Below are 58,105 nucleotides of genomic sequence, written 5' to 3' on the forward strand. Positions count from 1 at the left end.
CTGTGCATTTACCTTAGCGCTAGTGCAGGGGTCTCCAACACACCGCTCACCAAAAGCTTAATGAAAGCTACATACATTTAAAAACTTAGTCAGATTTTATTGGTCACTTGTCAAACCAACTAACATGTATATCAATCAAATTCATAAATGTCCCGCTCCCCTTCTTACTCAAAAGGATTATTTGACAATTAGTTGTCAAATGCTGCTGTCAAGCTTGATGAGCCAGTTTTCAGACGATTCTAGCGACTCTTAAAAAAAGAAGTGACTAGCGCCTTTTTCTGGTTTTACTGGAGACTTTTGGAGACTCTGACATGAAAACACATATCGTTCTGCCTCTTCTCAACAAGAAGTGGTTGCTGCTGTAGACCCCTCCCACGTCCCAAAGCCCAGGCCCAGTCAGTGAACCGAAGACTTACACATTATCCAGTACTTTCTTTATATTTAGGGATGCGTCGTAATTGATTACAAAAATACATCGATTTACGAAACGTAAGTCAACACATCACACGTTGGGCTACACATTAACGCTACACAAAGATTCGGTACCTGGGACAATAAAGAAATGACCTCACAGATTTAGTTGTTAAAGGTGAACTGTGTTCTGAAATCACCGGGTATGAATTTTTCAAGACACCACTGAGATTAGTGAATAAGAAAATAAACTTGTGGAGCAGCTTCTTCTCTCTGAGTCTGAGTGAGGACGGAGCTCAGCCAAGTGTCCCTGTCTGCAGCAGAGAGGGACACAGCTCAGGTAAAGTCAAAGTTACTCCTTAACTCGACTGGACAACATCAGTGCTCGTTTGAGTCTCAGCGTAAAAATGCTCCGTAAATGAACAATCTATAAGAGGAAATGATCAAAACACTGGTTAAACAATCATAAATGTGCTGAAAAGTGATGATTTCAGCTGTGACCACAGTTCATCATCCACTGTCATGTGTTCACCACAACAAGCTTGTTGGTTAATCACTAACTGCTACAAACACGTTAGTTTCCATCCACTTAAAGCTGGAAGTCATCAAAAGCTGGATGTGCTGCACTTAATGCACTAACTGTTCAACCTAATGTGCCACAGGTTCTGGTGGACACTGAGACAGTCACAGTCCCAAAGCAGACAGGACCCTGTAGCTGTCAGCAGCAGACAGAGGAGGACAGGGATCAGTGATAGGGACTGATTTCATGTTCATTCTTCTATTCTGTTACAGTAACTGAACTGTTTACTGAGGAAATGGAGATGCACCACATTCCTTTAACTTGAATGGAACAAACTCCGGCTTTAATTATATTGTGGAGAGACTTCATGTCTTACAGACGGATGTAAAACACAGATTACCAGACTGGCCCTATTTTGGGGAGAAATAATGCCCTGCAGTGCATACTTTTAATTATTGTATCAAATATATAAGATTGACCAATTATTTTTTTTTTTAATAAATTAATTGTTATATTATATTATGCTTTATAATAATGTAAAATTATTTATTAATTGAAAATTAAAACCTAATGGGGAAAATCATCAGTAGATTGACTTAAAAAATAAGCATTACACGCAGCCCTATATATGTTACATGCCTGTAAAAAGTTAAAATTATAATGATAAAGATGATTATTATGATTTGTATTATGATCATCACAGTTCACAGTATGTATTGAGTCAATTGTCAGCAACCTACAAAAAACAACTACAAATTAGGTGATATTTTTGGTTTTATGTAACTATCCTGAGAAGAGAGTATTTCAGTCCCCTGTTCCTTCTGGGTACATGTCAAAGTGTTTTTGGGCAAAACACTGAATCCCCAAGTTGTCCTTGATGTGTGCTCCTTACTTATTTTTATTGGGGTCTACTGCGCTCTGCCAATGAAAAGGGTCTGCTGGTCCCATCACTACACAAAAGATCCCAAGCAGTCGCTTTGGATAAAATTCAACTCAACTTTATTTAATTCAATTCAATTCAATTCAACTTTATTTATATAGCGCCAATTCACAACAAAGTCATTTCAGGGCACTTTACAGAATAAAGTCAAGATTATAAAGATATATAAAGAGAACCCAACAATTCCCCCTGGAGCAAGCCATAGGCAACAGTGGAGAGGAAAAACTCCCTTTAACGGAAGAAACCTCCAGCAGAACCAGGCTCTGGGTGGACGGCCATCTGCCTCGACCGGTTGGAGTGAGTGGAAAGGGGAGAGAGAAAAGAACAGAGCAACAAAAGCAACAACAAAACATCGGGCAGATTGGTAGGACCAGTAGCTTCATGCTGGAAGACACACAGCTTCAAAGCCGGGGGACACCTGCAGAAAGGGACAGAGAGAGGGGGACAGAGGAGGACAAAGACAACTACGGGAGAGAACACACAGAGTTAATGACATACAGTGGTGACAATTGCTGGATGAGAGAAGAGGAGAGATGGTCAAGAGGAGGAAAGGAGCTCAGTGCATTGGGGGGTGGGTCCCCCAGCAGTCTAAGCCTATGGCAGCATAACTATAACTAACTACATGCTTTATTAAAAAGGAAGGTTTTAAGCCTAGACTTAAAAGTAAAGAGGGTGTCTGCTTCCGGAATCTGAACTGGGAGCTGGTTCCACAAGAGAGGAGCTTGATAGTTAAAGGCTCTGCCTCCCATTCTACTTTTGGAAATTCTGGGAACCACAAGTAGGCCTGCATTCTGAAAACGAAGTGGTCTACTGGGATGATATGGTGCTATGAGATCTTCTATATATGATGGAGCCTGACCATTCAGAGCTTTATATGTAAGAAGCAGGGTGTTAAATTCTATTCTAAATTTAATGGGAAGCCAATGGAGAGAAGCTAGTGAAGGTGAAATATGATCTCTCTTGCTAGTTCCAGTCAGCACTCTTGCTGCAGCATTTTGGATTAATTGCAGGCTCTTTAGTTACTGGGGCATCCTGAAAGTAGGGAATTACAGTAGTCCAACCTAGAGATAACAAATGCATGGACCAGTTTTTTGCATCACTTTGAGACAGGATGCTCCTAATTTTGGCAATGTTCCGTAGGTGGAAGAAGGCTGTTCTAGAGATTTGTTTTATATGTGAGGTAAAGGAAAAATCCTGGTCAAAATAACTCCAAGGTTCCTTGCAGTAGTACTGGAGGCCAGACTTATGCCATCTAGAGTAACAATATGGTTGGACATCATATCTCTGAGATTTTTGGGCCCAAATACTATGACTTCAGTTTTGTCTGAGTTTAAAAGTAAAAAATTGTGGGACATCCAGGCCTTTATGTCTTGTAGGCTTGAAGCTTTATTAACTGATTATTTTCATCTGGTTTCATCAGCATAGCAGTGGGAATTTATGGAGTGTTTTCTAATAATGTTGCCTAAAGGAGACATATATAAAGTAAAAAGTATTGATCCTAACACAGAGCCTTGTGGAACTCCATAGCTAACCTTTGTGTGCATGGAGGATTCATCATTATATAGCACCAATTTACAACAAAGTCATCTCAAGGCACTTTACAGAATAAAGTCAAGACTATAAAGATGTATAGAGAGAACCCAACAATTCCCCCTTGAACAAGCCCTAGGCAACAGTGGAGAACCAGGCTCAGGGTGGACGGCCATCTGCCTCAACCGGTTGGGGTGAGTGGAAAGTGGAGAGAGAAAAGAACAGAGCAACAACAAAACATTGGGCAGGTTGGTAGGACCAGTAGCTGCACGCTGGAAAACACACAGCTTCAAAGCCGGGGACACCTGCAGAAAGGGACAGAGAGAGGGGGACAGAGAAGGACAAAGACAACTACGAGAGAAAACACACAGAGTTAATACAGTTGTGACAATTGTGGGGTGAGAGGAGAGGAGAGAGGGACAAGAGGAGGAAAGGAGCTCAGTGCATTGGGGGGTGGGTCCCCCAGCAGTCTAAGCCTATAGCAGCATAACTATAACTAAGTATAAGCTTTATTAAAGAGGAAGTTTTTAAGCCTAGACTTAAAAGTAGAGAGGGTGTCTGCTTCCTGAATCTGAACTGAGAGCTGGTTCCACAGGAGAGGAGCTTGATAGTGTGGCAGGTAGACACTAGGACTCAGGTAGGGGTGGTGGCAAGAGAGGAGCAGCAGCCAATGAGAGAAACAGCAAACTGCTTAAGAGAGAAATGTAAAGCAGGTGCTGCTCATACTGCTGGTACTGCTGACATGCCTCTGCTTGTGGTTTTAGTAAGTTACATTTTATGATTTTATGTTTACTGGTTTACAGGTTCCTTGCAGTAGTACTGGAGGCCAGACTTATGCCATCTAGTGTAACAATATGGTTGGACATCATATCTCTGAGATTTTTGGGCCCAAATACTATGACTTCAGTTTTGTCTGAGTTTAAAAGTAAAAAATTGTGGGACATCCAGGCCTTTATGTCTTGTAGGCATGATTGAAGCTTTATTAACTGATTATTTTCATCTGGTTCCATAGATAAATATAGCTGGGTATCATCAGCATAACAGTGGAAATTTATGGAGTGTTTTCTAATAATGTTGCCTAAAGGAGACATATATAAAGTAAAAAGTATTGGTCCTAACACAGAGCCTTGTGGAACTCCATAGCTAACCTTTGTGTGCATGGAGGATTCATCATTAACATGAACAAACTGAAATCTATCAGACAGATAAGATTTAAACCAACCTAGTGCAGTTCCTTTAATCCCAATTTCATGTTCCAGTCTCTGTAATAAAATGTTGTGATCAATGGTATCAAATGCAGCACAAAGATCTAACAGAACAAGTATAGAGATGAGTCCAGTATCTGAGGCCATGAGAAGATCGTTGGTGACTTTTACCAGTGCTGTTTCTGTACTATGATGAACTCTAAATCCTGACTGAAAGTCTTCATACAAATTATTCCTATGAAGGTGATCACATAATTGTTTTGCAGCTACTTTTTCAATTATTTTAGAAATAAAGGGGAGATTAGATATTGGTCTGTAATTGGCTAAAACACCTGGGTCAAGACAGGGTTTTTTAAGTATTGGTTTAATTACAGCTACCTTATAGGCCTGTGGTACATAGCCTGTTTCTAAAGATAGATTGATGATATCTAATATGAACGTATCTATTAAGGGTAAAGCTTCCTCGAGCAGCTTAGTTGGAATAGGGTCTAGCAGACAGGTTGTTGGTTTAGATGAGGTAATAATTGAAGTTAGCTCAGAGAGATCTATGGGTAAAAAGCAGTCTAACAGGGAGTGGGGCCTTATCGATGACTCTAGCACTGCTGTACATGAAGATCTATCTGTAATTTTTGGGGGGAGGATCTGGTGAATTCGTTCTCTAATAGCTACAATTTTATTCATAAAGAAGGTCATAAAGTCATTGCTGCTCAGGGTTAAGGGAATAGTAGGCTCAACAGAACTATGGCTCTTAGTCAGCCTGGCTACAGTGCTGCACAGAAACCGGGGGTTGTTCTTGTTTTCTTCTATTAATGATGAATAATATGCTGTTCTGGCATCACGGAGCTTTTTTGTACATTTTTGAACAGTTTTTCAAGGCTAAATGAGATTGTTCTAAATTTCTGGAAAACCACTTAACATCACTAAAAGCATCTAACAAATGACTAATTGTAGTTTCCTTTAAAAGGCGACTTCATTTTTCAACTTCCTTTCTATGGCTTTAGTTTAGTAAATGTACATTAATACTTTTTAAACTTCCCTCTGACTTTATATTAACCCTCCTGTCACCTTCAAATTTACTAAAATATTTTATCCTTGGGGTCAATTTGAACCCAGCAATTTAAACCTGCACAAAATAAATATAATTGAAATTGTTATCCAAGTTTATTTGTGAGATACTTTGTTTGTTTGTTGACCACCTTAATATCCCTTTAAATAAAACAACCCCCACCCCCCTTATACATCTAGAAAACCTGTTACGCAAATATGGTGAAATATGCAGATCACCATAAAATTTAAAAGTGGAAAGTGTTATCTCTTTGCTTTTTTATTGGCTTTACATTATTTCTAAGCACATATTTTTGTATGTATCTGAATGTATGTTTGTGTGAGTTTTTACTATCTCACACAAACATACATTCAGATACAATGTTGACAGAATATGAACTGCATATTATTTTTCCTTCAGGACACCAGCAGGTACATTCCAGGCTTTTGTCTGCACTACTTTAAACAAGATGTGCAGAGACTGCATGCATGTTCCTTGCAGACTCGTTTCTATCGTGTGTTGCAGGTCTTGGACTCAAGGCCAACGGGGAATCCAGCATTAGCAGCTGAATGTGGCTGTGACTATGTCCAGATTATAAACCCTCCCTTTGTCTCATTGTAGTCCAAGACCATTGGTGGTTTTCTGTCTTCTCTGGTGCTTAGGACATCTTAGTGCTTGGTGCTCATAAGCAGGACATTTTTCCCTTTCTTGGGCCAATAGGTGACAACAGTGGCTCTGTCAGTGAAAGCAAACATTGAAGATGCTACCTTCCTGTTCTTCATCATAAGCACCTTAAGGGAAGCTCCAACTTTTTCTCACTGTACCTAACATAGTGACCTTCTTTTCAGCAGTTCTTCATTCAGAGCGTGCAGAGTTTTCCCCTCCCCCATGTTGTGCAAACTATCAGTGGTTCTTACACTGCTACAGTTGCTGTAATGTTCCTTTAGGGCCCTAAATCTTTATGAAGATCATAAAATTGCATGTTCTAGTGACCTCAATATCATCCAAAACAACCAAAATCAATGTGTGTAAAATGTTGACATGTCTTATGTTTTATACAGCTGAAACAGCCTGGGGTCAAATTGACCCCAAAGACCCCCTTCATTAAATAAGAAGCAAAAAAAGTGATGTCAATCATATATTTAGAGACGTAAAACATTGAATGGGTTCAAATTGATCCCAAAGGTAATAGGTGGGTTAAAGTATTTCTCTGCTTCGAGCTGAAGAACACCTCCAGATGACATAACCTGGAGAAATTCTTCAATATTAGGCGTTAAGATGATGTTATCTCGGGAAATTCTGGAGAAGCAGGTCGACCATGATTACAAATTCCATAATTTGACCAACAAGATGACAAAATCTGCTCCTCCAAGTGATGTCATCTAGAGGCATTTTCCAGCTACAAGTACAAAAATATTTTGATATAGGGAAGTCAGTGGGAAATTTAATGGCCTTTATGTGCATGTACTACCCAAAGTAGAACCAAAAGAAGCCAGTTCAAAATCAGTGAAGTCGTCCTTTAAAGTTTCTATTTTCTCTCCAGAGTTCAGCAACAGAGCTCAGAGGTTCACAGTGATCAGCCTGATCTAGTCTGACCAGCTGCTCATCTCCATTTCTATCACCTTCACAGTTGTTGATGGCAACACGACTTTAGTCATAACCCTGACAGGACAATGTCCATGTGAGCTTTAGTGAACTGAAGACTTAGACTTCATCCAGTGTCTTGTTTGTGTCACATAACATCTGCAGTTTATTAACGTTAATTCCAAATTCTGTTATCACAGTTCAGACGTTTACAGCACAAACACTTTGTATTGAGTCAGCAACAAACCAAAAACAGGAAAACTGCAAATGAGGTTCAGTCAAAAATCATCTCTTTTTTACCTTTAAAATACTTTGTCACTTGTTTATATCAGGATGATACACAGCTCGGTCTCCATGAAGACTGACAGGTTTAAGATTCATTCTATTGACTTGAAAGATGAACAAGCTTCTGATGGAAGGTAAGAATTTCAAACTGAATCCTGACATTCAGAAGTTCATGCAACTGACCTATAAAGCAAACAAGACCTTTTTGTCCTTCAACTACCACCTTCAGGCTTAAAAGACAAGAAACATCTTTTAATATGTGCAGGATATACAGGTTTACACCCTGTCCACATTCAGCCACTGTACTGCAACTTTTACTCAGTGTTTCCCATTTGTCCTGAAGTGACGCTGTCCACCAGGTGTCCACATGAACACTTACTTTTTACTCACTTTGTTTATGAGTCATTACATTTCCTTAAAGTTTCTATTTTGTCCCCAGAGTTGAGCAGCAGAGCTCAGAGGTTCACAGTGATCAGTTTGCCCAGCAGCATCAACCAGACCTGGACTCCATATTTATGGTCTGTACATGTCCAATCACACTTTGACTATGAACTACATAAAACCCAGACTGAATGTTCAACAGCCATTCAGGTCCTAACAGAGTCCATGCTGCTGTGTTCAGACCAGCAGGTCTTCAGACTGACAGATGAATCACATGTTGTCTTCTACCAGTTTAAATGAAATGTTCACTTCTCATTCTGTTCCAGCTGCTGGAAGACAACATTGTCACTTTTGTGAAGACCCAGCTGAAGGAGATCCAGAGGGTCCTGAGACCAGATTACCCAGAATGCTCAGAGAGTCAGAGGGAGGATGAGGAGGATGAAGAGCAGAGGAGGAGCAGCAGAGAGTCATTTGTGAAGATCACAGTGAACTTCCTGAGGAGAATGAAGCAGGAGGAGCTGGCTGACTGTCTGCAGAGCAGTAAGAGGATTTGAACAGATTTAACATGATGGAAAGAGGAAATGGAAACAGCAGGAGAGAGGTTTCCATTTCCAAACTCTGCTGTAAATATGCTGCACATCTGTATCAGATCAGAGGCTGTTTGTCCTCCACTGATGATAAAACTGATGGAGGAAGAAAAACTCTACAGACACTTAAAAGTTTAGATTCTCTGATTTTCTGAAGGATCCACTCACTGATTTCATTTCTTCTTTGTTCATTCAGGAATTGATGCTGCAGTGTGTGGATGTAAACTCAAGTCTAACCTGAAGAAGAAGTTCCAGTGTGTGTTTGAGGGCATCGCTAAAGCAGGAAACCCAACCCTTCTGAATCAGATCTACACAGAGCTCTACATCACAGAGGGAGGGACTGGAGAGGTCAATGATGAACATGAGGTCAGACAGATTGAAACAGCATCCAGGAAACCAGACAGACCAGAAACAACCATCAGACAAGAAGACATCTTTAAAGCCTCACCTGGAAGAGATGAACCAATCAGAAGAGTGATGACAAAGGGAGTGGCTGGCATTGGGAAAACAGTCTTAACACAGAAGTTCACTCTGGACTGGGCTGAAGACAAAGTCAACCAGGACATACAGTTCACATTTCCATTGACTTTCAGAGAGCTGAATGTGCTGAAAGAGAAAAAGTTCAGCTTGGTGGAACTTGTTCATCTCTTCTTTCCTGAAACCAAAGAAGCAGGAATCTGCAGGTTTGAACAGTTCCAGGTTGTGTTCATCTTTGATGGTCTGGATGAGTGTCGACTTCCTCTGGACTTCCACAACAACGAGATCCTGACTGATGTTACAGAGTCCACCTCAGTGGATGTGCTGCTGACAAACCTCATCAGGGGGAACCTGCTTCCCTCTGCTCTGCTCTGGATAACCACACGACCTGCAGCAGCCAATCAGATCCCTCCTGAGTGTGTTGACATGGTGACAGAGGTCAGAGGGTTCACTGACCCACAGAAGGAGGAGTACTTCAGGAAGAGATTCAGAGATGAGGAGCAGGCCAGCAGAATCATCTCCCACATCAAGACATCACGAAGCCTCCACATCATGTGCCACATCCCAGTCTTCTGCTGGATCACTGCTACAGTTCTGGAGGATGTTTTGAAAACCAGAGAGGGAGGAGAGCTGCCCAAGACCCTGACTGAGATGTACATCCACTTCCTGGTGGTTCAGTCCAAACTGAAGAACATCAAGTATGATGGAGGAGCTGAGATAGATCCACACTGGAGTCCAGAGAGCAGGAAGATGATTGAGTCTCTTGGAAAACTGGCTTTTGAGCAGCTGCAGAAAGGAAACCTGATCTTCTATGAATCAGACCTGACAGAGTGTGGCATCGATATCAGAGCAGCCTCAGTGTACTCAGGAGTGTTCACACAGATCTTTATAGAGGAGAGAGGACTGTACCAGGACAAGGTGTTCTGCTTCGTCCATCTGAGTGTTCAGGAGTTTCTAGCTGCTCTTCATGTCCATCTGACAATCATCAACTCTGGAGTCAATCTGCTGTCAGAACATGAATCAACATCTGTGTCGCCTGAAGTGTTTAGACCTGATGTAAAACTTCTCTACCAGAGTGCTGTGGACAAGGCCTTACAGAGTCCAAATGGACACCTGGACTTGTTCCTCCGCTTCCTCCTTGGTCTTTCACTGCAGACCAATCAGAATCTCCTACGAGGCCTGCTGACCCAGACAGGAAGTGGATTACAGACCAATCAGGACACAGTCCAGTACATCAAGGAGAAGATCAGTGAGAATCTGTCTGCAGAGAAAAGCATCAACCTGTTCCACTGTCTGAATGAACTGAACGATGGTTTTCTAGTGGAGGAGATCCAACAGTCCCTGAGATCAGGACGTCTCTCCACAGATAAACTGTCTCCTGATCAGTGGTCAGCTCTGGTCTTCATCTTACTGTCATCAGAAAAAGATCTGGACGTGTTTGACCTGAAGAAATACTCTGCTTCAGAGGAGGCTCTTCTGAGGCTGCTGCCAGTGATCAAAGCCTCCAACAAAGCTCTGTATGTGCACAGACTATTTCAGATTAAGTGGATTGTTGTTGACATGACAGAAAACTAATGTTTGTAACTGGTTTCTTTGGTTTTACTGGATTATTTTTAGACTGAGTGACTGTAACCTCTCAGAGAGAAGCTGTGAAGCTCTGTCTTCAGTTCTCAGCTCCCAGTCCTCTAGTTTGAGAGAACTGGACCTGAGTAACAATGACCTGCAGGATTCAGGAGTGAAGCTGCTGTGTGCTGGACTGAAGCAACATCACTGCAGACTGGAAACTCTCAGGTCAGGATTCATATTTTTGTAAACAGTCATTTGACAAGCTATCGTGATGAAGAGGTTTGCTGACTCAGCAGATTGTCAGCTGGGTAATGTTTTTGTTCTAACCACAGAAACTTGACTTGTTTATAAAGTAAATTTGCTCAGCTATATTCAGTTGGACTCCAACATGTTTGGTCTGAAGAGAAAAATCCCCACAACCAATAAAATATCAATAATTGAAGTGGACACAGATTAACTAATGGAGAGCGTTTACTTCGGACTAACTACAAGGCTCCAATGTCATTGTATTATTGTCAGAAATGAAAGGAACAAATGATGGACATTAGTTACTATAACACACATGAGATTCTGCAGATCTTAAGCAGGAAAATATGTTTTTACTTGTGTAGCAAACTCCTCTGACCTCTCCAGTATCCTTGCAAAGGCAAAGAGCAGGTCCACAACCTGACTTGGTTCCATGACCCACCTTAATTCTAGTTTCTACAGTTGGCTGTTTAGTTGGTAAAAAAGGTGGAGCATGAATTTGAATGATGACATTTTATAGCCTAGATTTAGTTTATGGTTATGTCTCCAGCAAATGAATAAAGTCAATATCTTCTATGTATGTATGTGTGTGTGTCTGTGTGTGTGTTTAGTCTGTCAGGTTGTCTGATCACAGAGGAAGGCTGTGCTTCTCTGGCCTCAGCTCTGAGCTCCAACCCCTCCCATCTGAGAGCGCTGGACCTGAGCTACAACCATTCAGGAGACTCAGGAGTGAAGCTGCTGTCTGCTGGACTTAAGGATCCACACTGGAGACTGGACACTCTCAGGTATGGACAGATGGACAGACAACAGCAGCTCTCACACTGTTTCTCTGTGTCTCTGACTAACTGAGGAACTCTGGTTCATGTTTAATGGTGGAGATGAGTGAAGGTGGATGAAGCTGATTCTGACTTTGTCTCTTCCTCCAGGGTGGATCATGGTGGACCACAGAGACTGAAACCTGGTGTGAGGAAGTGTGAGTGTGCTTTAAGTTTGATTCCTGAAAACACAGCTGCACATGTTCCACTAGATTTGAAGCTTTTCTTGACTGAAGAACAAAGATGACTTTCTCCAGAAGTTCATTCAGGATTTAACTTCTGTTTTTCCTCAATGTGGCTGGAAATATGTTAGAATTAAATCAATCAATCTCAAGTCTTACTCTTAGCCTTTCACACCCAAACTGGAAAACTCAAAAACCACTATTATTTGTTATCCTGTACCGTCCTCCAGTCCCTTATTCAGAGTTTTTAGACCTTGTCCTTACGTGTGGAATTGAAACAGATAATTTAACAATATTTCCTCACAGCTCTCTTCTGTCTGACCATATTCTAATAACATCTGAATTTACAATAACAGACTATATAGCAGTTAGGGAAAAATTCCACTATAGCAGATGCTTAAGTGAAAAACCTGTCAACAAATTTAAAGAAATTATTTTTTCATCATTTGCTTTACCATATGTTAATACAATGAAAGTAGTCTCCTTAATGTTACTCCTGCACAAATAGATTATCTTGTTGACAATTCTGCAGCCTCACTACGTACAATACTCGATAGTGTTGCCCCTCTGAAAAAGAAGGCAGTAAACCAGCAGAGGTGATCTCCATGGTATAGTTCACAAACACGCAACTTAAAAAAGGCAACACGAAAGTTAGAAAGGAAGTGACGTTCCAGAAATTTAGAAGAATCTCATTTAGCCTGGAAAAATAGTTTAAAAATGTACAAAAAAGCTCTCAGTGATGCCAGAACAGCATATTATTCATCATTAATAGAAGAAAACAAGAACAACCACTGGTTTCTGTTCAATAATATAATAAAAATTCATTTTATTTATAAAGCACTTTACATTTGCTAACAAATCTCAAAGTGCTACACAAGTGCAGCTGCTGAGAAAGCTCGGTCCCCCATTGTATGGAGTTTGGGTCTGGTGGGGTAGAGGCGATAGGTGTTGGTGGAACGGAGGTGTCTAGTTGTAGATTGCAGTGTGAGGAGTTCCTTTAGATACTATGGGGCATTTCCATGGATGCACTGGTGGGTGAGTAGACAGACTTTATAATCAATGCGAAGGTGGATGTGGAGCCAGTGAAGTGTCCAGAGGACAGGAGTGATGTGTTGGTGTTTCCGCACTCTCATAAAGATCCTGGCGGCGCTGTTTTAAACATATTGGAGCTTTTGAAGGCTCCTGCCGGAGACTCCAATGAGAAGTGCATTGCAGTAGTCCAGCCTGGAGGAGACAAAAGCGTGGACCAGCCTTTCAGCATCAGAGAGGGACAGAGAGGGGCGGAGTTTGGCTATGTTTCTCAGATGAAAAAATGCAATTTTGCAGAGGTGTTGGACATGTGTTTCGAATGACAGGTGGGGGTCGTAGAATTGGAGAGGGTAATGGTGTGACCAGAAGAGGAGATACAATTTATGGTTGAGGAATGAAGCTGATGAGTGGTGCCAACTAGAAGGGCTTCGGTTTTCATGCTGTTTAGCTGAAGGAGGTTCTCTGTCATCCACGCCTTAATGTCCTCCAGGCAACAGGTAAGAGTTGACGGAGGGGTCAGTGGGGTTGGGCTCAGTCTCACGTAGAGCTGAGTATCATCAGCATAGCAGTGGAAGGAGACTCCAAGCTTGCCAATGACGTGGTTTCTGTTCAGCACTGTAGCCAGGCTGACTAAGAGCCATAGTTCTGTTGAGCCTACTATTCCCTTAACTTTGAGCAGCAATGACTTTATGACCTTCTTTATGAATAAAATTGTAGCCATTAGAGAACGAATTCACCAGATCCTCCCCCCAAAAATTACAGATAGATCTTCATGGACAGCAGTGCTAGAGTCATCGATAAGGCCCCAATCCCTGTTAGACTGCTTTTTACCCATAGATCTCTGTGAGCTAACTTCAATTATTACCTCATCTAAACCAACAACCTGTCTGCTAGACCCTATTCCAACTAAGCTGTTCAAGGAAACTTTACCCTTAATAGATACATTCATATTAGCCTGTTTCTAAAGATAGATTTATGATATCTATGTACCACAGGCCTATAAGGTAGCTGTAATTAAACCACTACTTAAAAAACCCTGTCTTGACCCAGGTGTTTTAGCCAATTACAGACCAATATCTAATCTCCCCTTTATTTCTAATATAATTGAAAAAGTAGTCGGAAAACAATTATGTGATCACCTTCATAGGAATAATTTGTATGAAGACTTTCAGTCAGGATTTAGAGTTCATCATAGTACAGAAACAGCACTGGTAAAAAGTCACCAACCATCTTCTCATGGCCTCAGATAATGGACTCATCTCTATACTTGTTCTGTTAGATCTTAGTGCTGCATTTGATAATATTGATCTCAACATTTTATTAAAGAGACTGGAACATGAAATTGGGATTAAAGGAACTGAACTAGGTTGGTTTAAATCTTATGTATCTGATAGAATTCAATTTGTTCATGTTAATGATGAATCCTCCATGCACACAAAGGTTAGCTATGGAGTTCCACAAGGCTCTGTGTTAGGACCAATACTTTTTACTTTATATATGTCTCCTTTAGGCAACATTATCAGAAAACACTCCATAAATTTCCACTGTTATGCTGATGATACCCAGCTATATTTAGTGGGAGAGCTGTAAGCACAGCTCTCACACTATTGAGATCCTTTTCTTTATTATTAGTGTGATTGCTGAAAGCAATCACACTATTGTTGTTTCCAGTATTTAATTTTATTATTATTATTATTAGTGTGATTGCTGAAAGCAATCACACTATTGTTGTTTCCAGTATTTAATTTTATTATTATTATTATTATTATTATTATTATTCCGTATTCTTCCGCCCGTTTTTCGGCGTGCTGTAAGTCCTGAATGCTAAAAGCTGCAAACATGGTTCCAACTGTAATATGTTAAGCATGGTTGGGAGAGGTGTGCTCACTACCCTATGTGCTGTCAGCTAATGTACTGTAATTATTATGAATATTAATATGATATTTTTTTTGAATGGAAAGTCTATGGGAGTGATGTTTAAACTGCAATATCTCAAAAACTACACATGGTAGCATGATGCAGCTTTGTGGGATGCTGTCCCATGATGAAGTGCTTCACATGTTACAGCGTGGGCTCTATAGCGCCACCGTGTGGTCAGATATCAGCCTGTATATGTTAGTTGTTTTGACATGCTACTAGTCCTACACGCTTACAGCTAGAAACATGGTTCCAACTGTAATATGTTAAGTACAGTTAGGAGAGTAGATGTATTACTCTGTGGGCTGACAGCTGATGTACAATAATTGTTATGAATATTTGTATGATTTTTATTTTGCATTGCCGTCTATGAGAGCAATCTTCACACGGCTATATCTCGGAAACTATGCGTGATATTGTTATGAAACTTTGACCCATGATGCCCCATGATGAAATGCTTCACATGTTACAGTGTGGGCTCTCTAGCGCCACCGTGTGGTCAGTTATTTAACTCGTTTTTTAACTCCTAAATTTTTTTTTTTTTTTTCTAATTTCACTTCTATGTTGTACAGGGCCTTTAGTACTACCACGTGCGCCACCTAACGGCCGTTGGCGGTACTGCAACTCACTAGTTGTTCAATATTTTAAAAAACTACACATGCTACAGTGTTGCCTGTCGCTTCTACAACGTTCAGAGCTGCAGATTCGGCGATGGCTGCAGCGGCTGCGGCGGCTGGCTTTCAGCAATCACACGCATTTTCTGCAGGAAATGCCCATTCTAGTTAGTGGGAGAGCTGTAAGCACAGCTCTCACACTTATGAGATCCTTTTCTTTATTATTATTATTATTTCGCCGTTTTTCGGTCACTATCTCCTCCTAGACGGTTTGTCGTAGAAACTTCGTTCCACTTCCTAAACGTAGGTCTCTTTTAGGAGATCTATGCTATTACTTTTCTTATTAATAACTTTTATACTTTTTATTATATTTCACTTTTTATCAACTTTTTTTCCCATTGAAAATGAATGGAAGCCACTTAAAACTTCCCTTCAACTTGCCACTTTTCATCTGCCTCTTGTGTCATCATACTTTGGAGTAGAAACTTCATTTAAACTTTATACGGGTCTAGATCCTTTCAACTTTTTCTGGGTGGATCAGCTTCTTTGTATCTTTTATACTTTTTGAATAATCGCAGTTTTAGTTTTAGGCAACTTTTGGAGCTTTTTCAACTTTTCCATTAGTGTGTATTGCGGAATGTTGGAGCAGCTAGAGTGGGTGACATCACACGCACTCTAACTTTTCAGCTTCCACTTTTAGCAACTTTTTTCCTTCTTTTCCTTCTTTCCTTCAATCAACTTTAATCTTACATAAACAAACTATACATCAGAATGTAGGTATTTTTGTCTTCTTTCAGTAAATATAACTCTCATAGTGACAGGACTGACGGTTCTTTCTCCAAGAGTCCAGAAGCGGAGAGAGTGCCGTCTGAAACTCCCATTGGAGCCCATTATAACAGAGGTTCTTAAATTCTCCTCAAATCACAAACGGGGGGCTGTTTTCAAATTGCCACCACGCCTTCATTTTATGGAGTATATTCAAATAAAGTACATCAGTGTGTTCATTGAAGCCTTTTGTCACTCACAGTTTTTGAATTGTTTCGATAGGACTAATACTTTTTCATATTTTGAGCATTTTGCGAGGCATAGTCTCAGTACTTTTCCAGCCTGCCTTTGCATTTGGCTCACATGACTCAGCAGGCAGGCAGCAGTCATTGTCATGGTAACGGACACAGCTGCATGACGTCATGTAATCAGCCTCAGAGCTGTGTCCACACACTTTACCTGAGTTTTTCTCCCTCAACATACACAGTGGAGACACACACAGACACACACCCTCACAGACAGGAAATACCCTTTCAAAATAAAAGCCTTTCATAATATTTTATCCACTTTTTAGCATTTAAATGCTAAAATGACTTTGTGGTGAAGTTTCCCTACACACACCCTCACAGACAGGAAACACTTTCAAAATAAAAGCCTTTTATCATTCTTATTTTAATTATTTAGCATTTAAATGCTAAAATAACTTTGTTTTGAAGTCTCCCTACAGTGGACACACAAACTACCACACAGACACAGACAGGAAACACACTTTCAAATTAAAAGCTCTTTTCAACTTTTTAACAGTTTTTCAGCATTAAAATGGTTCCTTCATTTCTAAGTAGTTACTTCTAGCTTTTTTCTTTACACTTTAATAGCAACTTTTTTACTTTGCTTCTTTTTTTGTTTCTTTTAACTTTGGGAATATTTACCTTTTCCTTTGTTTCTTACTACTTCTTTCCACTTTTGTTAATCAAGTTGTTGCTTTTTCACTTCTTACTTTTTTCTTTACACTTTCAATAGGAACTTTTTACTTTGCTTCTTTTTCTGTTTCTTTACACTTTAAATATCAACTTTTTACTTATTTACTTCCTCCATTGTTACTTTCTACTTTTTTTCTTTTCTGAATTCAACTTTTCCTGGGATTTTGGATTTTTTCTTTTTCTTGTCATCTTCTTCTTTCTCTTTTTGTTTGTATTTATCTCTCTTCAGCGTTTGCGGCTTTGAACGTACAAACGCCTCTGCTCTCAGCAGCTTCTGAGCGGTCGGCCTCTACCGGGCGACTTAACAGCTCTCCCACGTAATTTCCTTGGAAATTGCCTTTTCTAGTTATTTATGAAACCAGATGAAAATAATCAGTTAATAAAGCTTCAAGCCTACAAGACATAAAGGCCTGGATGTATGAGCCAACCAAGGGGGTTAGTTTAGTTACTTGTTTTATGTAATGTTTGCTGTGTGTGTGTAATGTAATTGTTTATGTAACGTGTGTTTGTGACGTGTCTATGTACTGATGATGTCTTTAGTGACATCATACGGCTTTGATAGTTTGCCTTTGATGATTGCCTTTGTAAATTAGCTTTAAGTTTGTGGACCAGTGGTCAAGGAAACTATACAGTGCTAAGGGTTTGTTAAGGAGAGATGCAGTTTTAGCTCAGCTACTGAAGGGTGTAAACGTGACACAGTAACTGAAGCAGAGGAACTCTGACTACAAGAAAGGTGTGGACCGCAACAAGGTAAAAGAAAAGGGTTCTGTGTGTAGCTGTAGAGGCACGGTTTCTTACCGAGTTCTGCAAGTCCTGTGAGTTCTGTGAGTTCAGACATACTTTGGGAAACTTGTTTGATGAAACAGCTAGTGAGCGTGCTTGTGAGATCACTGTGCTTAAAGTTGTATATACAATTGATCTGTCATTGGCTAAGTTGAGAAGCAAGTACAATAAATGTTCAATGTTTGTCTAACAACGATCTCTGGAGTGAAGTATGTGCTGAAGAGTCAGGAGCGTTAGATTCGAGTAAGATCACCTCTACACTGGATGTCCCACAGTATTTTTACTTTTAAACTCAGACAAAACTGAAATCATAGTATTTGGGCCCAAAAATCTCAGAGATATGATGTCCAACCATATTGTTACACTAGATGGCATAAGTCTGGCCTCCAGTACTACTGCAAGGAACCTTGGAGTTATTTTTGATCAGGATCTGTCCTTTAACTCACATATAAAACAAATCTCTAGAACAGCCTTCTTCCACCTACGGAACATTGCCAAAATTAGGAGCATCCTGTCTCAAAGTGATGCCGAAAAACTGGTCCATGCATTTGTTACCTCTAGGTTGGACTACTGTAATTCCCTACTTTCAGGATGCCCCAGTAACTCCATAAAGAGCCTGCAATTAATCCAAAATGCTGCAGCAAGAGTGCTGACTGGAACTAGCAAGAGAGATCATATTTCACCTTCACTAGCTTCTCTCCATTGGCTTCCCATTAAGTTTAGAATAGAATTTAACACCCTGCTTCCTACATATAAAGCTCTGAATGGTCAGGCTCCATCATATATAGAAGACCTCATAGCACCATATCATCCCAGTAGACCACTTCGCTCTCAGAATGCAGGCCTACTTGTGGTTCCCAGAATTTCCAAAAGTAGAATAGGAGGTAGAGCCTTTAGCTATCAAGCTCCTCTCTTGTGGAACCAGCTCCCAGTTCAGATTCAGGAAGCAGACACCCTCTCTACTTTTAAGTCTAGATTTAAAAACTTCCTCTTTAATAAAGCTTATACTTAGTTATAGTTATGCTGCCATAGGCTTAGACTGCTGGGGGACCCACCCCCCAATGCACTGAGCTCCTTTCCTCCTCTTGACCATCTCTCCTCTCCTCTCACCCCACAATTGTCACCACTGTATGTCATTAACTCTGTGTGTTCTCTCCCGTAGTTGTCTTTGTCCTCCTCTGTCCCCCTTCTCTCTGTCCCTTTCTGCAGGTGTCCCCCGGCTTTGAAGCTGTGTGTCTTCCAGCGTGCAGCTACTGGTCCTACCAACCTGCCCGATGTTCTGTTGTTGCTTTTTGTTGCTCTGTTTTTTCCTCTCTCCCCTTTCCACTCACCCCAACCGGTCGAGGCAGATGGCCGTCCACCCTGAGCCTGGTTCTGCTGGAGGTTTCTTCTGTTAAAGGGAGTTTTTCCTCTCCACTGTTGCCTATGGCTTGCTCCAGGGGGAATTGTTGGGTTCTCTTTATACATCTTTATTATCTTGACTTTATTTTGTAAAGTGCCCTGAGATGACTTTGTTGTGAATTGGCGCTATATAAATAAAGTTGAATTGAATTTAAATTGTTGCCCTTGAACAGTACAATGATTACGACATGACAAGTTTTGTTCAACAGTTTCTGGTTTAACACTGTTTTTGTAATAAGTGATAGGTCACCGTTATCATCATCTTCTTCCTTTGCATTCGAAGCATTTCTGCTGTTCTCTGGTTGGTATCTGTTTTTAACTGAGGACCAGAGCTCAAAGACTGACCTTCTTCAAGATCAAATGCTGTCCTCTGCTGTCCCTAAAGCTTTTACTTTCTTTTTACCTCAAGTTAGCAGTTCATCCATTCCTGAGAATTGTCAGTATTTTTTTTTTACTGATGTGTTTTAGCACCAAATTGTTGCTGATTAATTGTTCTTTCGTCTTCATCCATCAGAAGCAAAACTAAATAATTAAGATCCAAATGCTTCTGTGCAAGTTTAACTCTGTCTGCAAAAGTCCTTCCAGCATTTTGCTAGAGGTCTTTTTTTTTTTTTTTTGTGCTCAGCAAAGCAAATGTTTGCAATGCCAATTTTATTGAGTCAAACATTTATTATTTTTACTATTATAATTGTTCTAACTGGATTGTTGAATTTCACTTGAAATGGAGTCAAACATTCTTCACAGTTGAAGATGAAATGGAAGTTGCAATGATTTACTTTCAGTCATTGTCAGTAAAGTTGCTGATAAATCAACAGATGATAAACTACAGCTGTTTGTGTCTTGTTCTCTCCATCAGATGCCTGTGAACTGGAACTGGACCCAAACACAGTAAACAGAAACCTACAACTGTCTGACAACAACAGGAAGGTGACACATGTGGAAGAGGATCAGTCATATCCTGATCATCCAGACAGATTTTATTACTGGTCTCAGCTGCTGTGTAGAAATGTTCTGACTGGTCGCTGTTACTGGGAGGTCGAGTGGAGAGAAACAGTTTTTATATCAGTGAGTTACAGAGGAATCAGAAGGAAAGGAAACAGTGAAGACTGTGCGTTTGGATGGAACAATCAGTCCTGGAGTCTGATCTGCTTTGATCATGGTTACTGTGTCTGGCACAATAACAGACAAACATCCATCTCCTCGTCCTCTGTCTCTCACAGAGTAGCAGTGTATGTGGACTGTCCTGCTGGCTCTCTGTCCTTCTACAGTGTCTCCTCTGATAAACTGATCCACCTCCACACCTTCAACACCACATTCACTGAACCTCTGTATCCTGGGTTCAGGATCTGTCCTGGTTCCTCGTTGTCTCTGTGCAGTGTGTAGTTGTGAGAGTGTCTCCTGTGGACAGAAACTGCTGACTGAAGATCAGCTGCTGAAATCAAAGTTCCCTCTGTTCACCATCACACACACTCTGCACCATTGATACTTGGACTTAAGAGAAACATTTGGATGGTTCTTTCATTACTGCCAATCATTTAGGTTGGTGTCAGGTTTGTGTTGATGATGAAGAAAATGTGTTCACTCTTGCACCAAGTCATCCACACTGTCCACCCTGAGTGTTTGTATTTTCCTAATTAGAACATGACAAATGTCATTGTTTTAAGGCCTTAGAATATTTGGATCTATCACATTTCCACAGAACTTCAGCACTAACAGCAAAGAAAGAGAAAAAGAATGGGCAGGATGCACAGACTGTGATCCTGCCTCCGGTAGAAGTAGGAGAATAATGACCACTCTGATGTGGACGCTCGACTTGTGTGGTTAGTGTGGAGCAGAGTTGTGTTGTTGCTCCTAACTCCATGAATATATGATGTGGGACATCACAGCCTTTGACCTGCTTCTAACAGGAAAGAAGCATTTGGTCAGAAAGCAGCTGCCAAGGGTTCAAAGATGAAACATGGAGATGAGTTGACTTGAGAGAAAATCTACAACACAACAATTTACAGCAGTGTCTTCATCTAAAAGCTGTTTCCACTTTCAGCAATTGCTGTGTCCAGATGGTTCAGAAGAGCAAAACCTAAGCCATAAAAAACAACAGATATTTGTCCTATATTGGATTAAACTGCCCTGAGAGTTTTAGGCTCCACCACATTGGACACAGGAACATTCAGATCTCTGGATTTACTAAAAGTTCATAAGTTGCTGGCACCAGGACAAGTTGATGTGCTTGAGGTGGTTTTTGTAAGTTGAACCTCAAAACCTCCTTAAATGTTCAGTCATCTGCAGTGGACACATGGATCAAGTCATTAATTTACATTTAGTCATTTAACAGAAGCCATGAGCTGTAAACCTCTTGATGATATTACACACAGTGGGCACAGGAACATTCAGATCTCTGGAGATGGACTTTTGTTTCTCCACCTCTCTTTTCTCCATGCTCAGTGTGACACACAACACAAAGGTTGAGTCAACTTTCCTCCATTTTAACTGGTTGCACCTGTGATTACTGTATTGCCCACAGGTGTGTCTACATACTAATTACAGGAGCATCACATGCTTGAAAAGCAATTATTTCATTTCACAAGGTGCCAATAATTTTGTTCAGTCCATTTTTGAATTCTGTGGAACTAAAACATTTTTATCAAGTTTGACTTTTCTTCTCAGTTTTTTTGTGTTGGTCCAGTGCAAATAAACACAATAAGCACCTGAATAACAGAACATTTGCAATTGGAACAATTTAAAGACAGAATTGCAAAGGGTGCTGATATTTCTGGCCATGAGTGTTTATATGTCATATATAAATATTTTTAGGTTTATGTACAGTTGCATGCTTTCAGTTTGTCTTCCTTTTATAAGACATATGGGATTAGTTCATCACCTTTCGGATGACACTGGTGGACGGTTGAAGGACTGAGATCGTAGCGGCTCCACACTGCTGTGGGGGTGTCCATGTTATCAGTAGGAAACTCACAGTGCAGCAGGACATACTGGTCCCCCTCATTCACCTCCACAGCTGAGGCATGCTGGGAAACTGCGAGGACACACAGAGAGTAAGAGAGAGTTTATCTCAGCATCATGTTTCATGTCTTATTAAATGTCCATCCTCAGGTGAGCAAGAAATAAAGTGTAATTTGTGGTTCAATGTTCTGTTTTATTGTGAAATTGTTTCTGAAACCCTCAGACCCTGAGACACACAGAGGGGGATTCAGCATAAAAGCACATGGTGCTTTGTTTTAACCACTGTTATTCTGCTGTTATGTTAATTACATTTACATTTTTCAGATTTTTATGAAATACACTGGTTGGACAGATTAAAGTTCAAATCCTGTTCAACTTTCTCCACTATCATTCATGTGGTTTTGTTTACTTTGCTCCACTGACAGGATTCCACCTTTAAACAGCAGAACTCCTTATAATTTTAGCTGCCTTACTTAAGCTTCACACTGAGGTGTTACACTTTTAAACTTTCCACAATTTCCAGCTCTGTTCAGGTAAAAACTGCTGCCATGTGCATGAGAGGATGTGGTGCAAATCCAGAAAGTTCCTTTGCTCTTGCTGAATATCAGAGTTTGCTTGTGTCTTTTTCTCACCGTCAACAAGGCAAAAACTGAATAGTACCAGGACAAACTTAACACCACTGACACCAGGAAGCCAGATGTAGACGTCCTGCTAACATCATCAAGCAACACTTTACTCTTCTCTCGACATCTCCATCCTCCTCCTCTCTGACTGCTCACATGCCAAAGACTTGTTGCTTTTGAACCAGATGGGCATAGTCAGTATTGTCTCTAGTAAAGTGTAACCACACTTTTGAAGGTTCAGTTCTCTGTGTGTCTGTGCTGCTCAGACAGACCTCTCTGGACTTGAAATAGCAAAAACAGATAAATGTCTTAACACGTGCAAGTTAACTGTTAGTCTGCAATAATGAGTAATGAGAAATTGATTTTCTTAATTTCTTCAGTACTGATATCAGAACTGATCATGTTGAAGCTTATTGATCCTGGTTTTTAATTATTTACATTTTCATTTAGTCATTTAGCAGAAGCTTTTATCCAAAGCAACTTACAAGTGAGGTACAAGGCAGCAAGAATCTAAGTCAAGCAGATCAAAGCAAAGTCCAATCAGAAAAGTGTTAAGATTTCACGAGATGCAAGTGCGAGAAAGAGCAGAAAGGAAGTGTTTTTTTAGCTGCAGGTCTCCTTTAATCCTGGGCTACAGGACCCATTTCTAGATTTAACTTCATATCCTGTATATCCATCATAGTTATTTAATCTTATTCACTGTGGGTTTTTTTGTACTCTTGACCTTGTTGTTTCATTGTGTTTCCCTCTGATGAACACGGCCGTTGTGCTGGAGCTGCGGTTCAAGTCAAACTTCATGGAAGAGACTGACTTGATCCCAGTTATCAAAAAACAGAGCAGTAGATAACAGGAGTCATTTAAAAGTTAATTGTTACAGCCGCTAAACAAACACACAAAACATGCTTAACCCACAGGAAAACCACATATTTCAAGACTGCATATAAGTACTGTGAAGCTAATACACACATTCACTGTGCTTCATAAAAGTCTTTCTTATCATGAATCAGTACGTTAAAAACCTTCAGTCTCTGTTTATAGGATTTAACATTTTATAAAATGCAGCAACACAGTTCAAAGAATTTAGAATATGAGCACTGTAGAAATGAATTCCTCACATCCTACATGGCATCAGCCTGCGGCCTCTGCATTATTACGCTCATCTGTGCCTTGGTTGTTGTCCAGTCCACTGGGTGACGTAATGTTCAACTTTGTCAAACAAACCTGAACTAGACTCGGACATTTGTGCAGTCAGCACATGAAAATTCAATACTGTGTAAATATTTTTTCTTAGTGCTGTTCTTGTACTTTTATACTTTGAGTGAATTTTTATAGCATGTACTTAGTACTAGTAATTGAGGGGGGGGGAGAGATAAAGACGGAAAAAAGCTTTCAACAGCCCACCGATTACAAGCACAAGACAGATCATGCGAATCCAAACCCTCAGTGGCTCTGATGCCACTTTTAAAGTCTTCATATGGTTTGTGCTCTGTGGACAGGTACAGCTTGTTTGCTTTGGGAAACTTTGATAATTCTCCATTGTCCTCAGCGTCACTCAGAAAACAGAGACATGGACAGGGCTTCAACACAAGAGGTGGTAGGGTTTTCACCCCAGTTCTGAAAAACAGCATGTCCTCTGATGATCTCTGAGTCATCATCTACAAGATAATGACTGTAATAAATAGAGGAGACTGGAGACGGTTGTAACACTTTTTTCACTTCTTTCAGTTTCTCAGAGACACTTTATACTAGAATAAAGTCACATCTCTCAGCTACGCACACACACTGCTTTAACACTGGTACATGTGACAATATGTACAATTTAATCTTGAACGGACAAAGTCAAATGTTGCAACTGAACCCAAGTAAGTAACTATTTGTGTGTGTGTTGGTGTGTGTGATGTAGCTTATGTGTGTGTGTCAGAGACAGGATAAAGGAGGAAATGAGTCCACATCAGACTCACAGTTGTAGCGAGTGTAAATGGCTCGTCCATCAATGATGTGTAGGCAGCTGGTGGATTTGCTCATGTTGTAACCAGCACAGTGGTTTACAGTGTAACATTAGCTTTAACATTTAGCTGGCTGGAGGTGTTTTGCTTTGCCCTGATCGTCCACGAGACAAACATTATTTAACTATATCTAGACAGTGACTTTGTCACCGTGCAGGAGAATCACAAGCACCGCCAGCATCTTCCTCTGATGAAGAACTTCCCCAAATTGTCGTTACATCTGGGGAGAAATAACGGTAACATCTGCAGGAACATCTGACGATTACTTTAACTTCTGATGCTCATTACTTGCTGCTGCTGAGTCTACATCAGAGTGAAGTTTATTTATTAAAGAGTTTAGTTATTAAAAAGCAACGTTTTCAGGTAGAAAAGAGCTGAGTTGACAGAAAGAAGCAGATTTCTAAGCTGACAGAAATGTTCTACATGCACTAGAAAACTACAATCATTCAGCTATGAAAACATGTGCTGTCACTTCTCATGTCTGTAAAAAGAGTGTTTGAACACAGACACTGTATCTCTTTCAATAGTCCATATGTTCGTATGATTGTTATGTTAAAAGCCAAATATGCAGAGGGTCAATGAGTGTCTGACATACAACTTTGTGCTTAGCTGCTTATGATGCTCCTCGTGTGATGGTCGGCAGCTCTTGAGTTGAACTCGTCTTATCAAACTCTTGCTGAATTTCCACACAGTGAGAAGTTATAAAAAAATGGAAATGAAATCAAAAACAGTGCTGTGGTGGTTACATGCATTGGTGCCGTTAGTTGTGTCCCTCACTTATATTATCCTCACCTAAAGCAGGGACAGATCAGTCAAAGAAGAGGTCAAAGGTCAGTGACCAGGAGCTGACATGTTGTGTGTAGATCACATGAAGACAACACACAGTGTGTGTAATTATGAAAACACTAATCACACATCACTTGTTGTTTGTTACTTCCTCTCTCAAACCTTCAAACACTCCAACACACGAATCATTGTCTCAAACCTCCCTATTGCTGAGCTTCCCTGGATGAGGAACATTAATTAGCCAGATATTTGTTACATATACATCAGTTGTATATGTTGATGTGGTGAATCATCACATGAAAACAGCAGTGTTACAGTTTACAGATGGTTATTGTCATCATATATATCATGACTACTGTGGGAGTTTGTTATATTTTCTATTATATTTTCTATTATATTCTATATTATATTCTTTGTGTTATTATCATTATGTGAAGAATAGTAAGTCACAGGACTCACATGGTCAACTTGGTGTGATGTATGTATTCTACGCTACATTCTTTCTTAATTTAGTTTACCCTTGGGACAGAGCAGGAGGTGCATCCTGTTCTGTAAATCTTCTAGTTTAGGACCTGTAGAGCAGGACATACATACATTCCTTCTTGGGTGAGAATATCTGGTTGTTCAATAACCAGATGGTTTGACTTAAAGAAAAGTAATGTATGCATGAAATGTCCAATCACGTGAAGGCATACCCTTCTCTGTTCTGTCCTGTTTACAATAAAAAGAGCTTGCAAGGGGATACTCTTTGGAGTGGCTGTGTTCGGGTGAGTGCAACTGTCACTGAGACCCGCCGGCTCCCCTTGCAGCAGTAAAAGACAAAGTCGACTTCTGTGTTTATTTCACTGTTGAAGAACTGTACTTCCTGGTGTAATCAGCGCTGTTGTGGTTATTAGAACCCAACAAGAAACAAAATGAGAAGGATGTGGACTGAGAAAAAGAGTTTGGACTAAAATTATCAGCGGAGCAGGGAGGGCGGCTTCTGGGGCTTAAGCCTCGAATCATTTCTCTAAATGACTTCAGCTCTGAGAGACTTGTTCCAGTCAAAGAAAAGGACCCACAGTCTCCTGTATGTTGGCTTGGTCAGGGTGAGACAGGGTCTGAAAGCTGATGTTCAAGACAATGTCACAGGAAACAGGACACAAACTGCTGTCTCTGGTTTTGTTGCCTTCATATCCACCCCGACCTTCTCTACAAAGACTGACTACGGCCACTAGATGTCAGCATTTCCCCTCACATCTTGATCATAACAACTGTGCCGTTAGGTAGTAGGTGACCTACTAAAGCATAACTGTGGCTGTGACAATGACTGATAACCATGCATTCAATAGCATGAGAACACTGGAACACTGCTGTCAAGAAAGGGCCAACAATTCTGAAATAAATGTGTCTGTGGATTTTGTCTCTGTAGAACCACACAGTGAGAAGAAGCTTCCAGCTGGGAGAAACAGCAGTTTCAGAGTTTTTACAGTGTCTCTGGGAGTTCTGTATCTTCTGATTCTGGCTGGGATCATCACACGCTGTGAGGACTTTTATTCCATAATGTTGAAGGTTTTATTTTCTCCTAGAAATGATGTTAGAAACATGTTTCTTACAAATGAATGGTGTTGAACTTGTTAATCATTTAGTCCTGATCAGCTCTGGGCTCATCACACACAGTGTCCTAAACCATAGGATTAGTCCACAGCTGCTGGGCTGCTCTCCAAGCACCAACCATTTGTCAGCTTGTGAGGAGAATTCAAATCCAGTGGATTCCATCTTCTTAGTGGCTGTTCCATCAGTAAACAGGTTTTAAAAAACCCACAGACGACCAATCATTTCAAAGAAACACAGGATAAAGTTGTGACCACCTAAAGCTCGAGCTGTTAGAACTTGGTTACTTTGCGTCTCCATCGATGTGCTGCAGGGCTCAGATCTTGGTCCTCTTCTTTTTCCATCTATACTACATCCCTGGGTTCTATCATCCACTCACATGGCTTTTCCTATCATTGCTATGCTGACGACACACAGCTCTTCCTGTCCTTTCCACTGAGGACTCCACTGTCTCAAATCGCATTTCTGTCTGTCTCTCTGACATCTCTGTTGAATAAGAGAAATATATCTTCAGCTCAACCTTTTGAAGATATCAGCATCAACAATGGGTCTTCAATGATTGTCAATTTGCCAGCATTCCATTGCTGGTTGATTTCAGTAAACAGGACATAGGCATTGTGAGCAGACGCATTCACAATGTTATAGAAAATCACAGAGGGCTAACAGGCTGTCTTGCGCTGGCAGCTGTATGTCACTGTGACTTGTCTAGATTGTCAGCTCCTCTTTTGGTGGAGTTGTAGTCCAGGATCATTTGTAGCTTCTTGTCTTCTCTTGTGCTCAGAGATGATCAGATCTGTGTGCACTGTGCTCATGAAAAGAACATTCTTGTTTCTCTTTGGGCAGTATGAAACTACTGTTGCTTTCTCAGTGAAAACAAATATTGAGGAATACAGAGATCTTCCCTGCATCTTCACATTTTCACTGGGAAATTTTGGCTTATTTCTTCTGATTGTTCCCAACATAGTCAGCTTTCTCTTCTGAAGTTCATCTCCAAGGCGGTAGGATGTAAAGGAGTTGTCACAAGTGATGTTATGACCTTGCAGCCTTTCACTCATCTCCATCACCACATGGATCCAAAAGCTACAATGAGCTCCAGGACAAAATGTCATGTAAGATTTTGAAATCATTACCAAATATCATTATACACAAGATTCACCTTCATGTTACATTGAGACTTGACAGGATTCATATTGTTGTAATGTTGTTTTTAAGACACGTCAATCACCAACAGTCAGTTATAAGTTGGAAATAAAGCAGCTGAAAGACAAAATTTAGGAGGAGAAAAATTTTAAAAACTAAAAACAGGATTAAACCAATTTCCATGATGTGACTTAAATGTGCCTTTATATTCAGTTAGAGTTGTTTCATTTTGTTGAACATTTTTCTATGTGGATATTTCTGTTGCAGGTCATCACTTAAAAATCTGAGTTTTAACTTCTTTCTAAACTGAAGCTGAAAGAGAAAAGCAGCAGATTAAGATCTTATTTTACACAGTGACACTACAGATCATCATCATTCTGATACTGAATGACATGAAATCTGTCTTTAAACTTTTGTTTGACATTAAGGGAAGTTGTGTCCTAAAGGATGGAAGAGATTTGGATGCAGTTGTTACTTTAAATCCACTGGGAAGAAAAGTTGGTCTGACAGCAGAACAGACTGTGAGAACAGAGGATCATATCTGGTGATTATCAACAACAAAGAGGAACAGGTGAGTGTGTGTGTGTGTGTGTGTGTGTGTGTGTTAATGTGTGTGTGATCTTTGATGAATCTGTTCCTTGTGTTTCTGACCTGCTGTCAGTTTTTATAGACAATGAAAAGTCACATGAATATGGGAGAATTTTGATGAACTATAACCAGGAGCCCTGATCTCAGTTAAATGAACAAAAGAAAAACATGTTAAGAAGAACTGATTATCGACTTTCTGTTAGGACTTTGTCACCGAGCTGAATCAGCATGAAGAGTCCTGGATTGGTCTGTGGACACAATGGTCACAGACACAGCAAAAATTTCAGTGGAAATGGGTGGACGGATCAGCTCCGATAGAAAAGTGAGACAGTGTTTATTTCTATTACAGTTCAGTTATTGTTAAAACAAATGACAACTGTGCTGATTGGGAGTGAAAAGTCTAACAGACAGTGACTGGGCTCAGAGAGAGAAACACTACTGAACATGTGCAGTGGCTTTAAAAAGCAGGAATCAGAGCAGGAAGACACTAAATGCTGCTGGAGTCTGAGCAGAGTCACTGACTTTGATTGGAATGAATGGAGGAGATCTCAGAGTCCTGGATCCAGGTTTCAGTTCACATCTGGGATCAGACTTATCCCCATGATCTTTTGTGTTCTCAATGGTCTACAAAGTCCCATAGAGAGAAATACTGAAAAAAATTGACATAATCTGAGTAAAAATTAAGTTTATTTAAATACAAAAAGAATCTGGAATTTATGATGAAAATATTTGTTTTATTCATCCCAAAGGTTCTGGGCAACAAATCGGGAGAATCCTACAGACTGGTTTGCAGCATGTTGTGAGAAACAGGGAAGATGGACAACACATGAATATAATACTGGTACAAAAAAGTGGATCTGTGAGAAGAAGATTGTTGGGATGAAGCTGTTTGTCAAACTCTGAAATGTTCTTCCTGATCCTCAGAGTCATCTCACATTTGTTGACTTGTTCATTCTGTGTCACATGTTCAATCCTCTTTATTCCATAGATATCGTCCCTCTGTGCTCTATGGTGCAGACAGAGTAGTGGGGTTGGAAGTCGTCCACACAACAACTACATGTGGACTTACTAACTCTGTAGTCCCACTAAACTGCTGCAGTCACAGGAAACTCTTTATGTTCATCTTCCAGTCTTTACTGTTGCTTCTGTATTGTCTGTGACACACCTGGTCTCAGCAGCTCATCATTGTCTTTATTATCATAGAAATTCGACTTTATCTTCTTATTTTCCACCAGGCTCCCTGCACAGTGTGAGCACAGAAAAAACCAACAAATTAATTAAATTAATTATTATTATTATATTCTAAAAACAAAAACATCAAAAATACCATGTCAGTACTTTTAGCTCATATCTCTGAACTTGTTAAAGAAGTTTGTTTATCAGATATTAATAACTATCCAGGTCACATGTTTGTGTGTATTTAGTCTGTACAGCACAGGAAAGCAGCCTCTGACAAATGTATTTCTATGAATGTGCACACAGATGCTTCTTGATGTGTAAACGGATATGATTAAAGTGTCAGTGGTTGTGGTTTGTCATGCTGCTACTTCCTTGATGCTCTCTGTTCAAAGCTGCCTGACTCAGACACAAACAGACTCACTTTTTAGCTCTTTACATTAGCAGAGCTCTAAACTATACAAACATTTTATTTTATGTTTGCTCTCACAAGGAAACAGCAGCCAACCTCGACACTTTACTACTGACTTCTCCCATTACTTGTTTTAACTCCTTAATATTTTTTTATTGTCACTGTGTGGAGCTCTGATCTTTGTTGTAGTCTGAACAAGCCTTGTTTGTTAGTTAAGATCTAAGCTTTGCTTGAAATAAAAAAGCACGGTGGAAACATTTTCTGTCTTTAATACTTATTTAAACAATGATAGTTTTCTTTTTATATAATATATAAATGTAGACATATAAAAATATAAATGATGCGATCCATGATCAGGGCTAGAGTTGAATTGTTTGGAGATTAAAAATGGGTTGAAGTGGAAGGAAGAAGCATAATAATAATAATCATATAGATTTTTGATAGGTGTAAAATGTTAAAGCAGCCCTGTCATGTGACCTACGACTAAGCTGAGTTAGTTTTGTTAAAGCACCTTCTGCACCCAGAGAACTGCTGCTCACTGGCTATTTTCTCTTTTTTAGATTGTTCTCTGTGAACCCTAGAGATGGTTGATTGAGAAAATCCCCTTGAATCAACAGTTTCTGAAATACTCTGAATACACTTCAAACACCTTTCCTCCCTGTTTGATGCTCACTTTGAACTTTAGCATTAATGCATTGAGTTGCTGGCCTGTGATCGGCTCATTAGACATTTGGGTGGAGGAGCAGGTGAACAGCACCTCACTGCATGAGGCCTGTAATCAAACAGTAAAAACTATACTAACATCAAAAACAAAGTCATATCAAATCATATGTGAAATTACTATGAGTAATATGAGTCTTTATGTCAATTGGGAATTTCTGGTAGATCTCAATATAATTGTATTATTATAATAGTCTACAACTGTCTCCTGGACTTCTCTGTCCATTTGTCCTTTAGGGTTTCAGAGGCCGTTCTGCATGGAGCTGGAGGCTCAGTAGTAGCTGGCTGCTTCACTTTCTGACCACTAGTAAGTTTTACTTTAACCTGTGTTGTGTCTTTTCATTACTTGTTTATTGCTTTGTGTTGCACTCAGCTTTTAATGTCAGGCTCAAGGAATGTGGGATCATTTGATTTTTCACAAATTGTCTGCTCAGAAAAGTATTGCTCTGTCCAACCTGTGGGAGGGAAGACGCGTCAATGTAAATGGTCTGTACACGCCCATACAGGCGTTTAAATACGAGTTACTGATAATAAGTAAAGTTACGTAAAGTGACGTACGTAAATTCCCCTCTACATTAGTCGAACCGTTGATGGGGTCCAGCCAGTAGGAACTAAGATGACTGAGTTAGCGAGTCCACTGATGAGAGTGCGATCATTTAAGTATGGGAGGATTTGAAGCAGAGACAAACAACATGTTGCTCTGCCAGCTCTGGTAATTGTTTGACTTTTGCTGCTGAATTGATGAATGTAGATTGAATCACATTCCTTGAACTTCATTGGAACTAGTCTGTAAAAGTAGTTTCTGTTTGGGGAACTGTTTTTTTATTGCAATTCATTTGTGTGTGTGTGTGTGTGTGTGTGTGTGTGTGTGTGTGTGTGTGTGTGTGTGTGTGTGTGTGTGTGTGTGTGTGTGTGTGTGTGTGTGTGTGTGTGTAATAAAAGCAATAAAAGAAATGATACAAAACATGTCATACTTAAATAATATAATGATGATATAATGATACACACACAAAAAGGGGGAGGAGCTGCTACTACCACTTAATAATAAAGAAGAAGAAGATTGATATTGATACTAATAACTATATTCAAAATCTATTATTACTGCTAATAATAATGAGGGATATTAATAAGAATGATGTTATTTATTTAAAAAAATAGATAAAAACTAGGATCATGACTAGTCTAATTTTTTTGCTATTTGTGGTGGGGGTGTGTTCGTGGAGATGTTTGTGGCTTCAGTCCCAGGCATTTTGTTTGAGTAAAAATGTTCTAAGAATAAGTTCCAAGCTGCATTGAAGTTGGCTGTATTGTTTTTGTATGTAGCTGATGTTTTTCTATGGTCATGTTTTCTGTGAGAAGATTTGTCCAGTGACTGATATGTAGTGAGGGTTTATTTTTCCAGTTTTGAAGATTATTTTCTTGGTGATTGTTAGAGATGAGGTCTGAGGTCTTTATATTTAAGTTGGAGATGATCAACTTCTGAGATGTTGATCAGAGGGATGGAGATGATCCAAGAAAGTGGAGAGTGTCTCTGTCACCGCTACCCAGAATCATTCATCGGGTTACAGGCCCAAGTGGCGTGAAAGTAACCATCTGTGCTACTTTTATTTATTAGATTTATACTGACATTAACACACTGGTGGACTCTATTTACTAATGAGGTGACATCTGAAGGCAGTTGCTTCCACTGGATTTTAGTTGGTGGCTGTAGCTGTAATTCAGTTAGTAAGGCATGGACCAAGGGTCAGTGGTTTGATACCCGGTCCTGGCTACATGTCGAAGTGTCTCTGGACAAGACCCTGAACCCCAAGTTGCTCCCGTTGGGTCAGGTCAGCACCTTGCATGGCAGTCACTGCCATCGGTGTGTGAGTGTGTGTGTGTGTGAATGGGTGAATTGCAAAACGCTTTGGATAAAAGTGCTATATAAGCAACTATTTACCAGTTTATGTTTGTGGATGTAACGTGACAACATCTGGAAAAGTTCAAGAGGTATGAAAACTTTATCAAAGCACTGTATATAACACCAATTCACAACAAAGTCATCTCAAGCCCAGTTGGTTTTGCAGCAGTAAAACTGAAATGGGATAAAAATAAAAGACTCATAAAAGTGTCTGAGATGAAATTGTTGTGAATTGGTGCTATATTATAAAATTGTAATTGTATTTAAGTCCTGAATTGGTTTCTGTGTTCATGTCAGCTTTTCCTCCCAGAGTTGAGTTGAGAGATGGCAGAGGGGATCAAACAGGAACACAGAGACATTTTCAGTAGTGAGCAGCTCATGTGACACAGACTCCACATCATTCAGGTCCAGTACAAGTGTGTTTGTAGAGCAGCATCAGTGGTGGATCTCCACCATTTTCCATTTCCTGAGGATGTTACTGTCCTGGAGTTTCTCTGGTCAGTCAGCACCATCTAGTGGACAGGTAGTAGAACTCCATCATCTGACACTGGATTTCTGAAACAGGTTCTACTGGTTTGACGATGTTTTTTTAGACTTGGACTCTGAAGTTATGAGGATGTGACAGCGTCCTCAGATCAAATTCTCACAGACACCAGGACTGAGGAGGGACAATGAGCAGCTTCTTCTCTACACATTAGGATGGAAAAGTGTCTGGAAGTGGACCTGAAGTGAGTTCAGCAGGTGAGAATCCTACCAGAGAAATGTGTAAATGTGTGATGAACAGGATCACTGGGATCACATTGTGTTGTATCACTGTTTGACTGGACAGTAGAAATGTTTCTGGATGATGATGCTCTGTTTCCTAAGATCTGTTGAATCCTTCACATTTTGATTCTTCAGAGTTTCTCTCTGAGTTAAAGGAGAGTGGATTGAGAAGGATTTGCAGGTTTTACTGTCAGTGGTTCTCAGGTAGAACCAAAAGCAGTTTGATTGTAACCTGAGCTCAGAGTGTCAGAACTGGTCGGACAGCTTGGATCAAACTGGCTGAGCTGCATTTTATCCAAAACACAACCATCTTCCAACACTGAGACAGACTTGCTTTGACTGAAAGCTCTTTAGCACAGTCCATGTGTGGACTGTCCCAGAGGCTGAAATGTTATGGGGAGGAGGGGAAAAGACTGTCCACATCCAACATTACTGAGGGTTTTTCATTCATGGAGCTGAGTCCTGGTCAGTATCATCAAATCATGTGGTCACCAGACTAACTTTTTTCCAGGAATCACATTCATCTTCCATCAATGAGACAATATTGTCACAATAAAAGTCCTTCAGCCTTCTGTTAATCAGGCTTTTAATGTGAAAACAGTGCTGAGTGTGTTATTGGCTGTAGCTCTACATGGATCAGGAGAACAGCACAGATGAAATCAGTGACAATAATCAGTCTGTTAACTACTAGTTCTTGATGTAGGTTCTAAGTTTCAGCACTAGAGGGAGACATTTACAAGAGGACGTGCTGATGGGTTGAAGGATTTGTCCTTGTGAGGAAAAGCACACAGAGCTCAGTTAGATCTACGTTTTCCTGAGGGAATCAGAGGATGGATTAGAGTTTATGAGAGAATGTTTAAACCTTGACCACTGATAACAGACTGTGAGGTTCCAGAGGTCAGAAATAGAAAACACTGTTTTATCTGTTTATTAGCCTTTAGTCCTCATCAGGTGACAGCTGAGGAAATGAGCAGATTCCAGCTCATTTACTAAGATAATGTAGGTCTGCTACATGATCAATGAGTGAAGTTTGTTCTATTAATGTACATGATTCAACTCTACTTTATTTATACAGCTTCAACTCACAACCACAATCATCCCAAGGCCCTTTACACATTAAAGTCAAGACCTTAGAGAAGAAACCTCTGACACATCAGGATCAGGTTGGTGGCTGTCTGCTTCATCCAGCTGGGGAGACAGAGACAGAGACAAGAAGCAACAAACAAGACACTGGACAGGTTGGTAGAAGCAGAAACAGAACATTGGAAACTCACAGCAGCTTCAAGGGAACATTGTCAGTGTTGTTGCTGTAAAGACTGAGCTCAGCTCCCAGCAGGTGTGGACTCTGCTATGAATCAGTGTGAGGACAGAGAGGAGGGAGTCCCTCCCTCTAAAACCACTCTGTGTGGGGGACATGAGAGCCAGACCAAAGACCAGAGGTGAGATGAGGATCTCTAACTGTCCATGACTTTTGTCCATGTCAAATCAGTCCACCATCATTATTCCCACTCACTGTCACATCTGCCACTCAGCTCCTCAATAACAGCTTAGAAGAACTAATCATCAACTACTAACTGTCTTAGTTAACAAAGAGCCAACCACTGATTAGTCAACTAAGCAACTAAGATGAGACAGCATCTTTCATCAGATTCCATGTTGATGAACAGGAGAACGTTCCTCATCCACTGTCTTCTTACTGACTTTCTATCTGCTTCTAACATTTCAGCTGCTGACAGTCTGCTCACAATTCATCTGCTTTCAGCTTCAAACTACTTTTCATTTGTCTCTTGTTTGTTTGGATCAGGATGAAGAAGCAGAGTCCAGACTCTGCTGAACCCAGCTGTATCTCTATGAAGAGTGACCGGTCTATGGATATTCCTATTGTATTTAAAAATGGACAATCTGCTGATCATAGGTAAAAAATAAAAACTGAGCTTTTTATTTTTTGATTCATCTTCAGCTTTATAGTCTGAGTAGAACTGAAGTTCTTGCTTTGGTAGCTACTCATCTCTTTAGTGAACTGAAGACTTTATTTTACTTTCTTTCTTTTTATTAAGACTTTTATATATTTTATCCAGTGTCTTATTGGTGTCACATAATATCTGCTATGTATAAAGGATGATAAAAAAAAAGGTCACATCATTTACAGTTTATCTGGAGTCAAGTGTCAGCAACATACTGAAAACAGGAAAACTGTAAATGAAAGTTCATAGAATCATCAGTTTTTTAGATTCAAAATACTTTGTCACTGTTTGTATCAGGATGAAGAAACAGAAACCAAAACACAGCCACATCTCTGTGAAGAGTGACCGGTCTAAGGGTCAAGACATTGACTTTAAAGATGAACAACCTGCTGATCAAAGGTAAGAAATAAAAACTGAGCTTTTTATTTTCTGATTTGTTTGATAAGATGAATCATTTCTTAGTCCAGAGCTTTATGGTCTGATTAGACCAAAGTTTAGACATAACCCTGACAGGACAATGTACATGTTTGCTTTAGTGAACTGAAGACTTACACTTTATCCAGTGTCTTATTGGTGTCACATAATATCTGCAATTTATAAGGATGATAAAAAAATTCAGTTATTATAACATCAGCTACATTTTGTCTGGAGTTAAGTGTCAGCAACATACTGAAAACAGGAAAACTGCAAATGAAAGTTCATCAAATCATCTGTTTTTTAGCTTCAAAATACTTTGTCCCTGTTTGTATCAGGATGAAGAAGCAGAGACCAGACTCTGCTGAACCCAGCTGTGTCTCTATGAAGAGTGATAAATGTCTGCGTGGCCTAATTCACTTTAAAGATGAACAAGCTGCTGATGGAAGGTAAGAATTTCAAACTGAATCCTGACATTCAGAAGTTCATGCAACTGACCTGTAAAGCAAACAAGACCTTTTTGTCCTTCAATTACCACCTTCAGGCTTAAAAGACAAGAAACATCTTTTAATATGTGCAGGATATACAGGTTTACACCCTGTCCACATTCAGCCACTGTACTGCAACTTTTACTCAGTGTTTCCCATTTGTCCTGAAGTGAAGGTGTCCACCAGGTGTCCACATGAACACTTACTTTTTACTCACTTTGTTTATGAGTCATTACATTTCCTTAAAGTTTCTCTTTTCTCCCCAGTGTTGAGCAGCAGAGCTCAGAGGTTCACAGTGGTCAGTTTGCCCAGCAGCATCAACCAGACCTGGACTCCATATTTATGGTCTGTACATGTCCAATCACACTTTGACTATGAACTACATAAAACCCAGACTGAATGTTCAACAACCATTCAGGTCCTAACAGAGTCCATGCTGCTGTGTTCAGACCAGCAGGTCTTCAGACTCACAGATGAATCACATGTTGTCTTCTACCAGTTTCAATGAAATGTTCACTTCTCATTCTGTTCCAGCTGCTGGAGAACAACATTGTCACTTTTGTGAAGTGGCAGCTGAAGGAGATCCAGAGGGTCCTGAGACCAGATTACCCAGAGTGCTCAGAGAGTCAGAGGGAGGATGAGGAGGATGAAGAGCAGAGGAGGAGCAGCAGAGAGTCATTTGTGAAGATCACAGTGAACTTCCTGAGGAGAATGAAGCAGGAGGAGCTGGCTGACTGTCTGCAGAGCAGTAAGAGGATTTGAACAGATTTAACATGATGGAAAGAGGAAATGGAAACAGCGGGAGAGAAGTTTCCATTTCCAAACTCTGCTGTAAATATGCTGCACACATGTATCAGATCAGAGGCTGTTTGTCCTCCACTGATGATAAAACTGATGGAGGAAGAAAAACTTTACAGACAATTAAATGTTTAGATTCTCTGATTTTCTGAAGGATCCACTCACTGATTTCATTTGTTCTTTGTTCATTCAGGAATTGATGCTGCAGTGTGTCGACGTAAACTCAAGTCTGACCTGAAGAAGAAGTTCCAGTGTGTGTTTGAGGGGATCGCTAAAGCAGGAAACCCAACCCTTCTGAATCAGATCTACACAGAGCTCTACATCACAGAGGGAGGGACTGGAGAGGTCAATGATGAACATGAGGTCAGACAGATTGAAACAGCATCCAGGAAACCAGACAGACCAGAAACAACCATCAGACAAGAAGACATCTTTAAAGCCTCACCTGGAAGAGATGAACCAAACAGAAGAGTGATGACAAAGGGAGTGGCTGGCATTGGGAAAACAGTCTTAACACAGAAGTTCACTCTGGACTGGGCTGAAGACAAAGCCAACCAGGACATACAGTTCACATTTCCATTGACTTTCAGAGAGCTGAATGTGCTGAAAGAGAAAAAGTTCAGCTTGGTGGAACTTGTTCATCACTTCTTTCCTGAAACCAAAGAAGCAGGAATCAGCAGGTTTGAAGAGTTCCAGGTTGTGTTCATCTTTGACGGTCTGGATGAGTGTCGACTTCCTCTGGACTTCCACAACAATGAGATCCTGACTGATGTTACAGAGTCCACCTCAGTGGATGTGCTGCTGACAAACCTCATCAGGGGGAACCTGCTTCCCTCTGCTCGCCTCTGGATAACCACACGACCTGCAGCAGCCAATCAGATCCCTCCTGAGTGTGTTGACATGGTGACAGAGGTCAGAGGGTTCACTGACCAACAGAAGGAGGAGTACTTCAGGAAGAGATTCAGAGATGAGGAGCAGGCCAGCAGAATCATCTCCCACATCAAGACATCACGAAGCCTCCACATCATGTGCCACATCCCAGTCTTCTGCTGGATCACTGCTACAGTTCTGGAGGATGTGTTGAAAACCAGAGAGGGAGGAGAGTTGCCCAAGACCCTGACTAAGATGTACATCCACTTCCTGGTGGTTCAGTCCAAACTGAAGATCATCAAGTATGATGGAGGAGCTGAGACAGATCCACACTGGAGTCCAGAGAGCAGGAAGATGATTGAGTCTCTGGGAAAACTGGCTTTTGAGCAGCTGCAGAAAGGAAACCTGATCTTCTATGAATCAGACCTGACAGAGTGTGGCATCGATATCAGAGCAGCCTCAGTGTACTCAGGAGTGTTCACACAGATCTTTAAAGAGGAGAGAGGACTGTACCAGGACAAGGTGTTCTGCTTCGTCCATCTGAGTGTTCAGGAGTTTCTGGCTGCTCTTCATGTCCATCTGACATTCATCAACTCTGGAGTCAATCTGCTGTCAGAATCAACTTCCAAAACATTTAAAATATTTAAAGACAAACCTAAACTAAAACGTCTCTACCAGACTGCTGTGGACAAGGCCTTACAGAGTCCAAATGGACACCTGGACTTGTTCCTACGCTTCCTCCTCGGTCTTTCACTGCAGACCAATCAGAATCTCCTAAGAGGCCTGGTGACCCAGACAGGAAGTGGATCACAGACCAATCAGGAAACAGTCCAGTACATCAAGGAGAAGATCAGTAAGAATCTGTCTGCAGAGAAAAGCATCAACCTGTTCCACTGTCTGAATGAACTGAATGATGGTTCTCTAGTGGAGGAGATCCAACAGTCCCTGAGATCAGGACGTCTGTCCACAGATAAACTGTCTCCTGCTCAGTGGTCAGCTCTGGTCTTCATCTTACTGTCATCAGAAAAAGATCTGGACGTGTTTGACCTGAAGAAATACTCTGCTTCAGAGGAGGCTCTTCTGAGGCTGCTGCCAGTGGTCAAAGCCTCCAACAAAGCTCTGTATGTGCACATAGACTATTTCAGATTAAGTGGATTGTTGTTGGCATGACAGAAAACTAATGTTTGTAACTGGTTTCTTTGGTTTTACTGGATTATTTTTAGACTGAGTGGCTGTAACCTCTCAGAGAGAAGCTGTGAAGCTCTGTCCTCAGTTCTCAATTCCCAGTCTTCTAGTCTGAGAGAACTGGACCTGAGTAACAATGACCTGCAGGATTCAGGAGTGAAGCTGTTTTGTGCTGGACTGAAGCAAAATCACTGCAGACTGGAAACTCTCAGGTCAGATTACAGCTATTTTTAAAAGTTTCCCAATTAAATTGTTTTAGTGTTTCTTTATCTGAACTTTGTTTTTACTTACTAAAATCTACTTCAGACTTAGTGGCTGTAACCTCTCAGAGAGAAGCTGTAAAGCTCTGTCCTCAGTTCTCAGCTCCCAGTCTTCTAGTCTGAGAGAACTGGACCTGAGTAACAATGACCTGCAGGATTCAGGAGTGAAGCTGTTGTCTGCTGGACTGAAGCAACATGACTGCAGACTGGAATCTCTCAGGTCAGGATTCAGATTTTTGTAAACAGTCATTTGACAAGCTATCGTGATGAAGAGGTTTGCTGACCCAGCAGATTGTCAACTGGGTAATGTTTTTGTTCTAACCACAGAAACTTGACGTGTTCATAAAAACCAGATTGAGTAAAGTTGCTCAACTATATTCAGTTGGACTCCAACATGTTTGGTCTGAAGAGAAAAATCCCCACAACCAATAAAATATCAATAATTGAAGTGGACACAGATGAACTAATGGAGAGCGTTTACTTCGGACTAACTACAAGGCTCCAATGTCATTGTATTATTGCCAGAAATGAAAGGAACAAATGATGGACATTAGTTACTATAACACACATGAGATTCTGCAGATCATAAGCAGGAAAATATGTTTTCACTTGTGTAGCAAACTCCTCTGACCTCTCCAGTATCCTTGCAAAGGCAAAGAGCAGGTCCACAACCTGACTTGGTTCCATGACCCACCTTAATTCTAGTTTCTACAGTTGGCTGTTTAGTTGGTAAAAAAGGTGGAGCATGAATTTGAATGATGACATTTTATTGCCTAGATTTTGTTTATGGTTATGTCTCCAGCAAATGAATAAAGTCTGTGTGTGTGTGTGTGTGTGTGTGTGTGTGTGTGTGTGTGTGTGTGTGTGTGTGTGTGTGTGTGTGTGTGTGTGTTTAGTCTGTCAGGTTGTCTGATCACAGAGGAAGGTTGTGCTTCTCTGCCCTCAGCTCTGAGCTCCAACCCCTCCCATCTGAGAGAGCTGGACCTGAGCTACAATCATCCGGGAGACTCAGGAGTGAAGCTGCTGTCTGCTGGACTGGAGGATCCACACTGGAGACTGGACACTCTCAGGTATGGACAGATGGACAGACAACAGCAGCTCTCACACTGTTTCTCTGTGTCTCTGACTAACTGAGGAACTCTGGTTCATATTTAATGGTGGAGATGAGTGAAGGTGGATGAAGCTGATTCCGACTTTGTCTTATCCTCCAGGGTGGATCATGGTGGACCACAGAGACTGAAACCTGGTGTGAGGAAGTGTGAGTGTGTTTTAAGTTTGATTCCTGAGAACACAGCTGCACATGTTCCATTAGATTTGAAGCTTTTCTTGACTGAAGAACAAAGATGAATTTCTCCAGAGTTTCATTCAGGATTTAGCTTCTGTTTTTTGTCAGTGTGGCTGGAAAGATGTTAGAATTCAATCAATCAATTTCAAATCCACAAACACAACAAAGTGAACACAGTGATCCAACAAAACTAAGAAATACATTTTATTAACAGTGGAGCCAACAGAAAGTGAACTTTGTTTCTTCTGGGTCTTTTGACTGTCAATGTGTCTTTATACAAGAGTTTTGTTACCTTCAGGTGCTGCTCGGTAACTAGTACTTCACAGGTTTGACCAATGGAAGTTGTGTTCAAGGACCCCTCACTTTCTTCTCAGTGTGTTTAATAAATCAGAGCTAAGGTGGCTTGTAGCAGAGTATGTGGTGGAGAGCATGCGGACAGAATCCACAGATGATAAACTGCAGCTGTTTGTCTTTTTCTCTCCATCAGATGCCTGTGAACTGGAACTGGACCCAAACACAGTAAACAGAAAACTACAACTGTCTGACAACAACAGGAAGGTGACACGTGTGAAGGAGGATCAGTCATATCCTGATCATCCAGACAGATTTGATCACAGGTCACAGCTGCTGTGCAGAAATGTTCTGACTGGTCGCTGTTACTGGGAGGTCGAGTGGAGAGAAAGAGTTTATATATCAGTGAGTTACAGAGGAATCAGAAGGAAAGGATACAGTAATGACTGTGTGTTTGGAGGAAACAAACAGTCCTGGAGCCTGAATTGCTCTGATGATGGTTACTCTGTCAGCCACAATAACAAACAAACATCCATCTCCTCGTCCTCTGTCTCTCACAGAGTAGCAGTGTATGTGGACTGTCCTGCTGGCTCTCTGTCCTTCTACAGTGTCTCCTCTGACAAACTGATCCACCTCCACACTTTCAACACCACATTCACTGAACCTCTGTATCCTGGGTTCTGGGTCAGTTCTGGTTCCTCATTGTCTCTGTGCAGTGTGTAGGTGTGAGATTGTCTCCTGTGGACAGAAACTCTGCTGACTGAAGATCAGCTGCTGAAATCAAAGTTCCCTCTGTTCACCATCACACACACTCTGCACCATTGATACTTGGACTTAAGAGAAACATTTGGATGGTTCTTTCATTACTGCCAATCATTTAGGTTGGTGTCAGGTTTGTGTTGATGATGAAGAAAATGTGTTCACTCTTGCACCAAGTCATCCATCCTGTCCACCCTGAGTGTTTGTATTTTCCTAATTAGAACATGACAAATGTCATTGTTTTAAGGCCTTAGAATATTTGGATCTATCACATTTCCACAGAACTTCAGCACTAACAGCAAAGAAAGAGAAAAAGAATGGGCAGGATGCACAGACTGTGATCCTGCCTCCGGTAGAAGTAGGAGAATAATGACCACTCTGATGTGGACGCTCGACTTGTTTGGTTAGTGTGGAGCAGAGTTGTGTTGTTGCTCCTAACTCCATGAATATATGATGTGGGACATCACAGCCTTTGACCTGCTTCAAACAGGAAAGAAGCATTTGGTCAGAAAGCAGCTGCCAAGATGAAGCATGGAGATGAGTTGACTTGAGAGAAAATCTACAACACAACAATTTACAGCAGTGTCTTCATCTAAAAGCTGTTTCCACTTTCAGCAATTGCTGTGTCCAGATGGTTCAGAAGAGCAAAACATAAGCCAGAAAAAGCAACAGATATTTGTCCTATATTGGTTTAAACTGCCCTGAGAGTTTCAGCTTCATATATTTCATATAATGTTGCTTCATTAAAGAAGAAAATCAGCAAGTCTGTGTGCGTCTCTCCATTTTGGATTTACTAAAAGTTCATAAGTTGCTGGCACCAGGACAAGTTGATGTGCTTGAGGTGTTTTTTGTAAGTTGAATCTCAAAACCTCCTTAAATGTTCAGTCATCTGCAGTGGACACATGGATCAAGTCATTAATTTACATTTAGTCATTTAACAGAAGCCATGAACTGTAAACCTCTTGATGATATTACGCACAGTGGACACAGGAACATTCAGATCTCTGGAGATGGACTTTTGTTTCAACACAAAGGTTGAGTCAACTTTCCTCCATTTTAACTGGTTGCACCTGTGATTACTGTATTGCCCACAGGTGTGTCTACATACTAATTACAGGAGCATCACATGCTTGAAAAGCAATTATTTCATTTCACAAGGTGCCAATAATTTTGTTCAGTCCATTTTTGAATTCTGTGGAACTAAAACATTTTGATCAAGTTTGACTTTTCTTCTCAGTTTTTTTGTGTTGGTCCAGTCCAAACAAACACAATAAGCACCTGAATAAAAAAACATTTGCAATTGGACCAATTTAAAGACAGAATTGCAAAGGGTGCTGATATTTATATATGACATATAAACACTCATGGCCAGAAATATTTTTAGGTTTATGTACAGTTGCATGCTTTCAGTTTGTCTTCCTTTTATAAGACATATGGGATTAGTTCATCACCTTTCGGATGACACTGGTGGACGGTTGAAGGACTGAGATCGTAGCGGCTCCGCACTGCTGTGGGGGTGTCCATGTTATCAGTAGGAAACTCACAGTGCAGCAGGACATACTGGTCCCCCTCATTCACCTCCACAGCTGAGGCATGCTGGGAAACTGCGAGGACACACAGAGAGTAAGAGAGAGTTTATCTCAGCATCATGTTTCATGTCTTATTAAATGTCCATCCTCAGGTGAGCAAGAAATAAAGTGTAATTTGTGGTTCAATGTTCTGTTTTATTGTGAAATTGTTTCTGAAACCCTCAGACCCTGAGACACACAGAGGGGGATTCAGCATAAAAGCACAAGCACTTGAGTGAATTTTTATAGCATGTACTTAGTACTAGTAATTGAGGGGGGGGGAGAGATAAAGACGGAAAAAAGCTTTCAACAGCCCACCGATTACAAGCACAAGACAGATCATGCGAATCCAAACCCTCAGTGGCTCTGATGCCACTTTTAAAGTCTTCATATGGTTTGTGCTCTGTGGACAGGTACAGCTTGTTTGCTTTGGGAAACTTTGATAATTCTCCATTGTCCTCAGCGTCACTCAGAAAACAGAGACATGGACAGGGCTTCAACACAAGAGGTGGTAGGGTTTTCACCCCAGTTCTGAAAAACAGCATGTCCTCTGATGATCTCTGAGTCATCATCTACAAGATAATGACTGTAATAAATAGAGGAGACTGGAGACGGTTGTAACACTTTTTTCACTTCTTTCAGTTTCTCAGAGACACTTTATACTAGAATAAAGTCACATCTCTCAGCTACGCACACACACTGCTTTAACACTGGTACATGTGACAATATGTACAATTTAATCTTGAACGGACAAAGTCAAATGTTGCAACTGAACCCAAGTAAGTAACTATTTGTGTGTGTGTTGGTGTGTGTGATGTAGCTTATGTGTGTGTGTCAGAGACAGGATAAAGGAGGAAATGAGTCCACATCAGACTCACAGTTGTAGCGAGTGTAAATGGCTCGTCCATCAATGATGTGTAGGCAGCTGGTGGATTTGCTCATGTTGTAACCAGCACAGTGGTTTACAGTGTAACATTAGCTTTAACATTTAGCTGGCTGGAGGTGTTTTGCTTTGCCCTGATCGTCCACGAGACAAACATTATTTAACTATATCTAGACAGTGACTTTCTCACCGTGCAGGAGAATCACAAGCACCGCCAGCATCTTCCTCTGATGAAGAACTTCCCCAAATTGTCGTTACATCTGGGGAGAAATAACGGTAACATCTGCAGGAACATCTGACGATTACTTTAACTTCTGATGCTCATTACTTGCTGCTGCTGAGTCTACATCAGAGTGAAGTTTATTTATTAAAGAGTTTAGTTATTAAAAAGCAACGTTTTCAGGTAGAAAAGAGCTGAGTTGACAGAAAGAAGCAGATTTCTAAGCTGACAGAAATGTTCTACATGCACTAGAAAACTACAATCATTCAGCTATGAAAACATGTGCTGTCACTTCTCATGTCTGTAAAAAGAGTGTTTGAACACAGACACTGTATCTCTTTCAATAGTCCATATGTTCGTATGATTGTTATGTTAAAAGCCAAATATGCAGAGGGTCAATGAGTGTCTGACATACAACTTTGTGCTTAGCTGCTTATGATGCTCCTCGTGTGATGGTCGGCAGCTCTTGAGTTGAACTCGTCTTATCAAACTCTTGCTGAATTTCCACACAGTGAGAAGTTATAAAAAAATGGAAATGAAATCAAAAACAGTGCTGTGGTGGTTACATGCATGTTACATGCATGTGTGCCGTTAGTTGTGTCCCTCACTTATATTATCCTCACCTAAAGCAGGGACAGATCAGTCAAAGAAGAGGTCAAAGGTCAGTGACCAGGAGCTGACATGTTGTGTGTAGATCACATGAAGACAACACACAGTGTGTGTAATTATGAAAACACTAATCACACATCACTTGTTGCTTGTTACTTCCCCTCTCAAACCTTCAAACACTCCAACACACGAATCATTGTCTCAAACCTCCCTATTGCTGAGCTTCCCTGGATGAGGAACATTAATTAGCCAGATATTTGTTACATATACATCAGTTGTATATGTTGATGTGGTGAATCATCACATGAAAACAGCAGTGTTACAGTTTACAGATGGTTATTGTCATCATATATATCATGACCACTTTAATATGTAATGTAATAACTTAATTTGAATTAGTTTGGAATATTTGCCGCTCATAACTAACTTTGAAGATAAGAAAAATGTGTTGAACCCCAAGGAAATATTGAAGATTGCAGCAGCCCAGTGACAGTGGCACTAGTTGAACAATAAAATAGATAAATTACCAAAGAAAAATGCAGGCAGACACACAGTATCACAGTATCACTACAGCTGCTGTGTTTGCTGAACGTTTGCAGTATTTGGACATTTCTGTGATTCCAGTATCTGCTGTCAGTCAAACAGAATCAGCAGCAGCTTCATGATGCAGTTTCAAGTGAGAAAGTGAAGAACAGAGCAGAAGGTTCAGCTGCACTACAGTATCATTACTCTATGTCCATATAATATTCCTATACAGTATTGTCCACTATGATGATGACAGGAATGTCCCAACAATGCAATTGTGTATTTATCAGTCCTACATTGTGGTCAGTTCATCACCAATGTGTTTAATGTTGGAGGATTTTAATGTGCAGCTGTTTGTGTTTGTGTCAATGCAGAACGTTCTCCACCTCCTCCTCTTCCTCCACCTTCTGTTCGTACTTCATCTCTACATGTGTGATGATGTCCATCTACTACAGCATGAAGACAGGTGGGTAATAAACACATTTAAACTCCAATGGCTCTTTGGAAAAGTCCTATTTGTACGCAGACTGTAGTAAAAGACACTGCAGTACAGTTTGTATATCAGACAGTCATCAAGCACATAAATATTTTTCACATACATGTTGAATATATGACATTCATGAAATTCAGTCTCTGCATGTAACCCATGTCCCTGGGGGAGCGGTGGGCTACAACAGGTGGTGCCTGGGGAAGTGACGCTGCTTTTGGGGTTTGTGAAGGTTCTCTGGCTGTCCCTCATGTCTCTGTGTCTATTAATGCAACTGGGTGCAACCTTGTCAGTTGATCCAGAAGACTCATAAAATGTGTCGTCCACATTCCTGCTCTCTGCACCACGTGTTGCCTCTTCACACATCCACACAATGACACTACTGATGAAGTGACTGAACATTTCACATATTTAACATATTTTTGTTGCTGTCTATGTAAACAAACATAATCTTCTGATCTTCCCACTACAACCGTGTTTATTCCTTTCTGTTGCCATGATCTCTGATCTAAGGCTGTGACAGGGTGGACTGGGATTTGATCCTGGAGACGTCTGCCTCCCTGTCTCCACCCACTGATCCCTTAGATAACACACATGAATAACCATCAAATGATTTTCAGTGGCCTGTCAATGTTCAATCATAAGTGGAAACACTGCTAACTTGTGTCTTTGCAGTAAAACTAGATCATGTACTATATGTAAATTCAGTGTATAAACACTATAAACACAAAGGGATTTTTACAGTATTTTGTAAGGCGCTGTTTTCTCTTCTGTAAAGGTTTAAACCAACTAATTGGAGCAGATGAGAAATTAAAAGTAATTAATTTAGCAAATAAAATGTTGTCACCAAGTAAAGTAATACAGCTTCAGTGGAAATAATGTTTCCTTAGACCAGACTGGACTGTTATGAAGATGTAAAGGAAGCTGATATCAGAGCCTTGATGTTAAACTTTGCCCTATTAAACAGACCCAGGAAAAGTTTTATTAATTCATTTGAAGAGAATTTACTTCATTCAAATACACATCAAGTTAACTTTTATAAAAAACATCCAAAAAGCCCATAACTTAATAATTAGGTTAAAAAAGTTATTTTAATTTAGTCTTAATTTTGAAGTAAGGTTTTAGTATTAAGGGTTTTTAATGGTTAGGTTTTTTCCCACTTACAGGAGAAAGTTAAGGCTACTTAAAGCTATTTTAAGGGATTCTTGTGTGGAACACAGCAAAAACTGTCTGTGGTTAAAGTGTTTCTGATCCAACATCACAGTGTCTCATAAAACAGACACAATGTTATTAAATTACTTAATTTACAGTTTTGTAGCTTCACCTGTGATAAAACATCATCATTTAATGAGTGTATTTTGTATTCAAATATAAAGTTAGAATCTGCTGCAGATGTTCTCCAGCTGTTCCTGCAGCTTCACTTCAAACTCACATGAACAAATTAAAAAGACGTGTTTGACATCAAACATGTTTATTCTTGAATAAGCTCATATGATCAAATACTACAGATCATCTTCACTGAAGCTTCAGTGTTTCTGTAGCAAAGAGCATATTTGAAAATGACCAGATGCTAAAGCCACAATATTTCCATCAGATGGACAGAACATTTCAGTGAGACAACGTCCACAAACAGCAGATTAACCTGAAGTGTCTCACTCTCATTTTCAGATCTGTGTCCAAACAGCTGAAGCTTCACAAACTAAATGTGATGTGTAGAATCAGTTCTGCTGATCCATCAGATCCAAGCTGCAACAAGCTGATACAGAACATTTCTATCCATGATACTGTCACACATGCTGTCTACTGTGTGTGTTAGAGGTTATGTTTCTATTCTACATGTGAGAGAGAAACCAGAGTCAGAGTCACAGAGCTGATCAATGCTGATCATCAATAATCACCATGTACAGATGTTTAACCCTGAATCAGACTCATTAAATCCAACCTGCAGTTCATCCTTCAGCCACCAGGTCACAAAGTTGCTTTCAGTGACTTTGACTCTGACCTTATTCCAGGAGGAACCAGCAGATTGGGTGGAAATGGTTCTTTGTTAAATGGGACATGAATTACTTGAAGTTACTAACATAGATTAGACGACATGAGTTGCTCAGAATTGTGTTAAAATACGGCAGCAAGCACAAAAATATTTCCTGTGTTTGTTTTACACACAGGAAAACGTGGTGCAGCTGTGGCAGAGATTTGCATTGATGATAATAATGATAAAGCAGCTGAGCTGTGAAGAATTTAACATGTAGATGTGTTTGTATAGACTGTATCATGTTCACTGTCAAACTGTGACTAATACTGGATTAGACTGTGTGACATCAGCAGTGCTGTGACATCACACAGGCTCCAGTGTGACCTCAGACGCTGAGAGGATTAAATGTTCTCACAGAAATACTCACATTTGTCTATATACCTGTCAGTTTTCAGTCTGCCTGTGAATGGATACATAAACCCAGTGAATAAGGACACAGTTCCACTACTAGTGGACAAGTCAAACAGAGGGTTCGGGTGAAGTTGAAGGACCAAAGGGGAGAACTGGGGTTGAGCCTTTAATGCAGTGGAACCTAAATGTCTTTCACAGAGAGATGAACCTCATCCCATCATTACTTCTGATTGACTCTTTTTATACCCACTCATACTTTCATTAAACAGACTGAAATGATCTCAGATCAGACTTTATATTTAAGAAGCTGTGAATCTGCTCTTGTTCAACTATTATCTCAGTGTAAAAGTCATTTTCTGCAGAAATAAAACTTTCACCTTTTCAGTTTAACTTCAAACTGTTCAGTTGTGATTGTGTCTGTTCTGGTTGGTGCAGTTTTTAAAGATATTTTTATGTGAAAGCACTGAGAGAAGAACCGGACAGGAAACATGGGAGGGGGGTGGAGGGGGTATGACAGGCAGCTGGACTAAAGTTAGGACCACTGCCGTTTTAGAAATGATTATTTAGTTAGTCTGGTTATGTTTCATTTTAACATGTTATTGTTATGATTTTTGTGTCCAACTCAAATTGATACATTTTCAGTCAGGAGGAGACAAAATGTCCTCCTGTCTTCATCCATCATCCACTTCCTCTCTGATCCAGAGTCAGATCAGATCAATTATCAAACTGTTGTTTCATCCATCAGCTCAAAGCTGCAGAGGAGACAGAAAATTATCTCTGTTCCACTTAAATGATTTAATGTAACTGATCACAAGTTTTAGAAAGTACGTGTTATTTCGTGCTGTGTAACATGTTTAAGATGTTAGGTCCCTGATTAGTTCTTTGATTATTCCAACCCTGCAGCCAGAATCAGAAAGAACTGTGTTCAGACAAACAATGATCATGAGTCCTGCAACAGATGAAGCTGGATTATGGATTTTCTAACATTCAGAAAATAGGAGAACAGCTGCCATCAGATGTGTAACTCACCAGTATGAACCCCCTCAACTTGTAATGATGTTACACACTAATAATCAGTCAGCAGCTCAAATGGACAAATGGTTTTACATGCTGACTAAATAATACACAAATTAAAGTGGGGAGTGGGTTGATATCAAGTGGTAAAATAAGAGAATGACCTGTCAATCAACAAGCAGTGTTTGGATGAATGTGTGTGACTGATGCTGATCATCCTCTGCTGACATGCTACGACACACAACTGTAAAAAATACATGAAGAAACTTCCTGATTTTTCATATGATACAGTATTTGGATCCATGTGTTGATTTATTCTACCAGAAACTATTTGATTTAAAAGTAAAAACTTACTTCTCCATCAAATGAGATGAGAATATGAATTTCTCTGCAGAAAGACAAACCAGAGTCAGTCAGATGAACACATTTCTACATCACACAGAGAAAAACATCCTGTAACTGCTGATGTTTTTCTTATTGTGGTTTATAGAAAATGTAGAAAATAAGTGAAAAAGTGATTCAGTGATTTGATGAGATGTGGATCAGTGCAGGTTCTGACTGTAGCAAACACATCACATATGAACCTGCTCTGAATGTTTTCTGCTTAACCAGAGCAGAAATACTCTGTTACCTACACACACATGTAACATCAGGAAATACACAAATATGTGTTAATATGAGGTAACAACACTTTGAAATCAATGATTTGATAATTACAGATTATTGATTACTTACACAAACCTGTCAAACGACAGACAAATAATAATTATAAAAACAAAGTAAATTAACTAATTAACACATTGGCAATAAAAGAGCTACTGTGAGATATTAATTCATAAATTCAATAACTTACTATATAAATAAACAATGAACATTATTCCAGATCAGGGCTGTCAACAACAATTATGAACAACTTGGTGAAACGTTGATCATTTTCTGGCACTGAACTGCTTTAGTTCTATTGAGTATTAAAACTGTGCAGCTTCACATGTATGAAGGTAAAAGCAGTTTGGGAAACTGCTGACTGATTCTCAGCATTTCATCAGCACTTGAAGAAAGCAGTGAGTGACATGAATGAATGGTGTTAATGATGTGGTCTGTTCACAAGTGGTGAAGTGCAGGAGGAGACGGAGCCCAGCTGAGCTGGAGCTTCACTCAGCTTCTGTCCAATCAAAGACAAGAACAGAGCTGCAGCAAAGCCACAATTTCAGCTTGTCTCTGTCTCCAGTCACTGTTGCTACGTGTTAACACAGAAAGAAAAGAGACAAACAGTCCTGATAATAATCACTGCTGAGCAGCTACAGCTGTGGGGGACACTGCTGTCTCAGGACAAGTCAGGATAAATGCTTATTAAAGACATCTAGTGACAGTGGACAGGAGACTGTCTTTGGTTTGACGGGTGTTTCAGGAAGTACTTTGATTCACCAAGTTGTTCACCTGAGCATCTTCAAGTCTCTGCTGCAGCTCTGCTGTGTGTGTGGAGACACTTTGTAAAGACACAGTCAACGAGTCTGTGAGGACAATATGCAAAACTACTAATCACACAATTCTCACCTTCGACTATGAGATAGACTGTGTTCTGTCTCATGACGAGTCCCTTATAAAACACCTCACAGACATATTTTCCTCTGTCTCTGACTGTGGGCTGTTTCAGGGTCAGACTGAGGTTCCAGTTTTCAGCAGGTCTTTCTTCATCTCTGTTCCACCTCTGTAAAACCTGATCTGTTCTTCAAGCTGGTCAGAGCCGTTCTCATACACATGGACCTTCCTGTAGTAACTGTCCCTCCACTCCACTTTAATGTCTTCAGGCAGGTGAACTGGGGTTTTGAAGGGCAGCTGGACAGACTCCACCTCTGATTCTACCTCCACCACCTCCACCTGACAGCCTGAGAGGAGAACAAAGCACAACATCTGCTGCTTTGCTGTATGAAACGTTTCTCCTCAGAGTAAATCATCAAACAGCAGCTCAGAGCAGCTGTCAGTAATGTTAATTCCAGGATTTAAATTGATGACAGGACAAATGAAATGAGTTTTTGTGAGGTGTGTTCACTCTCTGAATGCAGGTGGAGAAACAAGGCTCCAACAAGACGCTGCTGCCTGTTGCAAAGATTGTCTCTGTAACAATTACAAACACAGTGAGTCGTCTTTATCTAGTAAAACTATCAGCTGATCCTGCATCACTTTCAGAATCTTTTGCTTTAAATGTTCACATCAGGTCAATAAATCAAAAATCAGGACCCTCACTAGACTATTTTAAGCACAATATCATGAGCCAAAGTCAGTTCATATGGATTTAGAAACAAAGAGCATTGTACAACTTCCACTGAGCATCTTTGGCTCAAATACTTGATAAACTCAGACTAAATACATCAAATACTGTAGTTTTCTGTTCAACTACAGATTCTGACACAACTGCACATCCCAAGACCACCAGATCTGATCATTACTAGATGAGAATCCTCATGTTACCTTGAAATGTCCTCATATCACAAAAGTGCTAACTACGTATATTTGAGTCCAAGCACAATGTTTTCAGAGCAGTGCAGTCGCAGACATTATTGAGCTGTGACTTCATTTGGTCCCAGTGTAAAGTAGATCCACTTAATATTGGAACTATAGGGTTTCTTCTTCCAACACCCTCCCAGAGAACTTTAAGTCCTGTATTATTGTCTTTGTAATATTTACAGTCAAGAACAGATTTCAAATGATTTGCAAATCATTGCACTTTTATTTTACGTTTTACATAGTGTCCCAACTTTTCTGGAAATACTTTTACTACATACTAGATCTGGATCAAAATGCAGATCTAGGTATTGGCCAATGGTGCATTCAGTCAGATCAATTCAAGTTCATAGTCGTCATCCAAAGTAAGACCCCCACCAGAAGAGGGATTCTCTCTTCACTCTACATGTCTGGACTTCCTTGCTACAAAGGCATCTATGGTATCATGATGATACCTGAAACCTTACGAAAAGATCACCTGGGGGCTTTTTGGTTGAGTCGTACAGTCTTACAGCAGTGGGAATGAAAGACCTGCGTTAACGCTCCTTCCTACACTGAGGGTGTATCAGTCTGCTGCTGAGTCTCCACCAACAGTGGATCTAAATGAGCTGTGGGAGCTCAACACAATACTATCAATAGATGTGATTCACAGACACTGAACTTCCAGCTGCTCTTGATGAACAGACCAGCATCTTGTATGATCATCACTTGGAAAATGTTTTGAGTGAAAGCTTCAGCTGAATGTAGATGAATCCTTCCTCTTAGTTCTTGTTGTCCTCCAATAAATCTACATAGTAAAACTGAACTGTACAATAAATATTCTGAGTTATATAGAGGAACATGTAGAAGTTCTACTGCCCCCTACTGGCCAACATGTTCAGGATTTCACATAATAAATAAATGAATTAATGACTTTTAAAACATGAGGATACGTAACCAAGGACATTTACTGCAGCACTGTGAATAAATACATTTACTGAAGTACTTCTACTACACAGGAGTATTTCTGTTAATGAGCTTTTCTGTTTTTCAGCTTCCAGAGTCACTTTAAAGTTTATCTGTTTTATAATGGTTAGTATCTTTGTTTTGTTGTATGAATTCCGTAATAATATCATTTAGCTTGTGCATGAACTTTTAGTTACGTTAGGGCAGGAAAGAAATGTTTGTGAGGAGAAAAACTTTGGGGGAAGATTAGTTACATAGACCTGAGTTACTTTAAGATGTGGTTGATGGCTCTCAGTAATATACAGATATGGAACATCAGTCTGCTGTGTGTGTGTGTGTGTGTGTGTGTGTGTGTGTGTGTGTGTGTGTGTGTGTGTGTGTGTGTGTGTGTGTGTGTGTGTGTTACCTTATAATAGAAAACAAAAAAACTTTGTATTTAAAAGAAAATGTTTTCAGTTTTGTCAGGTGATTTTACTTCATCTAAATAGTTTCATAAATCCAAAGACTGAACATCACAGTTTCCTGATTGGAGTAAATTAAACAAACAATATGCAGCTACAAGTTATTTTTATTTTTATTTTTCAAACATTCAAATGAATAAAAAGGTGTGAACACATTTATTTTACTTCCTCAATTTTCTCTGAAGCAGACAGAAGGTTGAACCCTGACAGCAGCATCAGTAAAGTAGATCATTGTACTGGATTTCTCTCTGCCACAGGTAGTAGTTTATACTACAGTAGAAAACAGTCAGTGAAGTTCAGCTACTGTCCGTCTGTCTCAGTCGTCTCAAGATGTCTTCAGATATTTACACCAAAACAGGTGGAGGAAGATGGAGCAGAGTGGGAGGAAAGAGAGGTGGATATCTACGAGAACACGTATGATATCAGAGATGATGTAACTGATATTCAGTCACAGGAAGAAGGTAAGTGATTGGACACAGGTGTAAATCTGCTTTGTTGCTCTGTTCTGTCCACACAGCATCTACTGCACATCTGTTCATCTTGTTGCTCTTCCTGAACTTTCTTTTTTTAGTTTTTTTGGCAGGGATTTATTTTCTTGTACTTATTTATATTTGAGAGCCTGAGGCCAGAGGCTGCTGTTCATCCAGAACATAAAGCCCCTTTAGGCAATTTAGTCATTTTGGACTTTAAATAAATCTTCATTCCTGTTTTATTTTTTATAAAATTAATAAAACACAAAACATGTTTTGCTGACAAACTGAAGTTTCCTGTAGAAAACAACTTTTAGGTGTTTTGTCAACACGTTATCATCCCATAGCGTCAGATACTGATATGCTCCTCTCTTCACTGCAAGAGGAGCATTTCACGGCCTCAAATATAGGTGACAGTGCAGAGTGAACAGGAAACATGAGGGAGGAGATGGGGTATGTGTCTGACTGAGTGCAAAGGTCCCCAGCTGGACTCAAACCTTGGTTGCTATGTTTAACTTGACATGCTCTAATATGACTAACCCTCCACCATGGGGAGTGATGTAATCTGATTCATGACTTTAAAGATCCATCACACCACCAGCTGTAATCATTCAGCAATGAGCTATATGTTTTATAATGGATCTATTTTATAGGTAAATTATTGTCCACATACCTGAAACTGTGACATTTAACACATCACATTTCCTGTCAAACACCTCTCATGTCTTTATTTAGTTTGATCTGAGACAGGAAGGCAGCTTTTCACACATATGCAGGAACACAAAGTTCAAATGTATTTATTCAGACAAACACAAATGTATTTAAAGTATCTGCGGTTGTGGTTTTTCCTGCTGCTACTTCCTTGATGCTCTCTGTTCAAAGCCGCCTGACTCAGACACAAACAGACAGTGAAGACTGGTCACAAAGAAGTTCACTTAGTTTTTAGCTCTTTAGTTCATCAGCATGTCGACAGAAATTCAAACTGAGTCTGATCTGAGGGTGAAATATATCAGAGGAGAGAGAGAGAACATGGAGGTGGAGATGATGGAGGATGGAGATCAGTATGATGATGTTGGTAAGTATAAAAATGATGAATAGTAGAAAAGAGTGTGAGGAAGTTTTAGGTTCAAACAACCTCTTCACTTTTCCTGCTGTTAAAAACAAAGATGGTGATTATTGTAGTAAAAGTAGATTATTAGGTCACTTGGTGTCATTTGGTTCCACTGGAGTTTAAATCTCTTTGTTTTCCATAAGAAGCTGAACTTCATTAAAGGGAAACAGCTTCAGATGTTATCGTGCCTTTCGACGGCCATTTTGTTCACCTTCACACATGGCAGCAGGCCAGTAGGTGACTTTCAGGAGATATTAGATGTCACTGTGTCCTTCACTTTAACTACAAAAACTACACGCTTATGGTTAGAAACAAAAATGAGAATGATGTGGACTGAGAAAAACAGTTTTGGCTAAAATTATCAGCGGAGCGGGGGGGGGGGGGGGGGGGGGCTTCTGGGGCTTAAGCTTCAAATCATTTCTCTAAATGACTTCAGCTCTGAGAGACTTGTTCCAGTCAAAGAAGAGGAGCTACAGTCTCCTGTATGTTGGCTTGGTCAGGGTGAGACAGGGTCTGAAAGCTGATGTTCAAGACAGTGTCACAGGAAACAGGACACAAACTGCTGTCTCTGGTTTCAAAGCCCTGTGTTTTGTTGCCTTCATATCCACCCCGACCTTCTCTACAAAGACTGACTACGGCCACTAGATGTCAGCATTTCCCCTCACATCTTGATCATAACAACTGTGCCGTTAGGTAGTAGGTGACCTACTAAAGCATAACTGTGGCTGTGACAATGACTGATAACCATGCATTCAATAGCATGAGAACACTGGAACACTGCTGTCAAGAAAGGGCCAACAATTCTGAAATAAATGTGTCTGTGGATTTTGTCTCTGTAGAACCACACAGTGAGAAGAAGCTTCCAGCTGGGAGAAACAGCAGTTTCAGAGTTTTTACAGTGTCTCTGGGAGTTCTGTATCTTCTGATTCTGGCTGGGATCATCACACGCTGTGAGGACTTTTATTCCATAATGTTGAAGGTTTTATTTTGTCCTAGAAATGATGTTAGAAACATGTTTCTTACAAATGAATGTTGTTGAACTTGTTAATCATTTAGTCCTGATCAACTCTGGGCTCATCACACACAGTGTCCTAAACCATAGGATTATTAAAGACTGTCCACAGCTGCTGGGCTGCTCTCCAAGCACCAACCATTTGTCAGCTTGTGAGGAGAATTCAAATCCAGTGGATTCCATCTTCTTAGTGGCTGTTCCATCAGTAAACAGGCTTTGAAAAACCCACAGACGACCAATCATTTCAAAGAAACACAGGATAAAGTCGTGACCACCTAAAGCTCGAGCTGTTAGAACTTGGTTACTTTGCGTCTCCATTGATGTGCTGCAGGGCTCAGATCTTGGTCCTCTTCTTTTTCCATCTAAACTACATCCCTGGGTTCTATCATCCACTCACATGGCTTTTCCCATCATTGCTATGCTGACGACACACAGCTCTTCCTGTCCTTTCCACTGAGGACTCCACTGTCTCATATTGCATTTCTGTCCGTCTCTCTGACATCTCTGCTTGAATAAGAGAAATATATCTTCAGCTCAACCTTTCCAAGACATCAGCATCAACATTGGGTCTTCAATGATTGTCCCCACTAAGTTTGCCAGAAATCTGGGGGTCATCCTCATACACAGACTGACATTTACTGACATGTCCTCTGTCTCTGGGCCGCAGATTTGTCCTCTACAACATCAGAAAGATCAGTCCCTGCCGTTCTGAATATACAACCCCACTCACTGTGCAGGCTCTGCTCACACCTTGTCTCAAACTACCTCAATGTCCTCTTGACAGAGCTACCAGCAGCACAATCAAACCCCTCCAGATCCAAAATGCAGCAGTACGTCTCATTTTTAATCAGCCAAAAAGGACTCATGTCACACCACTGTTCAGATCTCTGCACCTGTTTCCTGTAGCTACTCACATCAGGTTTAAAGCGCTGACTCTCACCTAGAACATGGTCAAATCACCAGTAACATTCTATTTCATTCTCCACACCCATTAGCTCTGTCAACAAACACCATCTTGTTTTCCCTTTAAGAAGATTAAAGTGTGTTAGTGTTATTAAGTGTGACAGTGACACTTTAACGTGCTCAGCAAACTTCAATAAGCTGTATTAAAAATACAATGATTTCATGGTTTTGATCTGTTTGGATTTGGTTTTTCCCTCCAGATATTTTAGTGACTTTGGAGAAAAATGATCTGGAGAAGAAACTCAACAACCTGAGTCACAGTTCCAATCACTCACAGCATCTCATCAAGCAGCTTCAGGGTAAAACTTCAGGATCCAACTTCACAATGTTTCCATGTTCTCATAGTGTTTTTCTACTGTTCTAATACAAAGACAGCAGTCAACAATACTCAGTTACAGAGACTCATTGTTTCTTTGCTTTTGTGTTTCTCATCATTTCATTCAGTCACCAAAGAAAAAGAGCTTCAATCCAGGATTGACAACCTCATCAAGAACTACAGTCAGTCCCAGAATGAAGTCAAACATCTCCAGGATAAAATTTTATGTAAGATTTTGAAATCATTACCAAATATCATTATACACAAGATTCACCTTCATGTTACCTTGAGACACGACAGGAATTATATTGTTGTAATGTTGTTTTTAAGACACATCAGTCACCAACAGTCAGTTACAGGATGAAATAAAGCAGCTGAAAGACAAAATG

The 58,105-nt window shown here is 40.2% G+C and overlaps 1 protein-coding gene and 1 pseudogene across 1 annotated transcript; both read left to right on the top strand.

Moving 5' to 3' along the window:
* The first annotated feature begins 7,568 nt into the window (after positions 1 to 7,568).
* On the top strand, positions 7,569 to 22,405 carry LOC137102147 (NLR family CARD domain-containing protein 3-like). The gene is made up of 8 exons (XM_067481347.1): positions 7,569 to 7,654; positions 7,960 to 8,038; positions 8,228 to 8,441; positions 8,685 to 10,482; positions 10,583 to 10,756; positions 11,389 to 11,562; positions 11,704 to 11,750; positions 20,120 to 22,405. Exons 1-8 carry the CDS (start codon positions 7,569 to 7,571, stop codon positions 20,644 to 20,646), a joined length of 3,099 nt encoding a protein of 1,032 aa, XP_067337448.1. The 3' UTR covers positions 20,647 to 22,405.
* An 11,361-nt stretch (positions 22,406 to 33,766) lies between these two features.
* On the top strand, positions 33,767 to 44,031 carry LOC137099659 (NLR family CARD domain-containing protein 3-like; annotated as a pseudogene).
* Positions 44,032 to 58,105: the final 14,074 nt, after the last annotated feature.

This window comes from Channa argus, chromosome 1 (assembly GCF_033026475.1).
Source record: "Channa argus isolate prfri chromosome 1, Channa argus male v1.0, whole genome shotgun sequence".
NCBI classification, from domain to species: Eukaryota; Metazoa; Chordata; class Actinopteri; order Anabantiformes; family Channidae; genus Channa; species Channa argus.

Excerpts from the sequence above, each read along its gene's own strand:
- LOC137102147 (XM_067481347.1), top strand. The coding sequence starts at position 7,569 with ATGATACACAGCTCGGTCTCCATGAAGACTGACAGGTTTAAGATTCAT. Across the intron at positions 10,757-11,388 it reads TGCAGACTGGAAACTCTCAG|TCTGTCAGGTTGTCTGATCA; the intron begins GTCAGGATTCAT and ends GTGTGTGTTTAG. Across the intron at positions 11,563-11,703 it reads TGGAGACTGGACACTCTCAG|GGTGGATCATGGTGGACCAC; the intron begins GTATGGACAGAT and ends CTCTTCCTCCAG.